The sequence below is a fragment of the Cnephaeus nilssonii genome, assembly GCF_951640355.1.
Source record: "Cnephaeus nilssonii genome assembly, chromosome: 16".
Classification (NCBI taxonomy): domain Eukaryota; kingdom Metazoa; phylum Chordata; class Mammalia; order Chiroptera; family Vespertilionidae; genus Cnephaeus; species Cnephaeus nilssonii.
The window spans coordinates 9,627,658-9,691,356 of NC_137087.1; the positions used below are offsets into that span (position 1 = coordinate 9,627,658).

A 63,699-nucleotide genomic window follows, 5' to 3' on the forward strand; every position below is an offset into this window, starting at 1 on the left:
TGTTTTGAAGTGGTACATTTATTACACTAGATTTTTAAAAACAATCTTGGCCATAGTGTTCCCATTAAGCAGATGCCAAACTATTTTGAATAATAATTTATCCATATTGGTATTTCTTAGGCATTTTTCTTGTTTTTAAAATATTCCCTGGCTGTTAATTTAGATTTTTATTATTTGAGATGAAGTTAAGAATACTTTTGTATCGTACACAATATATTAAAAAGAAAAAAAGTACATACAAAAATTTGTTGAGATTATTATTGTAATTTTATCAGAGGATATTGATCTATGAAAGGGTGTATCTGTATTTGTCAAGTAACTTTGTCACAGATGAAAGAATATCTATAAAATTCAAAGCGTAATATGCTAATTAGACCAGACAAGCTTCGGGACAAAGCAGCAGAGGCCAAGGCAGAGGCCAACACGGGGGCGGCGGGGAGAGCCCCTTGCACAAATTTTGTGCATCGGGCCTCTAGTATTTAAATAAATGAATAAAGATATTTATTTTTTTGGGATTGTGTCTCTTTCTTGATTTATCTGCAATTTTCGTTTATTGCTTACATGCTTTTGATGGACTAGCTTTCTTGCTGCACCCCCCCTCCCCCCAAAACACACACACACTCTCCCCCGCGCCCTGCAATAGGTGATGGGGTTAGATTCGATTCTTCTGTATTGCTGGGATCTATCTCCCAGGATTTAAAAAGTGAAATTGACATGCAGGTTGCCTCTCCTTGACAGCTTTGTGTCTGAATTGCACACTGGCTGCACGAAGAACTCAGCTGTTATCCATAACTTTTCGGGGAGCCCGTGACGGAACCAGGGAGCTATCTCAGACCTCCCCAAACTTCCAAGCTGAGGTTGCACCTCCCCGCCCATCCCGAAAGCTGGCAGCGCGGACTGGAGGGAGAGGCAGTCCGGGCTCAGCGTGCGGGTCTTCTGCGCATGCCTAGGACCGCCTTCTCCCTCTGCACTGTCGCCTTTTGCATTTTCTGTTGGTCTCTGGCCTCGCTCAGGAGGCGGTACTGGGGTCCCCGAGGCTATGCGATCTCCGGGGCCAGTGTCACCTGAGGAGGGAGCCGCGGGTGAGCGCAGGAGGCCTGGGCGGGGACGGAGGGGCTCGCGCAGCGCCTGGGAGGAGCTCTGTGTCCCCTGGGGCGGCGGGACGGGGACCCAGAACTGGACACCCCCCCACGTGACCCACTTCTGCGCGGAGCGGGGAGACGGGGCGGGGAGGACGGTTCTGCGGCCACGGGAGGGCGTGAGGGTGCGGGAGGGCGCGGTGCGGAGGGCGCGGTGCTGTGGGAGGAGGGTGTGCGTGTGCGTGACGTGTTCCTTGGGGAGCTGGGTCTGGGGTGAAAGGCTCCAGGGCTGTCGCCGCTAACTCCGTTATTCTTCTGCAGACAGATAGTTTCCTGGGTCCCCAGGTACCCTTTCTGGATCTGCAGTGCTTGCCAGTCTGCCCATCCCTGCGTCCTGGTAGCTGCTGGGGCGCTGCCCTGACCTGCACTAGCATTCAGGAAGAAGTTTCACGGTTAGCTCTTTGTGCCTCATTTTTCCTCTGAAGGTTAGTGACTCATTCAGGAGGACAGCTTTGTTAGCGGTGGAGACTAAAAGCCAGATCTCCTGACTCCTAAGCTAGTACTTACTGTCTACTTTTCCACACAAGTAAAAGAAGTTTTGTATAAAAGATCCTTTTGAGAAATGACAACAAAGATAACTTAAAACTTAGACCTTTCCTTAAAGCACTGCTTTTTATAGCCTTCTTAGGAGTCACTAACTAAAGAATTTAGTAACGGTAGTAGAGGCATTGATAAACAGCTTATCCCTCAGTGTTCTTCACAACAGGTTTGGTGAAGGGTTAATATTCTTTCGTTAGGTGTGTTATTTATTTTAATCAAGTTTGTCATTTAAATTTTTTGTGAACACCAAGGGAGACTTAAACTATTAAAAAATCCATAGGAAGCAAATATTTATATTAACCCACTAAACATTTTATGCCCCAAAGCTATCTATATATATAAAAGGCTAATATGCTAAGTGTCCAACCATCCAACCAGTCACTATGATGCCCACTGACCACCAGGGGGCAGATGCTCAACACAGGAGCTGCTGAGCTGCAGTGACTTGGCAGTGGCGGTTCTTGGGTGACGCACCCTGAAACCAGAGAGGAGGCAGCCTGATTCCTTACGGGCCTGCACAATTCTACCTTCAGCAGGGGGTTATGTTGTTGCTGGGCACTGTTGGCCCAAATCTGGTTTACTGCACACCTGTTTGCGTTTCACACCCTGTAAGACAGCAACTTTTAAAAAAAAATTTTCTTTATTGATTAAGGTATTACATATTTGTCCTCATCCCCCCATTACCTTCCCAACCACGCCCCCACTCATGCCCCCACCCCCCTGTTGTCTGTGTCCATTGGTTAGGCTTATATGCATGCATACAAGTCCTTTGGTTGATCTCTCCCCCTTACCCCCACCCTCACCTACTTTCCCTCTGAGGTTTGACAGTCTGATCGATGCTTCCCTGTAAGACAGCAACTTTGCAGAGTGCCCTCTCGCACTCCGGGACCCCTCAGTGGATGTCAGAGAGCCGATTTTGGCTGGATCCCCACAGGCCAGCCTGAGGGACCTCACCTGCCGGAGGGACCCTGCTCACTCCACAAACGCTAGGGAGGGCAGGGAGGGACCGCGGGGAGGTTGGCTCTAGGATGTGTCTGGCCCATCTCGCCCAGTCCCGCCCTGCCCGCCACCTTCTAATTAATTTCCTTTCAATGTGCACGAATCCGTGCACTGGGTCATTAGTATGATTATATTAGAGTCAAATAGGTTGTCTTTCACCATTTCCCTCTATCTTCTGCAGGTCAAAGGGATATTGACATTCCTCCTGTCTACTGGGGGGTGTGCTTCCCAGGGCAGGAGAAGTCAGGAGCTGCCAGGCAGGCCAGATCTTTCATGACTCCATTCTTCTTGTAACCCAGCATGTCTTCAGAGTTGCCTACACTTTTGCAAGAACACCAGAAAATGAACAAATCCCAGGTAAGTTGTTTGTTCGTCTCCACTTTATTTTACAATAGACTTTGTGTGATTTCGAAGAGTCCATATGTTAAGATGGGAAATTAGTAATAGACAAAAGTCCAACTTCACCGAAAAGGTAAAGTAACAGATCCCTAGTAGGGCCACCACTGGCCTGTAGATTTATACTGATTGTTAATATATATTAGAGTTTCCAGGTTGACTTGCAAGTATGTCTCTGATGTTTCTGATAACCATGGCAGAAAGGGAGGCACTTGGATACAGATGAGTTCTGTTCAAGACCCAATGAGTGCCTCAATCTGTTCCTCACTGGAAGCAAAAGGGTCCAAGAGGTGGTTCAAGCAGTCAGTTTTATGATGGCCTTGTTTGTTCCTAGCATAAAACCTAGTATGTTTAGAGGTATGAATGGCCTGCATGCCTGTTGCGAAAACTCTCCGTAACGATTTTATCTTAGCTGGGCTGTGTATGTAAGGCGTGCAGCAAATGGTTAAAAGTTAAGTTCTCCAGTAAGTGTTTCTGGGTTTCGCAGTCAAATTTTATCCCGTAGCATTCTGCCTTGGTTCTTCCCCTCCACTTTTTAGAACCTCCCCAGGTAAAGGTCACCAGTGACTTAACTGCAGTTATCTATCTTGAACAACAGCTACATTACCCTACTGACTACTTTCTCCTGGGACGTCTCCTTTGTCTTCTTCTCATACAGCCCTGCTGATGGCCCTCTTTTGGAGTCTTCCTCACCCTGTCCCTCCTTTAGTTCTAAGTTCTCATCCTTGTTCATTAGTCTTTTCATTTTATCTCTATATCTCATTGAAGAAATATGTAGATAGTTGAACAATAGAGTTTATTGTTTTGGGTGCTTTAAAAATATATTAATTATCTTAATGGATATATGATACACATTTTCCCCCAACTCACCATTGTATGGCAACACTATAGTCTAGATACTCTATTTTATTGGTAGACACTTACGTAATTTCTATTTTTCAGTAATATAAATAATGTTGCTGTGAACATCCTTTTCATTCTCTCTGCACAAACGCAAATGTATCTCCAGACTCTAGAGCAGAGCTTCTCAAGTGAGGTTCTTTGACCAGAAGCAGCAGCATAATCTGAAACTTGTTTGAAATGCAGATTCTTATGCCCCATTCCAAGCCTCATGGAACAGAAATTCTGGGACGAGGTCCAGCAGTCATGTTTTAATAAGGCATCCATGGGATGCTGACCTACTACGTTTGAGAATCACTGCTCTAGGGTCTTATGATTAATATTTTTGAATTGTAGAATTTGAGGATTTCTAATTTTTCTAGATATATTACTATTAATTAGAAGAGAGAGAGAGAGAGAGAGAGAGAGAGAGAGAGAGAGAGAGAGAGAAACATTAATGTGAAAGAGAAATATCGGTTGGTTGCCTTCCCTACGCTCCCCGACTGGATACCAAATACACAACAACCCAGGTATGCAAACCATTTTGCTCATCTCTGAACAGTAATCATGTTAAGGATTAGTTCCATACATCTTTTTCCATGTTACCTAATTCTGAACATTTCACATTGATCAGAAATTCCAGGCATCAGTGTCATTTAAGGATGTGACTGTGGGCTTCACCCAGGAGGAGTGGCAGCATCTGGACCCCACTCAGAGGTCCCTGTACAGAGATGTGATGCTGGAGAACTACAGCAACCTTGTCGCAGTGGGTAAGGTCGTTTACTAGGTAATTCTGAATGGCATTTTAAAATCCTCCCAATCATGAAGCATAGGGACAATCTATAGAGTTTAATGATAGTTAATATTGGAACTCAGGAATCAATGTTGATTGACCACCTGTGGGCACCAGGAAGATATTTGTGTTTACCTCTCCAGTAAAATGTTCAGTGGCACCTCCATCGATCAGCTCCCGAGCTTCCTCCTCTTTTAGAGTCCCCGACATCTAGGCTTTCTGGTCCAAGTCCTAAATTATTTCACTTTACAGGCTATTGTGTTACCAAACCAGAGGTGATCTTCAGGTTGGAGCAAGGAGAGGAGCCATGGATATTGGAGGAAGAATTCCCAAGCCAGAGGTTTCCAGGTGAGTTAGTGTGTACCGTACAGATGGATATCAAGGGATTTGTTATTTTCCTTTGGTTAATCCAGAGGTTGACAATTTGGAAATATTTTTTTCAAGAATACCTCTTGAGAGGTCCTAATCCTTGGAAATGACTGAGAATGCTGATTCCTGAATCAAACATCCAGATATCACTCTCACATAAAAAAATGTTCTTTTTTATTTACTTTTTGAATTTTACTCCAATTTTTGCCCATTTCCATCTTTACACTGTTTATTTTAGTTACGGTATATTTTTCAGAACAATTTCAGTTGCTCACCTTACCTCCACTGCCCTACATTCCTGCTGTTATTAGGCATTCTTTCATATACTCATTTTTTTCCTCAAATAATTAAAAAAAAAATATATATATATTTATTGATTTTAGAGAGGAAGGGAGAGGGAGAGAGAGAAACATCAATAATGAGAGAAAATCATTGATCAGCTGCCTCCTGCATGCCCCCCCACCAGGGATTGAGCCTGCAACCCAGGCATGTGCCCCTGGCCGGAATCCAACCTGGGATCCCTCAGTCCACAGGCCGGTGCTCTATCCACTGAGCCAAACCGGCTAGGGCTCTCAAATAATTTTTGAGTACATGCTATGTGCCAATCATTTTCTTTTTTTTATTAATATCTTTTACTTTTGAGATTTTACATATAAAATAAAGCATACAAATCTAGAGTATATAGCTCAATGAATTTTTATATATTTATATGCCTGTGACCAACAGCCAAATAAAAAACATGGACTATTTTCTTTCTTTCTTTTTTTTTTTTTAAAAAAATATATATTTTATTGATTTTTTTACAGAGAGGAAGGGAGAGGGATAGATAGTCAGAAACATCGATGGGAGAGAAACATAGATCAGCTGCCTCCTGCACACCCCCCACTGGGGACGTGCTCGCAACCAAGGTACATGCCCTTGACTGGAATCGAACCTGGGACCTTTCAGTCCGCAGGCTGACGCTCTATCCACTGAGCCAAACCAGTTAGGGCAACATGGACTATTTTCATCATCCTATCTCTCATATCACTCCCCAGGCAGTCCCCTTTCTGCCAGGTGTACTCATGGTTCTGATCTCTATTACCTGTAGGTGCATTTGCCTTTGAATGTCAGACAAATGAAATTTTCCAGGATGTACTTTTTTGTCTGTCTTCTTTTAACCCTTGGTGTCTGAGATTCAGCTCCATAACTGTTCACTGTATGATAGATCCCCATTTGTTTATCCACTCCATTGCTGATGGAAACCTCGGTTGTTTCCATTTTTCTGTCTTGCTATTATGAGTAAAATTCTTTTTTAAAAAAATATATATTTTATTGATCTTTTACAGAGAGGAAGGGAGAGGGAGAGAGAGTTAGAAACATTGATGAGAGAGAAACATCTATCAGCTGCCTCCTGCACACCCCCTACTGGGGATGTGCCCGCAACCAAGGTACATGCCCTTGACCGGAATCGAACCTGGGACCCTTGAGTCCGCAGGCCGACGCTCTATCCACTGAGCCAAACCAGTTAGGGCATGAGTAAAATTCTTGTACATATACCTTTTGTGGACATAACTCTTATCTTGGATAAAAGTATGTAACAGGATTAACTCAACCTTAGGTTAGATGTGCATATTTCTTAACTTTTAGAAACTGCCAAATGAATTTTTAAAGTGGTTGAAATAATTTACCTTTTCATCAGCAATTGTCTTGCATTCTGGTGAACATGAGGAGTGTCTTTCTCATTTTTGAAGCCACACTTGTGGGCATGTAGTGGTATCTCCTTGTGATTTATTTTTTCTTTTTCTTTATTGACTAAGGTATTACAAATGTGTCATTATCTCCCCACCCCCGCCAGTCATTTTCTAAGAGCTAAGAGTATATTAGTGAAAAGTAATGTCTCTTAATGAGTTTATAAAAGTAGCGCTAATGGCCACAGGTACATGAAGAAATGCTCATCATCATTAACCATCAAGGCAATGCAAATCACAACCACAGTGAGATACCACATCACACCTGTTGGAATGGCTACCATCTAGAAAGCAAGAGGTAGCAAGTGTTTGCAAGAATGTGTAGGAAAAGGAATTCTTGTGCACTGTAGAAGGGAATGGAATTGGTTTAGCCACTATGGAAAACAGTGTGGAGGTTCCTAAAAAATTAAAAAATAGATTTACTCTTTGATTTACAAGTCAACTTCTGGGTATGTACCCAAAGGAAATGAAAACAGGATATTGAAGAGATAAATGCATTACCATATTTATTGCAGCATTATTCACAATATCCAAATACAGAAACAACTTGAGTGCCCATCAGTGGTTGAATGGATAAAGAAGAATGGATATAAGCTAAATATGTACACACACACACATGCACACACACTGAAATATTTAGCTATTTGTGGACATCCTGCTGTTTGTGACAACATGAATGTACCTTGAGGCCATTGTGCTAAATAAGTCAAAGGAAGACAAGTACTATATGGTATCATGTGGAATCTAAAAAAGCCAAACTGTTGAAAACAGAGAGTAAATGGGGGTTAGCAGATTATAGTGTGTGTAGGGATAGGCCAATTGTTGTTTAAGGGTACAACCTTGCAAAGAGTAGCAAATAAGCCCTAGAGATCTATATATAGGAGAATAGTATTGTTTTATAATCATCCAACTTGCTAATAGACTGGAACTTAATTATTCCAACTCCAAAAAAAAAAAAAAAAAGAAATACTTATCTAGAGATAGAGGTGCTAATTATTGGTACAATGGCAGTCATAGTACAGTATATAAGTGTTTCAAAATAACATGTAGACCTTAAATTTATACCATGTTATATGTTAAATATATTTTAATCAAAATAAAGGGCTAAACACATACACAGATATTTGCATATATTAAATGTTCTGTGGGTAAAATCTCTCAGAGAAATCAGAGCAGGGTTAAATTGATTGAGTGCACTACTTTAAGAAGACTAGTTAGGGGAAACCTTAAGGAGATCACCATTAGAGCAAAAATTTGAGTAAAATGATTCTATGAGCCATGAGGATTCCACCTCTTTTCAGCAGGGGTCATAGTAACTGGTAAGCCCACGGCAGGAATGTACTTGGTGTTCTTTGAGGTTGACAAAAGGAGGGGCAGGAGATGATTCAGGTAGCTATGATTCAAAAGATGGGAGTATCATAAGCCTTATTAAAGACTTCAATTTTATTCTTAATTTATTGGTGGATTTTTGGCAAATGAGCAACATCTGATTTATATAAGATCTTTTTCACCGCTGTTGAAAAAATATTGGGACGAGCATAAGGGCATAGAGAGCTCATCAGGGGACCATTATAGTATTCCTTATGAGTGACTATGGTTACTTAAACAAAATTGGAAGGCATAGAGGTAATGAGAAGAGTTTGGATTATCTCTGTATTTGGAAGGTGGGGCAGTGATAAAAGAACTAACATTTGTATCATCAGAGTAACAGAAGGGGAGAGGAGAATGTTGTGAAGTATTTAAATAAATAATGGCTGAAAACTCAAATTTGGCAAAAGATATAAAACTACTCATTCAAGAATCTGAACTTCCAAGAAGATAAATCCAAATATATCCATGATAAAAGCACATCATAATTAAATTTCTGAAAACCAAAGGAAAAAAATCTTGAAATTAGACGTTGGAAAATAACATTACCTTTGGGAATGATGGTGGATATCTTATCTGAAACCAGTGAGGCTAGAAGGAAATAGCACTTTTTTTTTTTTAACTACTGAAAAAGCTCTTTCAAACAAATTTTTTTATCTTGGAAAATATATTCATTAAAGAGGTGAACTAAAGATATTATACAAAAGAAAACTAAGAGAAAATGTTATTAGCAAACCTACCTTAAAGAAGTGGCTAGGGGACGTTTTCTAAATAGAAAGGGAATAACACAAGAAAGCTTGAAACTTCAGAGAAGAAAAAAGAACATTGGAAGTGGCAAAAGTAGGAAAAATGTGACAGTTTCCTTCTCATGAGTTTCTGAAGTCATTTGAACAAAGTTTATAATATGATTTGAGGAACTTAATACAATTATATTTTAAGTAGGAGGAAAAGGGATTTTAATTGAATTAAAGTTTTACATTTCACTTGAAGTGGATAAAAGTTGATAGAACTTCTAGACATTAAATCAACAGTAGACACAGAAAAACTGAACAGGACCACCAGGGGATAGAAGAAATGGAACAATTCTTTAGAAACCCCAAACTATCAAAACTTAATTGATAGAACACTGCCCAACAACAGCAGGAAAGACATTCTTTTCAAGTGCCCATGGAACATTCAGAAAGATAAAACATCTAGAGGCATAAATAAACCTCAACAAATTTAAAAGAATTGAAATTCTGCTGAGTAAGTTATGTTCTCTGACTATAATGAAATCCAACTAAGAATCAGTAACAGAAAGGCAAGAGAAAAATAAGTACTTGGAAATTAAACAAGATATTTATAAATAATGCATGGATCAATGAAGAAGGCTTGCTTTCTCTCTCTCTCTCTCCATATATATATATCCTCAACTGAGGATATTTTTTCCATTGATTTTTAGAGAGAATGGAAATGAGGGGGGAGAGACAGAGAGAAAGAAACATCAATGTGAGAGAGACACATTGATTGATTGCCTCCTGCATGCACCCCAACTGGGGCGGGACTCAGCCTGCAACTGAGGTACGTGCCCTTGACTGGAATCAAACCTGAGAATCTTTAGTCTGAGGGCTGGCGCTCTAACCACTGAGCGAAACTGGCTTGGGCTCAAAAGAAATATTAAAAATGCATAGCACTGAATGAGAACACACCATTCTATATAATAAAAGGCTAATATGCAAATAGACTGAATGGCAGAACAACCGGAACAACCATGCAACTGGTCTCTATGACGTGCGCTGACCACCAGGGGGTGTGTGCAGAACATGATGGGCATCGACTGTGGCGGGATGGTGGAGCAGGTGAACAGGGGCACCAGACCAAGGCTGGGCACTGGGTGCTGTCATCGGGGCGAGCCTCTGGTGGTTACTGAAAATTCTTTGCACCCACACGCCACGGTCCCTCCCAGCACCTACTGCCGGCGCCTGGCACCGTCTCTGATTACCCCTCAGGGCTTCTCCACCTCCCCCTGCTCCTGAGAGGTGATCGGGGCTGGCAGCTGCCACTCACACCCACTGCTGGCGCCTGGTGCCAGTCCCAATCGCTCAGCGCCGTCAATGGGTATGAGCGGCAGTTGCCAGCTCCGATCGCCCCTGAGGGCTTCTCCACCTTCCCCTGCTCCTGAGGGGCGATCAGGGCAGCAGCCACTGCTTGCACCTTCTGACGGTTCCAGTCCCGCTTGCACCCACTGCTGGTGCTGGCCCCAATTGCTCCACGCCATCAGCGGGTGCGAGCGGGGCCGGCACCATTAGCGTGTGGGAGCAGCAGTGGCGGGAGCAGGGCTGCTGGCAGACAGGAGACCGGGGGCCACAGTGGGAGGGACTGGGTGGGGGCGCGGAAGATGTGCTAAGACCTGCCCCTGTGCCCACTGCAGCCTCGCGGCTCACAGTTCCTTTCAAGGTGCACAAATTTGTGCACTGGGCCCCTAGTATTAATATATGTGGGAGGCTGCTAAAGCAGTTCTGATAGGGAAATTTATAGTACTCAAATGCAACTAATGATAAGATGAAAGGTTTCAAACCCATAATTAAATTTTTACCTCATGAAACTGGAAAAGAGTAAAGTAAATCCACAGCAAGTAGAAGGAAGAAAATTAAAATATTAAGAGCAGAAATCAGTGAAGTTGAAAATAGGAAAAGAATAGTACAGTAAAATTGATAAACTTCTGGCAATATTGACAAAAATAATATTGACAAATATTGACAAATCACCAATATCAAGAAAGAAATGGGGCCCTAGTTGGTTTGGCTCAGTTGGATAGTGTGTCAACCTGCGGACTGAAGGGTCCTGGGTTTGATTCTGGCCAAGGGCACTTGCTTGGGTTGCAGGCTGGATCCCCAGTAGGGGCATGCAGGAGGCAGCCGATCAATGATTCTCTCTTATCATTGATGTTTCTATCTCTCCCTCTCCCTTCCTCTCTGAAATCAATAAAGAAATATATATTCAAAAAAGAAAGAAATGGGATATAATTTCTCCACCTGTTAACAGGATATTAAGTGAATACTGTCAACAATTATGCCCATAATTTGACAATTTAGAAGAAATGGAATAATTCTTTAGAAACCCCAAGTTATCAAAACTTAATCAAGATAATATACATAATTATACATGGCCCAAAATTTCTTTAGTTCAAATTATTTATGACACCTATGAATGGCCCATAGAGTGTCATAGAAGGTGTCTTAGATAATTTGAACTACAGAAATTTTAAATAAAAGCTCCAATAAAAAAGGAGAAAAGAAATGTGGAATATCATCACTGGAGATTTTACCAAACATTTAAAGAATTAACAACGACTTCACACAATGTCTTTCAAAAAAAACAGAAGGTGATGGAATGCGGGGGCCTGATGCGGCGGGGGCCAGACATGGCGGGGATCTCCCTTTTCTGCATCCCGCGCAGAAAGAGAGATGAACAAACCAGTTCTAAGTGGAGGCGGGCAGGGATTGAGAAATATTAGAAATAAAGAGAGGAGACACAGAGATAGATTTGAAAGCTGGGGCTGGGTGGATCTTTCTGTGCCTGGCTGAGGCCACAGAACAGATCCAGACTGCAAAGCTGAGGCTTTATTTATAATCAGGGACAAACAAGGCAATTAACAATGTTCTTGTAAGTTTCACTTGTTTTGGCAGCACTTGCTGCCCCTCCCACAGCCCACTAGCTACCCAGGAAAGATCTAGGGATCAGTTACAGGATCAGGCTTAATTATGCTGGGAGGGGTCTGCCTTCCAAACGAACTTGTTTGTGACCCTGCCACAGGTCAGTCAGAGGCTTAACCCTATAACCGCTCCCTACAATGGAACACTTCCTGACAAGTTTATCCCTTTGCACTCGCTTGCTTTTTTCTCGATTCCTTTATCTAATGCTAACCGTGTCGAGTCACACTCGACATCCGAGTGCAAAAGGTTATTATTCTGATACGTAAATCATAGAAAGATAGTACACAAATAATAAACAAGAGGTCTATATCTACCATAAATCTACCAGCAAAAATCATTAACAAAATACTAGCAAATAGAAATTAGCCATGTATAAAAAAGTTCTATACCATGACCAAGTGGGATATATTCCAGATATGCAGGCTGGTTTAATATTCACAAAACCAATCAGTGTAGTCCATCATAGGCTAAATAAGATGCTATTATTTATTGTATTGCTTTCTTAATTTTCTTTCAGATTGTTCATTGCAGGGATATAGAAACACAACTGATTTTGGGGCATTGATCTTATACCTTGAAACTTTGCTGAATTTGTATATTAGCTATACTACCTTTCTTATAGATTCCTTAGGTTATTCTGTCTTTCTTATTTTTTAAGATTATTATTTTCCTAATCTCAAAAGCAGATGGTGACATAAGGTTAACATAGATGCAAAAATTGAAATAGAATCCAACACTGCCTAAAAAGAATTATATACCATGGCCAAGTAGGATTTATTCAAGGTGTGCAAGGTTGGTTCAACATTCAAAAGTCATTTAACATTAATCCACCCGATCAACAGGACAGAGAGAGGAAGAGAATATGAACATAGTAATTGATGCAGAAGAAGCATTTGACTAAATCCAACACCCATATGTGATAAAAACTCAGCAAACTAGGAAGAGAGGGGCATTTCCTCAACTTAATGAAAAACATTTATTAAAAAAAACCTGTTAATGTCATTTAATGGAGAGAAACTAGATGCTTTTTCCATAATATAAAGAGCAAGGCAGGGATGTCCTGTTTCAACACTCTCTTTTAACATCCTACGTGGAATTTCAGGTAATTCAATAGATAAGTATATAAAAAGTATACAGGTGGCAAAGGAAGAAATTAAACTTTTTTTTCATAGAGGCATGCTTGTCTAAGTAGAAAATCCTAAAAGAAGTTCACATTTTTGGAACTATTAAGTCATTTTACAAGTGTTCAGGATACAAGCTTAACATTCAAAAGTGAATTGCTTTTTCAGTATTTTACTGACACTTTATTGTTGAGTTGTAATAGTTCTTTGCATATTCTGTATACCAATCCCTAATTAGATATGTCATTTGCAGATGTTTTCTCTCATTTGTGGGTTGTCATTTCATTATCTGGACTTCATGCGTTGCAGCAAAATTTGTTTCACTAAGTACAATTTATCTATTTCTTTTGTCACTTTTGTTTTTGGTGTTGTATCTAAAAGGGCTGTGCCTATCCCAAGGACACAAAGATTTACCCCGATATTTTAAAAAGTAAATAGTTCTTACATTTAGGTCTGTGACCCATTTTGTATATGGTGTGAGGAAGGGATTTATTTTCATTGTGTTGTGTGTAGTCATCCAATTGCCTCAACACCATGTGTTGAAAGGCTATATTTTCACCATTGAATTGTGTTGGCATACTTATTAAAAATGAACTGAACATATTTATTAGGATTTATTTTTGGACTCTCAGTTTCATTCCATAGATCTGTACTTATGCCAGCACTGCATTGTCTTTTTTAGTTTTTATTTTTACTTATTGATTTTAGAGAGAGAGAAGAAGGGAGAGAGCAACATCAGTTTGCTGTTCCACTTATTCATGCATTCATTGGTTGATTCATGAATGTGTCCTGATGGAGATGGAACCTGCAACCTTGGCGTGTGGATGACGCTCTAACCAACTGGGCTGGCTACCTGTCCAGGGCCCTGTATTGTTTTGATTACTGTAGCTTTGTAGCATATTTTGAAATTGGGACGTCTGGATCTTCCAACTTTATACCTTTTTATCAAGATTGTTTTGATCATTTTCAATTCCTTGAATTTTCACATGAATGTTTATTTATTTATTTATTTATTTACTTACTTACTTATTTGCTTATTTGCTTACTTACTTACTAACTTATTGCTGGAAAGCCCAGAGCTCAGGCCCCAGGCACACAGGTGTCAGAAAGGGACCTGGAGCCCAGAGATTGGGCTTCAAGATCAATACTGCCACTTATTCTCTAAGGCAATAAAATAAGTATCCTGTAGACCACATTCCTGCCTCTGCCCCAGGGGCTGCTGGAACAGACCCCAGCTGCCCTGAACTCCTCAAGGGGAGCAGGAAGACAGGTCTCTGAAACTCAACCCAGCTGAGACCCGGTCCCCAGGTGGTGGGGGACAAATGAGGCCCTCCCCACCCCTGCACCTTTCTCAGGCCAGGCAGAGGGCCCAGGGTCTCTATGCTTCCCTGAATGTTGAGAAGAAATGTCCACTGGCAAATCTGAACACAAACAGGCTTGAACGACAGGTGTTTTTCTGGCTTTGGCCTCTTCAGTACTGTGACTGGGAGAATCACTTTCCCTCTCCAGGGGTTGTCTGTCTCCCTGGTAATGGCTTCTACAGCAAACACTGCAATTAGGCGGGAGACAAAATGGCATCATGCAGGGCTTGGCTCAGATCCTAGGAGACCCACCTGCTCTGCTCCAAGCCCCAACAGACTGGGAGAGCAGAACAAGATGTCCCTAGAGGTCCTCAGCTTCCCATGCCCTTTGCTTTTGGGTGGCCTATGATGCAGTGTTGCCTGAGGAACCCCATACCCCCTCACATGAATATTTAGATCAGCTTGTTAGTTTCTGCAGAAAGGCAGCTGGGATTTGATTAGGGATTGCATTTAATTTTTACATCAATTTGGCAATGATTTCCATGTTATCAATGAATCTTTTGATTCCTGAACATGTGATAGATGGTATAGTGGTGAGCATAGCTGCCTTTCATATATTTTTCTAGGTAATTTTTTTATTAGTTTTATTTTATTTTAGAACTTCTTCAGCTTTGGTTTGTGTTCCCCTGTCACCAGAGAGCTGATTACTAGATAGTTGTAGGCCCAGAGGGAAGTTCATTCTTTCTTATTAATTTCTAGTTTATTGCCTGAGTATCTCTGTCAGTTTTTGTTAATGTTTCCTACGCACTTGACATGAAACTACTGTGTGTTTTTATTATGTTTTGATATTTAAAATTAGATATGGATTAGTAATACATGTATTATTATAGTTGTCTTTTCTACCCATCACTTTTTGCTTTGATTTGTCTTTTTTTCTTATTAGTGTGTTTCTGTTTTTTCTTGCTTCTCTGAGTTCTGCTTCATGAATGTTGTTTGGTCTCTAGATTCTCATAACTTATTTATCGATTCAAAGTTGTGGATTTTAGCACTTTAAAGTGTTTCTTTTTCCTTCCTGGCATCAACTTTACATCTCTGCTTTCATTTGTCTGGAATAATATGTTTTATTCCTTTGTTTTTAGCCTTTTTGAATCATTTTTTATAAGTCTGTTTAGCCTTTATGGCATAGATTTGGGTTATGTCTGTGAAAATTATTTTGTTTTAATTGGTGAGTTAAGCACATTCACAATTATTGATATGACTCATTTGTTTAGTCTCAATTCTGTTATATTGTTACATTTAATGAGTATATCACATTTACTGAATTTTTCTATTTCGTGTCTTTTCTTTGTTCTTTTTAGAGGTATGCAGTTAGGAAATTTTGTTGTTTTTGTTCCAGTAGTTACTTTTCTATTGATATCTCTTACATTTGCCTTAGTTGCTTATTTTCTTACTTAAATCTCAATTTAGTTTTCAGATTTTAGTGACAACTTTTAGACTGTTATTTATGTGTCTGTCTTTGAGCTTATTCTTATTTCCTCTTCTTAAAGCTTTTTTAGTTGCATTATTTTTGCTTCAGTAGAACATGTAACTCTCACATATTATTTTCTATCCTGTTCTAATTTTTGTTTTGGTCTTAGATCTATATCTACAATTAAATATATTCAGTACTCAATTTTTATTTTTATTTTTTTTGCCAGTGCTTTCTATCAAATCTTGGTTGCTTGAAGTTTACTCTCTTCTAAAAGGTTTCATGATTACAGTATTACCTAAGTTCTTGAATGTCTAACCTGGTTTGCCTTTTTCTGATGCTTTGATGCTTAAAGGGTAATGTGGCTGGACATAAAACACTTGCCTCCTACTTTTTTTTTCTTGAAAATGTTGCTCCAGTGATCCTTGTTTTGTTTATTAGTGACAGAGTCTATTGGCAAACCTGCATTTTTGTTTGTTGAAACTTTGTGTTTTTTGCCCAGAGGGTTTTTTCTTAATTTTTAAGATGTAGTAGTTTTATTAAGGAATACCTTAGAGAGGACTGTTACAATTCAGCTTTCCCAGGTTCATGTTGGTCCTTCTGAATATGTGGATCAGGTCTTCTTTTATTTTTGGACAGTTTTCTTAGATTATTGTTTTTAATACTAGATTTATTCCATTGTTTTATTTTCTCTTTTTAGGGATTGCAGTCATACATACATACATACATACATACATACATATAATTTTATTTTAAATTTTAAAAATGCAGACTACAGTTTTCTTCTTTTGTTTTTTGTTCATTTTTCTGCTTTTATGCCTTTTTTTCCCAATGCTTACTTAATAAAATTGCAGTTACATCTGTTTTCTGTTTGGATTTTCTATTTGTCTGCTTACTTTCCAGACTGGGTGGCTTAAACAACAGGAATTTATTCTTTGACAGTTCTCGAGCCTGGATGTCCTAAATGAGGTTACTAGCAGGCTTGGTTTCTAGTGAGGCCTTTCTCCTTGGCCTGTAGGCAGTAGTACCTTCTCTCTATGACCTCACATGGCCTTTTCTCTGCACATGTAGAGAGCAAGCAAGCTCCGGTGTTTCTTCTTGTTCTAATAAGAACACCATTCCTATTGGGTAGTGCTCCACACTTATGACCTTATTTAACCTCAATTACACCCTAAAGGCCCTATCTTCAGATACCATCACATCTGGGATTAGGGCTTCAACATATGGATTTGGAGGGGCATAATTCTGTCCATAACAAGCTCCTTGTAATTTAAGTCCTACTTTCTAAGGTAATTTTGTTGTTTTTATAGTTTTATTCCTCACTCCATTCAGCTCTTGCCTCCTTAGTTCCCTCTTTTGGATCTTCCAGTAGTCTGAGCTTATCTCTCAGAGCTGAAACATCATTTTAGCATTTTCCCACTGACAAAAGGACTTTTTCTTTCTGGGAGTAATTTTATTTGTACTTAATTATGTTTAAACTAGAGGCCAAATGCAGGAGATTTGTGCACTGGTGGTGGGCAGGGGGTCCCTCAGCCTGGCCTGCACCCTCTAGCAGCCCGGGAACCTTCTGGGGATGTCCACCTGCCAGCTTAGGCTCAGGGATCAGGCCTAAGCTGGCAGTCAGACATCCCTCTCGCAATCCAGGGCTCTCGCAGTCCGGGACCCCTCACTCCTTACCGTCCGTCTACAACGGAGGTAGGAGAGGCTCCCACCACCACCACTGTGCTCGCCAGCCATGAGCCTGGCTTCTGGCTGAGTGACGCTCCCCCTGTGGGAGCACACTGACCACCAGGGGGGCAGCTCCTGCGTTGAGAGGTCAGTGCACATCATAGTGACTGGTCGTTCCGCCATTTGGTCGATTAGCATATTATGCTTTTATTATATAGGATTCTGTCTCTTATTTTGCATGTGGTTGCCATAGTCTCCAGCTAACTTTTTCCATAGATTTTCTATATTTGAATATTTATGTCCTTACTTAGTGGTGACTGTGCTTAGTAGTATTCTGTATATGCTAGTTATGCTAAAGTCATGGGTTACTATAGGTAATTATTTTGCTCTCCTTATATAGATCCTTATCATTCTTTTGGAGGATACCTGGAAGATTCAGGTTTAAGCAGTTGCTATTATTCCTTAGACATTGGAAACAAAATGTATGTGTTCTAATAGTTAGTTTTCTCTCCCTTCTTCCACTATTCCAAGTTTTTTTCTTTTTGTTTTTTTTCACCCAAATCCCCCAAAATAGAAAAATATGTGTACTTGCAATTACTTTCATCCCTGGAGACTGGATAAGACATCAAAGTCAGCTACAACATAAAGCATTTGTATATAGGTCACATTCATAAGAAATGTGCTAATATTTATGTGTAAGATTAATTTTTCTTATTTCTAGACATCTGGAAACCTGATTACATGACAGAGAGGAACCAAGACAACCAGTTTCACCACGTGTGGAAATTTGTGTTCATGAATAACAAAACACTGATTAAAGAACAAAGTAATGTAATACGAAAACCATATAGCTTGGATACAGATTTTTTTACTTCCAGAAAAATACTCTGTCAGTGTGACTCATGTGGAATGAGTTTCAACTATATTTCAGGATTGATTATCAATAAGAAAAACTATTTAGGAAAGAAGACTGATGAATTTAATGCTTGTGGAAAGTTACTATTCAATATTATACATGAGAAAACTCATACTAGAGAGAAAAGTGAATTTTTTAAAAATGGGAAAACTTTCAGTCATAATGAGGACCCTATTCAACATGAGAAGGTTCAAACTTTGCAGCGAAATTCTGAATTTAACACATGTCGAGAAACCTTTTTTGAAAAGGCAATATTTAATATGCACAAGAGAGATATCACAGATGGGAATGATTGTGAATATAATGAATATGGAAGAACATCCTGCGAGAACCCATCCTTCTTATTACATCAGATAATGCCTTTAAAGGAAAATCACTATGAGTTTAGTGTTTGTGAGAAATCCTTATGTGTGAATTCTACACTTTTAAAGTCTCATGGGTCATATATGAAACACTGTGATTATAATGAAAATGGAAATAATTTCAGGAAGAAGTTATACCTCTCACAACTTCAGAAAACTCATAAAGGAGAGAAACACTTTGAATGTAATGAATGTGGGAAAACTTTCTGGATGAAGTCACACCTCACTCGACATCAGAGGATACATGTAGGACAGAAAAGCTTTCAATGTAATGAATGTGGAAAAAAGTTTTGGGAGAAGTCAAACCTCACTAAACATCAGAGGTCACACACAGGGGAGAAACCCTATGAATGCAATGAATGTGAGAAAGCCTTCAGCCACAAGTCAGCCCTCACATTACACCAGAGAACACATACAGGGAAGAAACCCTATCAATGTAATGCATGTGGGAAAACTTTTTACCAGAAGTCAGATCTCACTAAACATCAGAGAACACACACAGGTCTGAAACCCTATGAATGTTATGAATGTGGGAAGTTCTTCTGTATGAATTCACATCTCACAGTGCACCGGCGAACTCATACAGGTGAGAAACCCTTTGAATGCCCTGAGTGTGGGAAATCTTTCTGTCAGAAGTCACATCTTACACAACATCAGAGAACTCACATAGGGGATAAACCCTATGCATGTAATACATGTGGCAAAGCTTTCTACCAAAAGTCTGTACTCACCAGACATCAGATAATTCATACAGGGTTGAAACCTTATGAATGTTACAAATGTGGAAAAACCTTCTGCTTGAAGTCTGACCTCACAGTACATCAGAGAACTCACACAGGGGAGAAACCCTTTGCATGTCCTGAATGTGGAAAATTCTTCAGCCATAAGTCCACCCTCTCTCAACATTATAGAACACATACAGGGGAGAAACCCTATGAATGTCAGGAATGTGGAAAAATATTCTACAATAAATCATACCTAACAAAACATAATAGAACACATACAGGGGAGAAGCCATATGAATGCAGTGAATGTGGGAAAACCTTCTGCCAGAAATCACAGCTGACTCAGCATCAGAGAATTCACATAGGGGAGAAACCCTATAAATGTAGTGAGTGTGGAAAGGCTTTCTGTCATAAGTCAGCTCTAATTGTGCACCAGAGAACTCATACAGATGAAAAGCCCTATAAATGTAATGAGTGTGGCAAATCTTTCTGTGTGAAGTCAGGACTTATTTTACATCAGAGAAAACACACAGGGGAGAAACCCTATAAATGTAATGAATGTGGAAAATCATTCAGTCACAAATCATCCCTCACAGTGCATCACAGGGCTCACACAGGAGAGAAGGCTTGTCAATGTAATGAATGTGGGAAAATTTTTTACAGAAAATCAGACCTTGCTAAACATCAGAGATCACACACAGGGGAGAAGCCCTATGAATGTAACATGTGTGGAAAATACTTCTCGCAGAAGTCAAACCTCATTGTACATCAGAGAACACACATGGGAGGAAAATTTTATGATTGAAGTGCATATTAGAAATGTTGAACTACAATTCAGCACTCACTACAACTTAGAGAGTTCACACTGTGGAGAAAGTTCTCTTGATATTCTGAATAAAGTCACCTTCATCCACAAACTAGCCTAATTTTACTTCAAAGTGATAATATGGGACAAACTAATAGACTGCAACAAAAGGAGGACAGTGCTGTTAAGAAGTAACATTCAATTGAATGTCAAGTAACTACTGGTATAAAACCCTACAAATTTATTGATTTTGTAAAAGTTTTTAGCAAAAATTTAAAGTAGGTTATGTCAGAATTTATATTGGGGAGAAATCTGTCAATTTGAGACATATAGTTTGAAAATTTTGTTTAGATGTAATGTAGTATTAATAATTGTGTTTTTGTTTTGATGTCATAAACTGTAATTTATAGATTTATATTGTACGATGTAAAGCTTTAAAACAAAACAAAAAAGAAAGAGAATCACAAGAAGTTGCAATAATAGTATATAGAATTCTCCTGTGCCTTTCACCAAGCTTCTTCTAATGAATATATCCTACCTAACTATATTATATTCTCAAGTAATTGAAGCCACCCTACTTCTATGTCAGATACAGACCATATTCAGATTTTCCCCATCTTTACATGCACTATATGTTTTTGTTTGTAGTTCTATGAAATTTTATCATTTTGAATAATCATCAGCATAGTCAGGTTACAAAATAAAAAAGAAATCTGAAATCAGTATTTCATCAGGTTTACAAAGGAATAAAGATTTTACCACAAGAAGTTCTCTTATTTTAAATATACCCTTTTGCAACCCAAATCCTGGCAACCATTGAATATGAAGCTTTTAGAAAGCAGGGATAAGTTGAGTAATCAGGGCAATAGCATTAAATGTATATGTGAAGCATCCTTTGAATTCACAGGACTTATGTATGTATAAGTGGTACATTATAAAAACTATGTGTTTCAAAATGCATAATGGAACTTAATATAATTGCGAATAGGAAATAGGCATTCCTAGTTTAGTAGTAGTTACATCAGGTACATTCCCCATGTGTGTAGGGCCTGAAGCAATAGTTTAAAAGTGGGACTGCAAAGCTAATGTCAACCACTTAAAAATATGTATTCTGCATTGGGAGGTCTAGGTCCTAGTCTTATTGCCCCTTTCTTTTCTCATTCAGTTCATCTCAAGCCATGGGGTGCCTTGACTGCACATGTGTGATTACTCTAGCCTTCAGCCTAAATTTTATCCAAACCCTCTGTAATCAGCTGCCCTCCAAGATAGGGTACAGGAGAGAAGCCAAAGACAGACTAGATAACACTCAGGGATATACGTTGGGCTGTAAATTCAGGGGTCTGAGAGATACTGGGCCCTTAGAAACTTTTGACTATATGAGTAGGAGGGTTGAGACTGGAGTAGGGACAGAGTAGAGCTAGAACAGGGATGGATAGTGTAAAAGTGGTATACTCAAGTACATCATTAAGTTACACAAGTAATCTAAGATTATACAATCTAGTGATTATAGATTACACAAATAGTCTAAACTTCCATCTTGGGAAACAAGAACAAATTAAGCGAAACAAAAATAATAAGGATCAAAGTGCAAATCAGTGAAATTGAAAACAAAACCTATCAAGAAAATTAATAAAACCAAAAGCTGGTTCTTTGAAAGTCAATAAAATTGTTAAACCTCTAACTAGGTTAACTGAGAAAAAGAGAAGACACAAATTGCTAATGTTAGAAATGAAAAAGTGGCCTAACCCCTTCGCTGTCTCTTGCACACCCCCTACTGGGGATCAAGCCCACAGCCTGGGCGTGTGCCCTGACCAGGAATCGAACCAGTGACCTCTTGGTTCATGGGTCGACGTTCAGCCACTGAGCAACACTGGCCGGATTGGTTGGTTGCCTTTTTGTTTTGTTGGCAGTTTCTTTTGTGGTCAACAAAGCTTTTTAGTGTGATAGTCCCATTGACTTATTTTTGTCTTTATATCCCTTGAATTTGGGGTCAAATTAATAAAATCCTCTCCAAGACCAAGGTCCATAAGTTTAGTACCTATGTTTTCTTCCATGTAATCTATTGTTTCAGCTCTTAGATCTTGGATCTATTTTGAGTTAATTTTTGTATATGTATATACAGTAGTGTATCCTTATGGTTAGAGGGGAGACACCCATCATATGGTATAGGAAAGGGGTTAATTCAAGTGTGACTTCAGCCCTATGAAGCAATCATTGCCTTGGAGAAGGCTCCTAATCTTGATGATCCTGATTGGAGGCTCTCTGGAGGAAGAAATTTATAAATTTGATCAGAGAAAAGAACCCTCTGAAGTATACCAGTGAGTCGATGTGGATCCATGACTTTGGCCATCTCTCCTTCATTAGACCTTTAGAAATCTTACTAAGGTGGCAGACCCTTGAGTTTTTGTGGAATTTATATTCCACCCTCAGGTACACAAGTGTCTTGCCAGTGTGTCTTGACTAGTTGCTACATTTTACACAATAGTTTCAATCAACATTATGTCATTAATGTAATGAACCAGCAAGATGTATGATATAAGAGAAATATAATCCAGATTTCTGTAGACCAGACTGATACAAGGATGAAGAGTTGTAAATACCATTTTTAGAGCAGTGAAGTTGTATTTCCGACCTTTTCAGCAGCAAGCAAACTGTTTATGATAGTATTTATTAGCAGGTATAGAGAAAAAAAGCATTTGCCAGTAAATAGCTTCACACTGGGCCCCAAAGCAGGTATTGATTTGTTCTAGCAACAACAACCACATCTGGAGATGCCGTGACAAGTGGATTCACCACCTGATTAGATTTATGATAATCCACTGTCATTATCTAAGGTGTATATGTATTCCGCACTGGCCAAGTAGGTAAGTCAAATGGAGATGTAGTAGACCCCTGGATCTTCCCAGACCTTGATGGTGGCACTAATATCTGTTGTCCCACCAGCAATGCAGTATTGCTTTTGTTATATTATCTTCATAGGCAGAGGCAGTTTCTGTGACTTCCACATGGCCAGTTTTGCTGTAATAGCTCTTACTTGGCAGGTCAAGGAACCAATGTGGGAATTCTGAAAATTTCTGGTGTTTCTATTCCAATTATGCATTTCACAATTGAAGGAACTACATTATGGGTTTAGGAAACCCACTGGGTTCACTGAGATAGACATTAGCTCAAACTCCATTGACCACTTGACCTCTATGAACCCCTACTCCGAAAGGTGTACTGCAGTGACTTTGGGTGACTAGGAATTAGCATAAGTTCAGAGTAGTGTTTGGGAATTCCCAAAAGTCTGATGATTTCCTTCTACCCAATGCACGGTCATACTAGTAAATGGCTGTAGGTTCTTTTGGGGAATGCTGGAGGAAGATTGACAGCATACATTTTGGGCAGCGTAGTGGGTTCTTCCTCAAGAATGAGACACTCTGGTTCTGTAAACTGACTCAATGCTGGGAGTTGATTGAGAGGCATGACTCTTTTTATGATTCAAGTCATACTTCTGCTCATTATATTTGGAACCCAAGTGGCACATCAGGGTTTCCTGGTCATGCACATTAGAGACTTACCCATTCTGGGCTTGTCACTAACACCTGTTTCCTTCCCCCAGTTAGATGTAGCAGGCAACCAGCACCAAGGGAGAGAGGCAGTCCTGAATAAAAACTTACTCAGCAGCTGCTAGGCATCAGCAGTTCCAGTTCTTGCTTTTGTAAGAAATGGTCTTGACTCTTAAGTTCTTTCACAGAATCATGACTCTTAAGTTCTGTCATGGGGTAAGTCAGCTACAGGCAGCCTGGGAAGTTCAGGGACTTACTGATGGGGGGGCTTCCATGACGTCCTGGATGGCTCCCCAAAATTGTAACTGGGAAAATAACCCACAAGTCAGGCTGCCTGCTTCCACGGAAGTCAAACTCATGATACATGTTCTGGTTGAGAAGGAAAGAGGTTTATTCAGGTGTTGACAACCTGAGAAGATTGTCAGCCTCATGTCTTCAAAACCATCTTTACATATCAGGGTTTTTTATAGGGAAGAAGGAAAGCAAACAAAGAAACCAGGGAAAGAGGCTATGGATGTGCAGGCAGTGTCCTTGTTGGTTCCAATATGGATCTAATAATGAGCTGGTCAGTGCTAGCCAAATTCCTGCAGTTGGGTGATCTGCATCAGCTTGTGGTCAAGACCATTTCTTATACAAGCAGAAACTGGAACTGCTGATGCCTACAATATGCTTATAAGAAAATTGTCAGTATGTGAGCTCCTTTTATCAGTTTGTTAATACATTTTATTCTAATTCCATTTCATGGTTAGTCAGAATAGTATAAAGTTTTTATTCCTTGTTACAAAATTGCTGGCTTGTGGGTTTCTATATGCATATGATTCCCATTCCTGGTCCTTGGGGGCACTTAAAGACAGGCGGGAGATATGATACTCTGAGCTCCTCATGGCAAAAAAATTCTCTGCACTATGATCCCCAGCAAAGGGGGAGTGCCATTTGATGGGGACTTCTAAAAATAATTCCAGCACCAAAACTTAATATTCTTCCTGCAGTTATTTTTTGGTTGTTTTCTGCCTGTATAATCTTTTAATTTTATTGATTTCACACTTTCAATTACTTTTTTCCATTCATATTCCTGTCATGTTTTAGAATAAGGATTCACACTGTTTGATTGGACTGTTCAACTTTATTTTTTAAAAAAATATTTTTATTGATTTCAGAGAGGAAGGGAAAAGGAGAGATAGATAGAAACATCAATGATAGAGAAAAATCATTGATCAGCTGCTTCCTGCATGCCCCCTACTGGGGATTGAGCCCGAAACCCAGGCATGTGCCCTGACTGGGAATCAAACCGTGAACTCCTGGTTCATAGGTCCACGCTCAACCATCTGAGCCACTCCAGGGAGGCTGGTTTAACTTTTCTGTGTCTTTTTGTTTTTAATCCTAAAGAGCATTTAATAGTGATAGGAGATTTAGTTTCCATTTTAATTTCAGGAAATTCGAAACAAGAGATCATTGTTTTCTAACATTTAACTATACAGACTGTGTCAAATTACACATTCAATTATTATTTTATTTTGATTCTCATAGTTTTTGTTCTCCTTGTTTTATTTCAACAAATAGGTAGAACTTTTGTATCAAATTTAGATTATAACTTTCATTCTATTTTTTAATCAAGATCTGCAAATTCTCTGGAATTCAGTGTGTTCAGAAGAGTTGCGTCAGCTCCCATCCATCTTAACGCACCATCCAAGTCCCTTCATTATGTATTCACTGATTTGATTTTCTACACAATTTTGTGCTGTGGGCCATAGTCAATGATGAGCTCCTTTAAACATGAGGGGTGGGCCTTTAAGTGCTTATATAAGTTTCAGCAGAGCTAGTGAAGAAAAGGAGTCTGGAATCCAGTTTCACTTTCAGCATCTCTTAGAGATTTGTGTTGGCCATACTGATGCTGAGTTCGGAAACACAACTCTTGAAAGTCTCTTAAACAATTAAATTGTCTCATGCACTTTCCTCTTTCAAAATTCTGTTTGAGCCAAGGACCTCATGTGCCAATGAATGAATTCTGGAGAGTCCCTCTTTGTTTGGGGGTTCCTTTAAAGCATGCGTGACATAGATTTATTTGTACTGAATGAGAAAGATGTCCATGGTAGTGTTGAATGAAAAAAAAGCAAGCCAGAGAACATAATACATATTGAGTGGTTGAAAGCAAAATTTGGGGTCAGACTGCCTTGGTTCAAATCTTAACTCCGCAACCTAAGAGCTGTGTGACTGTGGCCCAGTCACTTAACCACTCTGGGCCTCTGTTTTTTCATATGGCCATTAAACAAAAGACTTAAATCACAGGCTTGTCGTGAAGTTTAAATGACTTAACAAGTGTAAATACAGTAAAAGAGCCTGGCACACAGTGAGTGCTTAAAAACATACACATATAATTCTTTTTACAAAAGGACAAATTTTGGAGGGACATATCCATTCATCTAATAAGTATTTACTTACTAAGTAAGCTGTCACCACTGGTAACCTCTAGCGCCTGGCAATGAGAGAGGCAAGGACAAGAGGGCTGAGTTTCTGCTCTATACGATCAGGTAGAGCTTGTTCGTGATGGATGCACTAGCCAGGGAGGGTTGAGGAGCCACGAGCTTCTGCATCTGACATTAGCTGTGTGATTCGTGGTGTCTCTTCACCACCTACTGCTCCAGTTTCTTCGAGCTCCCCGTGGAACGCCCGGTAGTCCGCACCTCATTGAATATTGTGAGAATGACACGAGTTAGTGCCTGCACGCCACCAGAAAGCACCTGGCCCCTGAAGGACAGTGTGATCAGTAGCATCGGTGGAAATAAACAGGTCAAAACCAGCAGTGCCCTAAAGGCATCATGATGTTTGTCTTTAAAGTCTTAAAAAGAGAACTTAGAAAGCATGTCCCCGAAAGGACAATCGAAATAAAAATAATACAGCGTGGCTTGTTTTCATTTCCGTAGTTCCTTTCCCTCCCACAGTGCTTTTTTTTTTGTCTCTTAGCCATGTGTAAAATTTTTGGCTGAGTATTTAAAGCCATCTTGCTAGTTTGGTTTTGTTCCCCTATTATTGGTGTACCCCCCCCCCCACTTTGTATTCTGTCTCCTCCTCTCCATTCTCTATTTATTTCTCTTCTTCAGCAGAATTCAGTATGATCTTGAGGGTTTTTTTGTTTGTTTGTTTGTTTGTTTTTGTTTTTTGCTATCAAGTTGTTGAGAGGAATCACAATTTTCTTTCCTGATTCACTTTTATAAGAATAATTGAATATTATCAGTAAAACCATATGCATCCAACATTGATCCCCTAAAATAAATGTTATCTACTGAGGAGTCATTTTATGTAACTCATAGTTAGGAATGGAAACTCAAAAAAAGAGGGGGAAAATTCTTTGATACTGTTCCCAAGATATTTACAACCTTACAGTAAAAAACATATATACAATAAGTGATATTTCAAACATTTAATCAGAGAATGGCACAGGTGGCTGCCAGTGTAAATGGACAGGTCACCATAGCCACCTTGCTGGCACATCTCAGGGACGGCAGCTCTGGGTGTGACCATGAAGCAGGAGAGAGAGGACCCCCACTTATAAAACACCGACTGAGTGAAGAAAGGTGTGTCAGATGCTTCGCCTACTAATTCATTGGATATGCTTAGCAGCCATGCCGTATTGCTCTTCTTCATGTTCTGGTGTGGATACTCAGAGCTTTAATCATGAACCTGAGGTCCCACAGCTCAGACATGGCGGGCTAGTGCTCAAACCCAGGCTGTCTGTCCCTGGATTGGCTCCCAGTGCCTTCAGGGTATGTGATCAAGAGTGAACAGTGTGCAGTGTGAGGTCGAGAGCACACTCAGGGGTGGCAAAGAGCAATTACAAAATAACGGATCATGGGACGCTTGTATTTGTGGTGTGCCCTGTACCAGACGGGCAGTGGGAGAGATGGTGTGGTTATCTGAGAACTCACCTCTCCTTCCTGGATGTGGAAGAGGCTGATGTAGTGCCTTGACAGTGGCCCAGTTTTTAAGGGAATGCTCCTTCGCTGTCCTGAAAATGAATTCAACTGAATCCCCCCTTTCTTGGGACAGTCCCCGGGATGCCACTCCTCTTGAGGCCATTCTGCACACCCCAGTGTAGACTTTCAGCCTCCCACAGCCGCCTCTGGAGTTCCCAACCTGCCACTCTCATTCCCTTCCAGCGACTGCTCAAATGCAACCTCTATTTCAGCCTTTACCTTTTCTCCAGTTTTATCTCCTTGAGCCCTTCTGAGATCAGTTCTCCTGTCAAAGTGTAATGCTATTAATCCAAGAAGCCAATAGTTCTGGGTATACTCCCAGAAAAACAAACAAACAAACAAACAAACAACAAAAAAACAACAACTGTGCTAGACCTCAGAGTAAAAAGTTCTGCAGGAGGAGATGGGGCCTCCCCTCAAGGCGCCTTTATGCTCTGAGAGGCCACTGAATGCTGCCCGTGTGGAGGGCAGACTCCCCCTCACCTGCCCTCTGCTGTGCTCACTCTTCACTGCTCAGGTGCCCGAGTTTTATTTTTCAAGAATCACAACGTATCCTCTACTTCGATCCCTCCTCGCTGACTAGAGCAAAGTTGGTTATTCACACTCCTTGTCCTGTCCCCATTGGCGGCCTGCACTACACATTCACAGGAATTGACAATCTGAAAAGCAATTGAAGAGGTGAATAAATGAATATAAGATTCATTCTTGGTGGAGGTTAGAAATTGTGATTTCCAGAGAAACTAAATGTGCATTGATTCTTTTTATTTTTCTTTTTGTTTAAATTTCTTTATTGATTAAGGTATCACATATTTGTCCTCATCCCCCCATTTGATTATTTTTAAATATATATATTTTTATTGATTTCAGAGAGGTAGGAAGAGGGAGAGAGAGAGATAGAAACATCAATGATGAGAGAAACTCATTGATCAGCTGCCTCCTGCACACCCCCTACTGGGGATCCAGCCTGCAACCTGGGCATGTGCCTTGACCAGGAATCAATCTGTGACCTCCTGGTTCATACATCCATGCTCAGCCACTGAGCAACACCGGCCAGGTGTGAATTGATTCTTGAAGAGAGTTGGAATTTTGCCAGATTAGTAAGTGTAAGGACATTTTCCAGGTTTCCCTGACTGTCAGAGCCAGCAGCAGGAGCACCGCACAGCTCTGCTGGTCTGACTGGCTCTGAGTATCTCTGAGTGGCTGTGAGTCCAGGTATTCTTCTAAATTCTCCTATCCGACTACGCCAGGGCTGGTTCTTCTCGAACCTGCCCACTGTACTAACTGTTGGGAACTTAGTCCCAGTTCCTCCTTTATCCTCTGCTCACTAGTAACAGCTGTTGGGTCTGAGCCCCTCTGCCTGGGGCTGGACCTCTCTTAAACGGAGAAGCCATGAGAGTTTGTGGGTGTATAAGAATGAGTCTTTCTTGCAGAAGACTCACTGGGCCATATCGCCATCAGACAAGAACAGTCCTCACAGCAAAGTCCATACAGGTAGGCAGCCAGACACTAGCTGTTGAACATATATCTTTCCCATAAAGCAGCATCAGTCTCTATAATTAGAGTCTATATCCACAGCTATTATCTGAGCAGCTGCACGCTGCCTCCTAGATTCCCCGCCTCACATCATAGTGGCAGCAGCTTCTCCGGCTCATCAGCTTCTCCTATCTCTCCTGCCCAGCTGCTCTCTCTAGCAGACTTCTTCTTACTCCATCCTCAGCCAACTAGACTAGTCAGTAACCTACTTTTCTACCATTTAGACAAAGAAGGCTTCGTGCCAGTAGTTACGTCAATCATATTGGCTACTGAAGGGCACAGTGTACCGCGTGTCCTTGCACCCGCTCATGGTATCTTGGCCTGATTATGGTTCCCAGGCTCAGAGTCCTGGGACATTCCATTTAGGCACATGCCCAGAGTGGCCTTTGGCCATTCTGGTGTAGATAACAAGGCCTCTGTGCTCCCACCGGCCTTGACTATCCGGGGACCTGGCATGGTTCCCACACTGACAAGTGGAAGAATACAACATTTTTCTGGATCTTTCTTAACTCTCTTCACACTGTTTCTCAACCTCAGCACCACTGACCTTTGAGGCCAGATACTTCTTAGTTGTAGGGGGCTGTCCTGTGCATTGTAGGATGTTTATTGGCCCCCTGGGCCTTTACCCACTAGATGCCAGGAGCACGTTCTCCACAAGTTGTGGCAAGAAAAATCTCTCCAGACATTGCCAAAGGCCCCCTCGGGGCAAAGTCACCTTGGGTTGAAAACTCAATCCAACAAATATTTTATACTCAACAAATGTTATATCTGGTTACCCTTGAAAGGGACTATTTTGTACAATCAGACAGTCGTGGAAAATTCTTAAAGCAATCTGACTGATTTGAAAGAACTGCCACGGACCAGTCAGGCTCTCTTGAGCACTCTCTGTGCACCCCATCCAGTCCGCGGGTTGATGCTGCTCATGGTGTGGATGGGAAGCAGGATTGAGTGCACAGACACTTTGCCCACGTGGCAGGTGTGGTATGTTCTCTGACCCTAATGCTTGATGGCAGGGCCTGTCTCCTACATTACTTCTGCTTTCTTTGCAAACATACAGTCTCCTGACATGTATGAATGTGCCAAAAGGCTGATGTTTAAAAGCAAGTGAGATGTAAGAAATATGTTCAGATACAAAGATAAATACTCTGATAAATATGGACCTTGAAAAAATAAATAGTCCAACTTACAATAAATTGACCACAAATATCAAGGCCAAAATCTTTCCTCACCAGGTGTCCATTCAGTATATAAACAGACATGTTAGAAATACTTAGTCCAAATGACTGTTTTCACCAGAAGGTTTCTAATCAGAATGTTACTTGCTCTAATAAACATTTAAAAAAAATCCTCATCTGAGGATATTTTCCCACTGATTTTTAGGGAGATTGAAAGAGAGAGAGGGAAGGACAGAGAGAAGCATCGATGTGAGAGAAACACATTGATTGGCTGCCTCCTGCACGAGCCCGACCAGGGTCCAGGCTGGGGAGGATCTTGCAACCAAGGTACGTGCCCTTGGCCAGAATGGAATCTGGGACCCTTTGGTCCTCAGGTCGATGCTCTGGCAACTCTAATAACATTTTAAATGAATCAGTTATGACCCTTCATTACAAAAACAGTCTTCAAAGGAAATAACCATAAATTGTCAGAATGTTGAAAAAGTAACAGCAAACGCTTCCACCATGAGTTTGCAGTAGGACGTCAGCCCTCATTTCCCCTCGTTTTCCCTCAGCAGAGAAGAGTCCCTCTGGCCAGAGCATCCTATGGATGTCGGAAAATAACTGCTTAGCATTTGTTTTCACTTCTTGCCGTTTTTCTAGAAATTCTAGTAAATGTTTTAGGCGTCAGAGTGCTAATGTGGATAATCATCAGTCCAGTAGTTACGTTTTGAGGTAAGACCCTTCACCTTGGTTGTCAAATTGAATAAAACCTATGAAAGGCAGCAGCCAAGAAAGGCAGCAGGATGCTCTCTGAAAGCAAGGTTCTTTTTTTCAGTGGAATGTCGTTCCAGCTCTGGCATTCTGGAATGTTCTCTTCACAACATGAGCACCATATTAGGGCTCTTCTCTCCTCCTTGCAGCTGGAAATTATAACAAGTTAACAAGTTCGATTCTGACTATGAAAGTCTGAGAAAGTTTGCTCCATTTAGAGCCACGATTGATTGCAGAGGGCTTGTTGACCATGTCTGATGTCCTCCCCGGACTGAACGCTGAGCTAAGTTAAAGACCCGTCACCACCTTGGAAAAACTGGCTGCAGCCTTGGCCTTGCCACCTGCCTGCGGAGAGGCTGTTCTCCAAGTCTGCTTTGCCACCTTGTGGCCAGCTCTGGTACTGCCTTCACCTGATCAACAAAACTCATTTTAGTTCTTGAATCCTGTAATGAGTTATGAAGGAAGGCAGACACTTTCCTTCCTTCCTTCCTTCCTTCCTTCCTTCCTTCCTTCCTTCCTTCCTTCCTTCCTTCCTTCCTTCCTTCCTTCCTTCCTTCCTTCCTTCCTCCCTCCCTCCCTCCCTCCCTCCCTCCCTCCCTCCCTCCCTCCCTTCCTTCCTTCCTCCCTCTTTCCCTCCCTTTCTTCCCTTCCTTTCTTTAATATATTTTTATTGATTTCATAGAGGAAGGGAGAAGCAGTTCAAAGAGAGACCCAAAACAAGCCCCTTTGATGGAATAAGCACAAATAATTGCTCTTAGAATAAACCATGTTGGGTTGCAAACTGTAAATATATTGTTCTCTGGCTCTTCATAATTAAAGTGGTACTAACAGAGGTAGAGTGGTATTAACATAGGCCTCTATAAAAAAGTGACTTACACATTTTCTACTACTTCAGGAGGTTTAAAAATTGACAGCCCCAATCCTTTTTTCAGGAGGAACTGCCAGGATGGTTTAGAGAAAATAAGATCAGTTTGTCTCTTTGGAATTCATCCCAGGAAAGAAGGGCTCGGATTTATGTTGGCCTTTAGGTTCTCTAAGCACTTTCACATGTGTTTTCATGTTAAATATTCAAATACATTTTGAAACTTAACAAGTTTTTTTATATATATTTACAGATCTATAATCTCAGAAAAATTTATTCCTTACCGAGGGGGAAGGGAGTAAATTTCTCATAATTATTCTTCACTTCCCCTAAAGTTAGTACTCTCAAGTGGCTTTTTCACATTTTGTTTCACTCTCTGACTTTACATATTAATGAAAGATGTCAAACTATCTGCAGCAGTGGCTTTCAAACACTGATGGCCGCGACCCACAGCACAAGACACGTTTTACACATGATTATACACGTGTGTGTGTGTGTGTGTGTGTGTGTGTGTGTGTGTGTGTCTTTAACAGAAGCTTTCTGAAAGAATACTTACTGTTATTATGTGGCATGTGATCTGATATGTTCTATTCAATTCTATTGTTTTCTTTTGGTGTTGGCCCAATAATGGGCTCCTGACTTACAGTTTGAAAATCTTAGAGAATCAAATTCTGCATGTGCTCTTAAATGCAATGTAATGAAAATGGTCTTGAAAAGTAGTTCAACTTGAAGTTGAACTCAAGCACAGACCTGTATATACCCACATGGAAGGCAGGCCCTTCCTCCCAGACCCAGGAATGCTCTCCAGGGTGTTCGTGCCCCGCACCAGCAGGGTTTTGTACTTTTGTGTGACGTGTGGAGCCTGAAGCACTTCAGTAGCACGGCCCTGAGTGTTCCCCCAGCCCCACAGGCCTGGCTCGCACCCGAAGGGCAGCAAGCTGCTCTCGATCCCAGAGGGGAACCAGAGGCAGACACCTGCCCCCTTATGTTCCTACCTGACACCCCTTTCCCTCACACAGCTGCGTTCTTCCTGGGGTTACTCATGAAGGGCGGAACCAGAGGCGGGCAAGAGTGTCTACTCCACCACCTGCTTCCTCCTGAGCACTGGAAAGGAAGTCTGCCCTCAGGCCTCTGCATCAGATACGTCAGTTCAGTGCCTGTAGGGCACGAACTCTTTGGACTCAAAACATACTAACTCTGCAGCACATAGGCCGTTGAGTCAGGATGAGGCAAAGAGCATTGAGCATAGAAATGATATTCTCTTCTCAGAAAAAGCACCTTCCACAGAGGGCTTTGCCCTAGGTTTATCACGGTTTCATTTGGGTCTCACCTAGAACTTCTGATTTCTAGGGAGTTATATAGTATGTGTGAAACTATAGCTAAACATGCGGAAGACACGGGCGACTTCCATGTCTAATAAGTATTTTTAGAGAGGTCCTTTGTTGAAGACCTTCCGACCTTCCGATCAGTTTCTTGTGATGTCACACTGTGCACACTCCATCGTTGAGCTTCCTGAGCTCGAGGATACTTTTAAGGAGGCAAATCCTGCACCGGGGCGAGGGGCAGGTGCCCCAGTGAAGGTGTAGGGAGGAGGGTCTTATTTCTTGACCATATATGGACACTCCTTGCTCAGTGAGACTGGGCACAGCCTTGCTGTGGACATAGTGCTGAGCACCGGAAACGGATGCCCCTGGGCTGGGAGAAAGGGCAGTGTGATCTGCAGAGGCAGGGACGGGACCTCTGAGGAGCAAAGGGGAAAAGCCCCCGCGGACTGGAGAGAAAGGCCAGCACTGATGGAGCACTAGCCTTCCTGTGCGTTAGGTAATGTGCGAGGCATTGGCATCCAACGTGTACATACTCTTTTCAGAACCTCAGTATTCAGATGAGCAGGATAAGGAACTTGACTTTGTGTGACAACTTAAATCTGCATTTTCAGGCGCCATTCTGCATAGCAAGCTACTTAGCCATTTACAGCAGCACCTGTCTTTATTTTCAAAGTTCTGGGCGGTGGCTGGGCTCCCTCAGGTCTCAGAGTTGGGCTTCGGGATCAGGCTGGCCGAGTTTCCTCCGGAGGTGACACGGAGGAAGAATGCCCTTCAGTGATGGAGGGTGCCCAAGCTTCTGCCTGGTGACCAGGTGAGCGCGGCAGCTGCCACGTTCAGGGCCAGATGGCAAGGCTATGGCACAGGCACCCTCTGGTCTTGCATCACCATTGCTGTCAGACTTGTTCTGTCCTCTGACCCTCTTCTCTTTTACTAGTAGAACCAGGATCAGGGTGAAGGGCAAGATCCCAAGCTCTTCTTGGTGACCATCACCAATATTTCCCCCTTGGACCCTCTTCCCCACATCTCCCTGGTTTGGGAAACTTTTTTTTTCCTTCTCTTCCTGATTAAGCTGAAGTCCTCTTTGTCCATCACACTCAATGCTAATTATCTTCCCCGTCTAAAACATTCCTGCTAACATATAACTGGCACACAGCTTTCTACCCTTCTATGGTAATTCCAAGTATATAACTATTCACACAGTATACATACTGTTGTTGTATGTTTTATTGTTACCTAAGTCATAACATGTTGTATTCATTACCTCACACTTGATTTTTTACTCTACAATGTATTTTTGTAACTTTCTGTATTAATCCATATATATGTTATTAGGTTTGTCTGCCGTATAGTATTCCCTTTCATGTATATCTAGATTTTTAGTCTGTTTTTAAACTATTGATCTTTTAGTTTTCCCAGTCGTTGTCATGACCACCAGTGCTTCAGCAAACCTTACGCACATCTCCTTGTGTATGTATGTATGCCAGTTTCCCGAGGACAGACGCCTAGAAATTAAACTTTTGCCTCATGGTGAATCAAACTTTTGTGGCGTTTGTATCATTTTATTTAGTCTCAATGGGGTGAAGGGGATCCTTTTTATCTGCCTAATGTTTAGGCCAGCACACCATTCTCTGTTGCTCAAAGACCATATTTTGAAAACCGTCTCTACCAGAGAATTTAAAGTCTACTCTAAAAAGCAAAAATGGAGTGTGGTCTGATTTCTTTCTCCTTGTGTGTCTGCAGTAACAACCCAAACCCAAGGACATGAGAATTTGGAATTGGTGCAAGAAATTAATACTTCAACATATTATTAGCCCACCACACCATGATGTTTCTATCACCATGAGTAGGTGGTGGCATTCCAACTTGCTTGCTTTTACTGTGGTAGAAACACTTCAGACGAGATCTGCCTTCCTAATAAAATGTCACGTGGACATTACAGTGTCATTAACTGTAAATATGACGTGCAGTTCTTATTCATGTCATGTAACTTTACACCCACTGGACAGGAACTCCTTGTTTTCCTTTCCTACCCCCATCCTCGCCCCTGGCAACCACTAAGCCAGTCCTGCTTCCCTGAGTTCGAAACTTTGCCCTCCTGTGATTTCCCTTCCATAATGTCCTCAAGGCTCATCCATGTTGTTGTGTATTGCAGGATTTCCTTCTCCTTTTTAAAGCTTAATAGTATCGCACTGTAGGGATCTGCCATATTTTCTTTACTTATCTAGACATCCATAAATATCCATAGATATTTAGTTTATTTCCATATTTTGGCTACTGTCCATAGTGCTACAATGAAAATGGAAATTCTAATATTTCTTTGAGATGCTGACTTCAGTTACATTAAATACCCAGAAGTGGACTTACTGGGTCATATGGTAGTCCTATGATTTATTTTTCTGAAGAGCCTACAATTATTTTTCCATAGGGGCTGCACCATTCTGCATTCCCATTAATGGTTTTACATAGGTTCCAATTTCTCCACATTTCCACCAATATTTGTTGTCTTTTGCTTTTAAAAAAAATAATAACCATTCCAAGAGATGTGAGATCTCATTTTGGTTTTGATTTGTATTTCCCTGGTGACTAGTGACATTGAGCATCTTTTTATGTACCTGTACGCCATTTGTATGTTTTCTTTGAGAAATGTCTATTAAAGTCCATTGACTATTTTTAATGGGTTACAATTTCTTTTTGCTATTGTGTTGTAGGTGAATCTTGTATATTATAGAAACTGATTCCTAATTAGATATGTGATTTGCAAATATTTTCTCCATTCCATAGATTGCTTTTTCAGTTGGTTGATTGTTTCCTTTGCCGAGTAGAAGCTTTCTAGTTTAATGTAGTTCCACAGACCTATTTTTGCTTCTGTTACTTGTGCTTTTGGTACCATATTCATTAAATCACTGCCAAGACCAGTGTCATGAAGCTTATTTCCTATATTTTCTTCTAGTCTTCTAGGAGTTTTATAGTTTCACTAGAGGCCCCATGCATGAAATTCATGCATGGGTAGGGTCCCTAGGCCTGGGCGGCAATCAGGGCCCATCTGTGGAGCAATCGGGGGGGGGGGGGTCCCCCACTGGAACTCACCTTGGCCAGCCTAGCATCGCCTGCTTGCCGGCCCCGCCCCCCGCCGCCGCCACCGGTTGCCTCCCTCTGTGGGGCGACCAGCAGGGCAGTGGGTGGGGGGGAGAAGCCCTGCTCACACCCACTTTGGCTGGCCTGGGGCCTGAAGGCTGGGGGCAGCTCCTGCGTTGAGTGTCTGCCCCCTGGTGGTCAATGCACATCATAGTGACTGGTCCTTCCACTGTTTGGGCATATTAGGCTTTTATTATATAGGATGTTTTATATTTTTAAGTCTTTAATCCACTTTGAGTGGATTTTTGTGTATGGCATAAGATAAGAATCTAGTCTCATTCCTTTGCATGTGGATATTTGTTGAAGAGACTATCTTTTCTCCATTGTGCATTCTTGGCACTCCTGTCAAAGATCAGTTGACCATATACACATGCATGTATTCTGGACTCTCTGTCTAGTTACACTGATATATATATCTGTCTTTAGACCAGTGCCATACTCTTTTAATTACCATCTATACTAATAATAAAGGAATATGAAAATTGTCTGGGATGCCATCACAGTAACGACCAAACAGCAGGCTGCGTGGGGAGACCAGGCTGGTGGTGGGAGGGGGGGCAGTTAGGGGCAACCAGGCCAGCAGAGTGGGGCAGTTGGGGGCAACCAGGCTGGTGTGGGGCAGTAGGGAGCCACCAGGCCAGCAGCGGGGGAAGTTGGGGCAATCAGGCAGGCAGGCAGGTGAGCAGTTAGGAGACAGTGGTCCCGGATTGTGAGAGGGATGTCTGACTGCTGGTTTAGGCCCGATGCCTGGGATCAGGCCTAAACCAGCAGTCAGACATCCTCCGAGAAGTCCCGGATTGGAGAAGGTGTAGGCTGGGCTGAGGGGACCCCCCCCCCACCATGCACGAATTTTATGCACCGGACCTCTAGTAGCTTTATAATACATTGTGAAATCAAGAGGTTTGATGCCTGTAGCTTTATTCTTTCTTCTCAAGATTGTTTTGTCTACTTGGGGTTCTTTGTGGTTTCATGTAGGTAATCTAGCTTTTTGTTGTTGTTAATCCTCACCTGAGGATATTTTTCCATTGATTTTTAGGGAGAGTGGAAGAGAGAGGGAAAGACAGAGAGAAACATCAATGTGAGAGAAACACATTGACTGGTTGCCTCCTGCATGAGCCCCAACCAGAGCCTGGGCTGGGGAGGAGCCCGTGACCAAAGTACCTTCCCTTGACTGAAATCGAACCTGGGATCCTCTAGTCTGCACGCCGACGCTTTATCCATAGAGCCAAACCGGCTAGGGCAATAATCTAGCTTTATAGAGGAAGAAATGTGGTCTCAGAGAAGTCAGGCAATTTGCCAAGTTTAAACACTTTTTCCAATCCCAAAATCAAATGCAAATTAGCTAAGCTTTCAGTTATGTTTTTCTGATTTCCAATAAAAAGTTATTAATGATGACGAGAACTATATTTTTTAATAGATGTGATGTTAATGTATCTCATTGCATTGCAGCATCATGATTTCCTAGACATTTCTCTCATAGTTGTAAGTTATTATGGGTTTTGTAAGGTGCTGTACTCATAACATCCACTTCCTACCCAAACAGTTTTCTTTCCCTCAATCACATTCATGTGCCAGACTCATATCCTTTTTGTTTGTTTGTTTTCACATATGAAGATATTAGAAGAAACCTCAAGTGTGGTCATCTGGAGTGAATGCATAATTATTAACTATTAACTTATTAGTTATTGTCCTTTGGATGTTGTATAACATGTCTGAGTGAGTAACTACAGGTCATTCTCCTTTAACAATTCTTTTGCAACACCAAAATTTTTGCTCAGTTTATACTGTAAATCCATTGTATGATAGACAGAGACCAGAACAGTTTTTTGGCCACTATTTTTTAATCTACTGTGAATTTGGCAGTTCTATTTAGAAAACATTTCTAAATGCTTCAAACATCTTGTTTAGCCAGGCCGGCATGGCTCAGTGGTTGAGTGTCGACCTATTAACCAGGAGGTCACGGTTCAATTCCTGGTCAGGGCACATGCCCAGGTTTCGGGCTTGATCCCCATTGGGGGCGTGCAGGAGGCAGCTGATCAATGTTTCTCTCTCATCACTGATGTTTCTATCTCTCTTTCTCCCTCTCACTTTCTCTCTGAGATCAATAAAAAGATATTAAAATAATCTTGTTTGTCATTTAGCCTGTATGATGCTGTTTCTAATTTGCAAACATAAGAAAGCAAAACAGTGATGTTTGAAAGACTTTTCTTGAGGTTTAGAGCCCAGAACATTTTAAAAATAAGAAAAAGCACACATCGTCAACTTTCAGAGGGTATTAGATATTTAATTAATATTGAATTACAAGAAGAACAATAGTCACGGGTAAATATGCCAACATATTCAAGTCAAAGATCAACTGTCTGACAGTTTGTGATTCACAGGTTTTCTAATTAGTCAAGAAACCCTTAGACTCCGAGCTAAAAAGAACATGTATTTAATGAATCCAGTCTAGAGATCTAGCCCTGCCTATAAGTGTCTTTCCTGAATTCTGGTTTCTTTTATATGCTGTCTTCTGACAAAGCATGATTGGACTGGAATATTATATAATTTATAGTGCTCTAGAGATTCACAGAATAAAATGAACTAAAGAGAAGAATATATCTTAGCGTTATTTCCAAAATTCCTACTTATATTCTTCATTAAGATCAGTCACCTGGACAAATTAGGTTGCTATTGAATTTGTACAAACATAATGTGATTATCTGCAGGGAGCAATTGCTTAAACAATTTTGTGATTTTTAAAATTATCTTGTTCATGTGCTACATCTCATCTAGGTGGTAAGTTCATGGAGGGCAGGGTCCTGCCTTACTGAAATTTTTCTTCTGTATTTTATTTTTTAATTAAAAAACATTGTTGAGAGTATTGCAGATGTCGAGCCCCCCCACTCCCCCTTTTCGCCCCTCCACCCAGTTCCTACCCTGCCCCAGGCCTTTACCATCCTATTGTCTGTGTTGATAGGTAATGCATACAGTATATGCATATAAGATCTTTGGTTAATCTCTTCCCACTCTCTCCCCTTCCCTCTGAGATTCGTCATTCTGTTTCATGTTTCCTTGCCTCTGATCTATTTTATTCATGAGTTTATATTGTTCATTAGATTCCTTGTTTGTTTATTTTGATTTTTAGATTCAATTGTTGATACATATGTATTTATTGTTCATTTTTTAATTTCTTCTTCTTCTTCTTCTTCTTCTTCTTCTTCTTCTTCTTCTTCTTCTTCTTCTTCTTCTTCTTCTCCTCTCCTTCTCCTTCCTTCATCCTTCTTTCCTCTTTCTTCTTTCTTCTTTCTTCTTTCTTCTTTCTTCTTCTTTCTCTTCTTAAAGAATACCCTTCAACATTTCATGTAATACTAGTTTGGTGGTGATGAACTCCTTTAGCTTTTTCTTGTCTGTGAAGCTTTTTATATGACCTTCAATTCTAAATGAAGGAGAAATAAACAGTTTCCCCAAGAAGAAAAAGCTAAGGGAGTTCATAAAAAACAAACCAGTATTACAAGAAATGTTAAAGAGACTTCTTTAAGAAGAAGAAAGAAAATAAAGAGAAAAATAAATATAAATGATAAAATGTAAATATCAATAATCACTTTAAATGTAAATGGATTAAATGCTTCAATTAAAGGACATATGGTAGCTAAATAGATAAGAAGACCCATATATATGTTGTCTACTAGAGACACAGCTTAGTTCAAAAGACACACACAGACTGAAAGAAAAGAGATTGAAAAAGATATTTCATGCAAATGGAGACAACAAAAGCTGGAGTAGCAATTATATATCAGACAAAATAGACCTTAAAACAAAGTCTATAATAAGGACCTTAAAATAAAGGCTATAATAGAGACAAAGAGTAACACTATCTCTCAACTCCTTTCTCTGGATTTACGCTTCATCCCTTGCCACTACCAGGAATAATCTGAATGATTGTGATGCTACCCCATGTCTGGAAAAGAGGTTATTTGTGCTCTCTTCAAACATGTGATCCATTTCAGAATTCTTTTTTGCTCCTGGGTACCACCTACTGTATTAGCATCTGGTAGGAAACAGATGGTACATTAAAAAGAGGCAATTGAAGAGTCTAATGAAGGCACTCTTTAAAAATGTGTGTGCTGGGATAACAAAACACATGGGGATAGTCAAGCGCCCTGGAATTACAGCATGTGAGGCTGTTACCACTCTGGGCCTAGAGGAACAGGGGAAGGAATGGTCAGCGGATGTTGGCAAGAGCTGCAGGAGAAGGAGAGGGATCACCAATCAGGAGCTGTGACCACCATTAAAGGATGGTGTGGCAGGATGGGAGCCAGGGGGATAAGTAGTCCAACATCTCACCTTCTAATCACCTGCTATTGCCTCCCAATGGCTGGACTCCACTCTAAGCCAGAGGGAGGGGGATGATGCAGTCCCCAGAGGTCAGCCTTGCAGGCCATGGCAGGGTGGGGAAGTGTGGAGAGTGAATCTCAAGTTTCTCATATGTTAGAGGCTAAATTGTGTCTCTGCAAAATCATATGTTGATGCTCTAACTCCCAAGGTGACTGTATTTGAAAATGGGGCCTTAAAGGAGGTAAAGTTAAATGAGGTCAGAAGGATAGGGCCTTAATCTGATAGGGCTAATCTCCTTATCAGAAGAAGAGTAAACACCAGATCTTTCTCTTCTTTCACTCACCTTCATCTGAGGACACAGTCAGTAGGTAGCTGTCTATAAGCCAGGAAGAGAGGTAGCACCAAGCACCTGATGGCACCTTTATCTTGGACTTTTAGCTTCCAGAACTGTGGGAAAATAAATTTCTGTTGCTTAAGCCACCCAGTGTGTGGTATTTTGTTATGCAGCTGAGCTGACTAACACATCATCTATAAGATGAAGGTTATAATACATGTCTCGTGGGGTTCCTATGAGGATGAAATGACATAACATTCGTGAATCAAGTTTCTGAGCTGAGTAGAAACACATTAATTAATCACTCCATTATTTTTATCATAGGTATTAAGAGTTAACACTGATTCCCATTTTATCACTTTTATTTTTTTAAAATCTTTATTGTTGAAAGTATTACATATGTCCCCTTTATTCCTCCATTAACCTCTTCTAGTCTGCTCCCACCCCTGCCCCCACCCCAAGCCTTCACTACCTTATGGTCTGTGCCCATGGGCTATGCATATATGCATACAAAGTTCTTTGATTGATCTCTTCCCATTCACTCACCCTCCCCCACCTTCCCACTGAGGTTTGACAGTTCCATGCTTCAATGTCTCTGGATCTATTTTGTTCATCAGTTTATTTTGTTCATTAGATTCCACATATGAGTGAGATCATGTGATACTTGTCTTTCTCTGATTGGCTTATTTCTCTTAGCATAATATTTTCCAGGTCCATCCATGCTGTTGCAAATATGTTCTCAGTGAGCTTCTTTTTATAGCTCTGTAGTATTCCACTGTCTTTATATGAAACCAAAAAAGACCCTAAATAGCCGCAGCAATCTTGAGAAAGTTGGAGGAATCACAATACCAGATATCAAGTTATAACACAAAGCCACCATAATCAAAACAGCCTGGTACTGGCACAAGAACAGACATATAGATCAATAGAACAGAACAGAGAACCTAGTGATCAACCCAAGCCATTATGCTCAATTAATATTTGACAAAGGAGGCAAGAGCATATGATGGAGTAAAAATAGTCTCTTCAATAAATGTTGTTGGAAAATTGGACAGGTACATGCAAAAAAAAAAAAAAAAAAAAAAAAAGAAACTAGACCACCAACTTACACCATACACAATAATAGACTCAAAATGGATAAAAGACTTAAATGTAAGTCATGAAACCCTAAAAATCTTAGAAGAAACCATGGGCAGCCAAATCTCAGACATCTCTCATAGCAATATGTTTATGGATACATCTCCTAGGGCAAAGGAAATTAAGGAGAAAATAAACAAATGGGACTACATTAAAATAAAAAGCCTCTGCACAGCAAAAGAAACTGTCAACAAGGTGAAAAGAGAGCCCACTGTGTGGGAACATATTTGCCAATGATACATCTGATAAGGGGTTAATTTCCAAAATATATAGGGAACTCATACAACTTAACAAAAGGAAGACAAACAATCCAATTAAAAAATGGGCAAAGGACCTAAATAGACACTTCTTCAAAGTGGACATACAGACGGCCAAGAGACATGTGAAAAATTGCTCAAAATCACTAATCATCTGAGAGATGCAAATCAAAATGACAATGAGGTATCATCTCACACCTGTTAGAATGGCTATAGCGAGGATGTGGAGAAAAGGGAACCCTAGTGCACTGCTGGAGGGAATGCAGACTGGTGCAGCCACTGTGGAAAACAGAATGGAGTTTCCTCAAAAAATTAAATATGGAGCTGCCATTTGACCCAGTGTTTCCACTTCTAGGAATATAGTCTAAGAAATCAAAAACACTAATCAGAAAGGACATATGTACCCCCATGTTCATAGCAGCACAATTTACAATAGCTAAGATTTGGAAACAGCCCAAGTGCCCATCAGCAGATGAGTGGATAAAAAAGCTGTGGTACATTTTATGATTTTTAGATACCATTCTCTATGGTTTTTGTTGTTTTTTTTTTAGCTTCAATGATTTTTCTTGCGGTGAACCAAATAGGTGTTCATGCATTATATATATGTGGTCTAGGACACCTTTTTACATTTTATTTGTAATCTGCTTTTGTTAATGTCTCATTCCCCTCCCTCACCTCTGTAGCAGGTTGGATTAGTGTCTCATTTTAGCAGTTTTTAATGTCTTCTTTACTGGTTTATAACAGATAGTTCTGAGTTCATTACTCTATCAATATAGATTATATTATTTTTCTGAGTGAATTACTTTGTATCAGTCCCTGATGAAGCTCATGTGCCACGTTTCAAAATGTTCTTGTCAAATAGCAGACCCAACACTATTTTCATTTTTATCTTCTGTGTTTTACATTTTGCCTTACTTGTCTTTTTAGTACATAAATGCTTATGGGCAGAAAGCATTCATTTTTATATGTCAGTTTCAAGCATCAAATGCACTGATAGTTTAAAAAAATAGTGAAAATACTCTTGGGTAAAAAAAAAAAGTAATTTTAGGAATTATTTAGATTTACTGGAACATAAATGTGCTTCTGTGCTGGCCACATGATCAGAATCTAAAAGTGTGGGGCCCACATGCATCTTTAAAAAAAAGATAACAATGGTGAAAAAGGTGTTAGTTATTAAGATCATACTATTTTAACAATAACACAAAAAGTAGGCCAAAAGAATCGTTTCATAATAGCTATGGCTTATTGAATTCTACTATGGGTAGACATTACTAGTTGTTGGCCATCTTATATTTATTATATTGTGTAATAGTTTCAGAGGCTTGACCCTGCCCTTTCCCCATTTCTTCCCCAAAGGAATTAAAATCACTTGATTAGATTGAACCAGGGGTGGACTTTTCTAGGTGAGTTTATAGGCAGGTAAAAAGGGCAAGCAAATTGAATTTCAAGGGAGAGGTTAGATTGATGGACCATAGGATCTAGGCTGGGTCAGGATGGATGTGAGAAGGATGAGAGAAACTTGAAAAATAAAAATAAAAATAAAAAGAACTGGAATAGCTAATGGGTTGGAAGTTTTTGAATTTGTATAGTTGCTAGAGTTGCTGATTTCAATGAAATGAGGAACTAGAAAAAAAAAGGATGTTTGAAATTCAGATTTTGGAGGAATTGAAAGAAGTGTGGTTATAGGTAATGGCAAGGTCATGAGTTTGATCATGGAATAGGAGACTGAGATATGGTAGAAAAAGGTGATTCTAAGTGATAAAGAGCTGAGAGGTCTAGGTATTGGCTGGATCTCCCACTGGATGCACTGAGAATGGTGGCAGGACTAGGGGTGGAGGGGAAGGCAGGTGTGGTAAGTACAATAATAGCCTCTGAAAATTGCCCATGTTCTAATTCACAGAGCCTGTGACTATGTTACCTTTATGGCAAAATGGACTTTGCACATATGATTAAGTTAAGGATCTTCAGATGGGGAACTTTTCCTGGATTAAGGAGTAATTTGGTTACAATGTCCGTGTAAGAGTGAGGTAATAGCATCAGCATCAGAGAAGGAGAGGTGATGATGAAGATAGAGGTTGGAGTGATGTGGGTCATGGGCCAAGGAACATGGGCAGCTCCAGGAGCTAGAAAAGCCACAGATACAGACCCCCAAGCCCTCAAGGCAGCACCTCCAGGAGTGTAGCCCTGCTGGAACCGGTTTAGAGTCCAGGACATAAGATGATAAATTCATATTGTTTTAAGGCAGTAAGGCTGTGATAATTTGTTAGGGTAGCAATAGAAAATGAACACAGTAGATGTTAGCGTAGTTAAGGAATTAGGGAGAGTGATGGTAGTGGGTAGGAGGTAGGGTGATAAATGATAGAACTAAGAAAGTAACACCTGATGTACACACTTAAATGTTGCTGGGGTTTTAGAAAGAGGAAGGAATTTTATAGGTGACTAGAGGCCCAATGCATGAAATTCGTGCAAGAGTAGCCTTCCTTCCCCCGGCTGCCGGCACCCACTTCCCTCGCAGCCCTGGCTTCGTCCGGAAGGTTGTTCAGAAGGATGTCAGGTCTAATTAGCATATTATGCTTTTATTATTATAGATATATCATGTGTTCCAGGGGTCACGATGGAAGGTGGGGAATAGGATCAGATTAGGGTAGATCCGTATAATACTAGGGATATGTTGATGAAGAATCTGGACAGTTTGGGTTTCTGGTGGCACCGGGATAAACAAGGCAGTGAGGTGAGAGTCCTGTAGGGCTCTTATCTCCAGGTGGTTTCATTTATATATTGAACACATATGTTCAACACCTTGTATGAGGGGGGTCTGTTATGGGTCTGAATAATCTGGTGGCCCACCGGCAAGTTAGTGCATCTTCCTGGGGATTCTTGAGGGCAGTTCTCCTCGATGCCAGATGTTTGAACGGCTCAAAAGCTTCCTGTCTCTGTCCCGGGGCAAAGTGGCATGACAGGCTGGATGGGTAGAGGGGGAATGAGGAGGACAGGACATTGATGGGAGTGAGGTGTTGCTTGGAATAGAAAACTTAGAACTCCCACTGTCTGGTGGCTCGATGGGCTGGAGAAAAGACAAACCATGGAAGAAGAATCCGGCTGACATGAGCTTTCTTGTCCACATTAGATTCTGGATGCCAGGAAATGATGCCTTCAAAGCTCTGAAGAAATAAAATTGAGGACCTACAATTTTGTACCAGCTAAGCATACACATTAAGTGTGAGTGAGGGCAGGAGTTTGCCCTGAGATGGATCCCTTGCCTTTCCCTGCTCTGCTCTGTATTCTGGGAACGGGCTCTGTAGGCTGCAGGTCCCAGGCTCCTGTATCGGTTTCTGTCTGGGATCAAGCAGTGAGAGTGCAGGAGGAATGAAGAAACTACAATCTAATTTCCCCCAGTTCTTCCTGTCCTCGCCCCTCTGGTGGAATCTGACCTATGCTGCGTGTTCTCTGTGGCCCCGGTTTCTCCTGCGTGACCTGGCCAGGGCTGGGATCTGCTAATACCACTTCTTGCTTTGTCCCTTCAGCCCAAGGATGGTTGTGAATGTCCACCATCCGTAATACACAGGCTGCCTTTCTCCTTGTTTGGCTTCAGTTCTTCCATTATTTATGCACTCAATGTTTTCCACTACATTTCCTCTCTTTAAATGCTTATAGTGATTTCACTTTTCCTATTGGGAATCTGAGTAATACAGCAAGATAAGACATTCTCAGAAATTCATAGGATCAGCAAGCATAATCCTTCTTAGGGAGTTTCATGAAAATATACTCTAGAAAAGCAAGGGAGGAATTAAAAAAAGAGGCAGGATCCACTCAAAGAGGGCAAGAGGGAGCAGCGGGTCCAATCCTAGAGGGCAGTGAGGGAAGACCCAGGGTAAGAGCCATGCCACAGGCCTGGAGCACAAACATTCCAGCTTCAAACAGGAGTACAGAAGGCTGCAGAAACAGGCAATTCCATCCCCGCCCCCAAATGGAATCCAGGCGAGATCCCAAGCTGTTGTGATCCAAATTTAAAGCCCAATAAATATGTAAAGATTTTACGTACAATTGATAGAATGTAAGAGAACCCTTGATGCCAGGATCATTTTTTAAAATCATAGTTTTATACTTGGCCTTGCAGTGAAAAATATTTTGTCATATTAAAAAACAAATATAATAAAATATAATCATAGTTTTATACTTGGCCTTGCAGTAAAAAATATTTGGTCAGATTAATGTAAATGCTGTTTATTGATTTTTTTTTTTTTTTTTTTTTTTACCTCTTAAAGCCAACCTAAATACAAAGAATAGAAGGCTTGAATGTGGCAGCAGAGAATAGAAATGTTCACAGCCTTGGGGCTTACTGTAAAAGTGAACGTGCAATTGTAGAAGGTCAGGGAGGGCAATTGAAGGCAGGTAAGAGGCGTTAATCTCTCATTTTTGTAAAGGGAAGGATGAAACAACTAACATTGCTAGAAAAATTAGGGGACTACTATGTTATCTAAAATGATAAAGATAACCAATAGTAGTCTTTAAAGCAATACTGTAACTGTCAAACATGAGAAGGAGGGGTGGTACACCTGAAATCAATAGATTTTTGCCTCAATTGTCATATCGAGAAAGAGACGGCCTTTGGGCTGGGGGCTGGGGAGCAGGGATGTTTCTTTTCAGCCTAAACTCTCTTTTATTCTCTAATTCATTTTTACGAGGTTTTAAAACACATTTTTATAAAACAGTAAAATGTTAATAGCGTTTGTCTCTAGGAAGTAAAACTGTATTTCCTTCTTTCTTTTTGCTTTATCTCTTGAGTTATCTATAATGAGCTTTATTTCCTTTTTCATGGAAACTTCTGTTTACTTTTAAAAAACAATAACAATTGGTCCACCTTTTTTCATCTTGGAGAGAACTCGTCCAGACTCCTTACTATCAGGCAGTAGAGGATGGTGGCTCTGAGTGTGGTTCACACACCATTGGCTGCGGACACGACCTCAGTCATTACATAACCTCGCTGCACTTCAGCCCCTTATCTGTAAAATTGAGATATTAAATATGGCACCTGCCTGGGAATACTGTTCTGAGGATGACATGAGGTAATCTGTAGAAAGCTGTGGACCAGTGCCAGGCACCTGGCAGGCATTATACAAGTGCTTACTACTTTATTACTTTGCTCTGGAGAGATGCTTTATGCTCTGGCTCCGGGGTATCCTTCCACGTGTCCCTCTCTGCTTTCTTTCTGAGCTATTTGCTATTCTTCATTCACAAATTGTATTTCCCACTCCCCCCGTCTCTGTCCCAATCTCTTTATTTCCAAATCAAACTCTTTCTTCCAAGTTCCGCTCACATGTGTACCACTGCTCCATGAAGCTTCCTCTGATCTCCCCGCCTAGAATACCTTCTCCTTCCTCTGTACACCACAGCTCTTATCTGAGCCCCGAGAATGGAAGTTACCAAGGTTGTAATTTATGTCAAGGGAACAAAATGGAAATGCAGCTGAAGAGATCGGCCTTATGTATGTCTGAACCACAAACTTATAAACTCTTTTTTGGAGAGATGAGACCCTGACCAGAGTCTATCAGATGTTCAAGGCCCATTTGCCATACGCATGTGCAAAGGCAATGACACAGCAGTTTTACTGTACGCTCTGCGCAGGCGTACCTTTCTATAACCCCAATACTGATGTCACTATTTGGGAAGAAGCCTGTTTTGTCTAAGTTGGTATGAAGATGTGTTGCTGACCAGCCGGTGCGTGGCTGCTTTGTGGGGGCTACTTTGAAGAACTGTTTGTTTGATGGCTCCCGTGTTAGCAATGGCTACTTTGTCTTCAATAAAGTCTCTCCTCTATGCTTGTGGCCACTCATGTCCTCTTCTAATTCCCAGCATCCATGGAGGTCCAGCCTCTGGCAGAGGGGCTGTGACCTGACTGGGGGACAGGGGAGGAGGAGCCAAAACAATGGCTAGTCTTTATTGGAAACAAGACATGTTACAGCACTTTTTTTTAAATTTAATAAATATTTATTGTTCAGATTATTACAATAGTTTCTCCTCCCCCCCCCATAGCTCCCCTCCACCTGGTTCCCACCCCACCCTCTACCCTTACCTCCTCATCCATAGGTGTACGATTTTTGTCCAGTCTCTTCCTGCACTCCCTAGACCCCTTTCCCTCTGAGAATTATCAGTTCACTCCCTTTCTATGCCCCTGATTCTATTATATTCACCAGTTTATTCTGTTCATCAGATTTTTTATTCACTTGATTTTTGGGTTCACTTGTTGATAGATATGTATTTGTTGTTCATAATTTTTATCTTTACTTTTTTCTTCTTCCTCAAGAATACCTTTCAGCATTTCATATAATACTGATTTGGTGGTGATGAACTCCTTTAGCTTTTTCTTATCTGTGAAGCTCTTTATCTGACCTTCAATTCTGAATGATAAATTTGCTGGGTAGAGTAATCTTGGTTGTAGGTTCTTGCTATTCATCACTTTGAATATTTCTTGCCACTCCCGTCTGGCCTGCATAGGTTCTGTTGAGAAATCAGCTGACAATCGTATGGGTGCTCCCTTGTAGGTAATTAACTGTTTTTCTCTTGCTGCTTTTAATATTCTCTCTTTGTCTTTTGCTCTTGGCATTTTAATTATGATGTGTCTTGGTGTGGTCCTCTTTGGATTCCTTTTGTTTGGGGCTCTGTGCGCTTCCTGGACTTGTAAGTCTATTTCTTTTACCAGGTAGGGGAAGTTTTCAGTCATTATTTCTTCAAATAGGTTTTCAGTATCTTGCTCTCTCTCTTCTTCTGGCACCCCCATAATTCTGATGTTGGTATGCTTGAAGTTATCCCAGAGACTTCTTACACTATCTTCAACTTTTTGGATTCTTTTTTCTTTTCCGGTTGAGTGTTTTTTGCTTCTTTGTATTTCAAACCTTTGACTTGATTCTTGCGTTCCTCTAGTTGGCTATTGGGTCTCTGTATAATATTTTTTATTTCAGTCAGTGTATGTTTAATTTCTAGTTGGTCCTTTTTCATATCGTCGAGGGTCTGGCTAAATTTATCGGCCTTTTCTAGGAAATTCTTGAAAAAGCTTATAACCGTGGTTTTGAATTCTATATCCAGACGTTTGTTTTCTTCCATTTCTTTTGTTTGTGATCTGTTACTTTGTTTCTGCATTTTTGCTGCTTCCCTGAGTTGGTAGGGTAGCTTTGTGTGCTAGGTTTCCTATATGACCTGGTGGGTCAGCCTCCCCAGTCACCTGAGGTGGACACTCTTGGTGCACCCCTTTGTGGACTGTGTGTACAGCCTTGTTGTAGTTAAGTCTTGATTGTTGTTGGTATCACTGGGAGGAATTGACCTCCAGGCCAATTGGCTATGTGTATCAGCTGTGTCTACGCCGGAAGACCTGTGCTGGAGACAGCCTTATAGGACCAGACTTGCAAAATTGCAAAAGCCTCTGTGCTCAGCTAGGATGGGGCAGAGTCTCAGGGCTGAGCAGACAGTCTTGGCTTCCCGTCAGCCCTGCCCTTGTGTGCGCACCTCCAGACCTCTGCCTTCCGCAGCTCCCCTGAGTTTCCGCCTGACAGTCCAGATTCCCCCAGGCTCGCCTGGAACTGGGGTTCAGTGCAGTCAGAACTGGAGTTCAGTGCATTCAGGAGCTTCTGACTCCCTTCTGCTAGGGAGAGCTAGTGGCAACCTCAGCAGTCAGTCTTCTCTGTGCACACTTGCAAGTGTGCACACGCGCGTCTCCAGACCCCTGCCCACCACGATTTCCCTAAGTCTCCGAGTCTCCGTGTGCCTTTCTCTCTACCTGACAGTCCATACTCCCCCCGTATGAGCCTGGGTCCATGGGGTTTCGCCCGGAACTGGGGTTCAGTGCAGTCGGAACTGGGGTTCAGTGCAGTCAGGGGCTTCCTTCCCTCTCCCGCCAGAGAAAGCCAGCCTGGCACTCAGTCGCCCTTCCTCTCTGCGCGCGTGTCTCCGTACCTCAGTCCTTTGCTGCTCCTCTGATTCTCCGTGTGCTTTCCTCTTTCCTTCTAGTTGTAGAATTTCCACTTAGCCAGCTTTCCTGTGGTTCTGGATGATGTCCGTTCTGTCTTTTAGTTGTAGTTTTGAAATTGTTGTGTGAGGCAGCAGTTTAGGTGTTTACCTATGCTGCCATCTTGGTTTCTCCTAGCACATTTTGAATGAGTTAGTGTTGGGTCTCAGGGGACCAACCGGTGGGGCACTAGCTTCCACAGTTAGGGCACAGCTGGGGTTCGCCTTCGTGCAGCAGAACCAGATGACAGCTCTGCTGTCCTCTTCACAGATGCAGCCACTACTTCTTGTTGGGGATGGAGGAGACTGGATTAGAGTGCTGCTTGGTGCCTGAAGCTGCCTTTGGGGGTAGCATATTTATGGGTCCAGTGTCTTCTGCGCAGCCATCACAACTTCCCTCTTCAGCCCATCGCCTGGTCATCATCTGTAGGAACACCACCTGCAGACGCCATGGAGCCTCACGGCCACCCCATGGGGATCGTGGGCCCTCAGTCCTGGGTGACCAGTGCTCCAGCTCCTTGAATTAACCTTGAAACTCAAACTTTTTTAAAGTTTTAAGCCAGCTGTGAAACCACATCCAGAACATTACTTCCTCCTCACCACTGCACATAGACCAAAAGATGCATTCCTCACCTTGAAGGAGCCAAGCCTAGTCCTCCTTTCCATCATGGACCTGACCAGCCCCAGCAATCCAGCCAGAACCCTGCATGGGCACACGAGGACCAGATGGGAATGGCACGCATGGTTTATGCCTTTAAAAGCTCTGGCTTTCCTTGTCTTTCCAGGCACATATGTCGGGTTTTTCCTGAAGCTGTGACTCCCGGGTTCAAATCTTAATATGACCCTAAATAAACATTTATTTCACTTTGCAGCCTCAGTTATTTCCTGTTTGGCAACCCCAAGAGTCTTATGGCACTCAATCCTTACTGTGCTGGATTCTATTCTATCTAATAAAGAGGGAATATGCAAATTGACCATCACTCCATCACAAATATAGCAGCGCCATAGCCACAAGATGGCGGTGCCCAGTCCTCTCAGCTCTGCCAAGTCCCCCAGTCCCGGGGTGGGGGGGTGGGGTGGTGGCTGCTGAGAGCAGGCAGCGTGAGCGGCCTGGAAGAATGCTTGCTTTGTTGCCACAGTGATGAGGCAAGCGTTCCACCCCGGCTGCGGAAGGTCTCTGGGCAGAGGGCATGGAGTGGTCAGAGGGGGGGTGGAATGCTTGCGTCGTTGCAGGCCAGGCTGAGGGACACCCCCCTCCTGTGCATGAATTTTGTGCACCGGGCCTCTAGTTATTTATATGCATCTGTGTTTATTCTTCCAATTATGTTGGATGGTCCTGAAGGACAGAGTGAGCATTTTATTGTCAAGTACCTGGCAGAAAGTAGATGTTCCCTGAATAATTTTTAATGCACATTAACAATTTCGAGAAGAAAAGGACAAGTAATGTGGTATCTTAGTTAAAGCTAATGTCTCAATATTCCTTCCCTCTCTGGTAGAACTGTGCTTGTTTTACTTTTGTTCTCTTACCATAGGCTTAGGAGCAGCCGTAGATACTAAACCAGCTTCTACTTCTAATCAGTCTTTAGTTGCTCAGTGCTGAGGTTCATTAGGGCAGTTCTCTTTGTTTACTGAACAAAGAGGACAGTTTCCTGCTCAGATGCTGATGTTCCTTTGTGAAGTTTGGTCCCATTCAATTGTTGCAGAAATAGATTATTTGCTGTCCACACAATTTTCCACTTTTGTTTCTCTAGGTGGCGCTAGCTGTGCATGATAAAGCCATGCATTGGGCTAAAAATTAACCTTGTGGAGACATACTTAAATGTCCACTTGCTTTGCATTCTTTCTCTCAGGCTCTTTGCTTCTTTGTATTTATTTACTCTTAGAGAGTTTCCCCGAGCAGTGTTCTGGGGATGCTGCTCTAAGATAGGTCTTTAAAATCAGGTCCGCGGGATCTTCTTCAACATCTTCAGGTAATTCATGTTTAAAAGAAAATATTAATAGTAAAGAGCCTTACATTATTTATAGTGATTCTGAATCTATTATGCTGTAGCACTAATTTAAACAAATCATGTATTAATCACACCCGATTAAATGCAGAATGCTAATTATTAATATTAGTGGAAGTACTCCTAGCACTTAATATTTCATATTTCATGCCTAACCTCCATGCAGCCTTTTTACTACTAAGTAAGAATGCTGACATTTCTCTTTTCAATATTCCTTTTGTATTATGAATGTGAACATTTGATATTATGCTTAAGGCAATATTTTATATTTGGAAAATAATTTACAGCAAGGATTTAAAGGTGAGCATCCCGTGCTTTGTCCCATGAGTCCAAAGCCTAAAGCAGTGATTTTCAACCTTTTTCATCTCATGGCACACATAAACTAGTTACTGAAATTCTGTGGCATACCAAAAATATTATTACATTTTTTTGCTGATCTGACAAAAAAAAATTAGGTATATTTATGATGCATTCACACTGGAGAGCTATCGATGTGTGGGCTTTGTCTTTTTTTTTTTTTTAATTTGACCCTCTAAGGGAAAAGAGGTCAGTGCCACTAAATAGTTGGGTATTGCATGTTTTAAAAATTCTTGCGGCATGCCGGTTGAAAATCGCTGGCCTAAAGAAACCTCGCAGTGCGCTTAATGAGACCCAGTAAATAAGAGTCAGTATCCTCTGCTTTTTTTCCCCCAAAATGTATTCCCTAGGGTCACACACACACACACACACACACACACACACACACACACTGATTATGTTAGTTTACTGAGAGTGGAGCAAAATCAGGCCGATCACAATGGATTCATGGAGAGCAGTGTGGCCAGTGTTTGTGGCACGGATTGCATCACATTTCTATGGGTGTGTGGCCTATGCAGTGATGTAGGGCCTTCTGCTTTGAAGAATCCAGTAATTGTTTTAATGCTCTGCTTTTGCTGTCTAGAATATGTTAAAAATTAAGAATTTAATTTTGCATTGGACCTTGCCTATCATGTACGTGGTTCTGTCTATAGGCTTACTAGCTTTAAAAAGAAGTTGCAGGACTAGAGTGGAGACATTTGTAATAGATGCCATGCCCTGGGTGACTATCTTCAAGGCTTTGAGATTGAATGAAATGGAGACTCAATAAGAAATTCCCTGAACATGGCCCCAGCACAGGGTCATTTTCAATGGACGTTGGAGGATTATGAGAGACCCTTAGCTGATGTCAGTTGAAAACTCTGCTGTGAGCCTTTTAACTTACCCAATTTAAAAACACACACTCAGCTTGTTGGTGCTGAGAACTTTTTTTTTGTTAAGGATTTTTGATACTTTTCCAGAAATCCCCATATTACCTCTCATTGCATTCATTTCCTGAATGGATGTGTAAAACTTTTTTTTTTCTTTTCTGGCAGGTGGAGCACATTTTTTTGACATCCCTACTAAGTAAGACAATAAAAGGATAGAACTAAGTCATCTACATATTAGCCTAGTGCAGTGGCAACTAACCCATAAGTACATTCGCGAATAGGGTGGTATTGAAATTTGGAGCTGAAACTCATTGCTAGCACCCTTTTGCAGAGAGAGACGACTTTATCAGCTGTTCACGGCTGTGTTCATCGGCAGAAAATAAATGAGTCTGTGCTTAATACAATATTTCCTTGGAGTGAGCTTGCACTGAAGTTTCTAAAATTAGATCTGGGGGAAAAAAATTTGAGCATGTGATGGCTTTGCCTCCTGCTCTGAATTCTAGATGTCTCTCTCAGTGCATTGTACAGGGATTTGGGTGCTAACCTATTGAAGCTATTTATATTTCTATTATCATATCCCATATAATAAAAGGCTAATATGCAAATTGTCCCCTCAACCAGGAGCTCAACTGGGAGTTCGACCAGGGGGTGGGGCCTGCCAGCCAACCGCCTGTGGCCCCTCCCCCTGGCTGGCCCTGCCTCTGATCAGCCCCCCTCCACCCCAATTGGGGCAAGCCAGTTGGACCCACCCGGCATGAATTTGTGCACCAGGCCTCTAGTCTATTTAATAAAAGATCTGTCTCTGTTCTAGCCTTTATAATAAACATTTTAACAGGGACACATGGAGGCAGCACCCATATCGCTGTGGACTTGGGAGCAGAGTTTCTGCAAATACTCTGAAATATTTAGCATGTTGGAATTCCTGAGCCTTGCTTCAGAAATAACTAGAATAATGTTTAGATCTAAATCCTTTTTATGTAGAAGAAGTTATGTTCTTTTTTATAATCCTCAACCGAGAATATATTTTTATTGATGTTGGAGAGGAAGGGAGAGAGAGAGGCAGGGAGAAAAGAGAGAAACATTGATTGTTTACCTCCCATCTACACCCCTACCTAGGATCAAACCCACAACTTAGGCATGTGCCCTGACCAGGAATTGAACCGGCAACCTTTTGGTGTATGGGACAATGCTCCAACCAACTGAGCCACCCATCCAGGGCAGAAGTATTTATGTTCTTGATTCACTGATTTATTGATTCATTGATTCTCCATTTACTACTTATTCTTGGCTCTTGCTTTAGAAATGAATATAAATTAGAAGCCTGCAGGTTTACACTGGACAAAGACTGATGTTGAGGCCACTGGAAGTTGGAATTAAAGAGACATTAAGGAAAAATTTATTCAAAGTTATGGGTTTATTAATATCCACTTGAAATATGCTACCTCTTTAAGGCCTATTTCAAGGTAAGAAGTCATCATGTATTTCAGAACTATCAAGTTTCCTGTAACTGATGGGAGACATACAGTTTGCACATTTGCCATAACATTTGAATTATTAAGACAGTGGGTGTGTAGTATTTGCTCCCTATTGCCAGGTGGTGAATACTCATGAGCCAGCGCCTCTGAGTGCGAGAGCTGGGCTTTTTGTTTAGAAGTCCTCATGACACACTGTGAGGAACCAGGGTGATGCAGGGGTTCCGGAGTTTCAGGGACCCCACCATCTGTGACCCACTGTGGGTCCTTGGCTTCCCACAGGAAAGAATTCAAAGACAAACCAGCATAAAGTTTAAAGTGAAAGAGAGTTTGTTAGTGAAGCAATGAGGCAGATAGTGCCTACTCCTCACACAGCAACCCTTCCTTAGAGCAATTTAATTCTTTTATTGAGGCTCATTTAATGGAGGAGTGGGGCATTCAATAAGGGGTAGGAATATTCAGGAGTTTTCCAGAAAGAGGTGGGGACTTTTTGGAAGACCCCTGTCAACCATGTTGCATCCTTATATGGGCTTTCCATTTCTGATCCTGGCGTTGTAGGATATGTTATTTAGTATGCTAATGTATTACAACAAGTGAATAATGAGGCTGGCCTTACCGTGGCGTGGAATTAGTCACCGTGTTGGATCAAGTTGGTCTGCTGCCTGTTTTAAGTTATAAATCATGGTGTTTGACCTTACTATCTCTATGATAGTTATCATAGCCCTTATTAGTTATAGCTGTTTCACCACATACCCTACTTCAAGATCTCAATAATTTTACCACAAAGTGATTCTTTATCTTACCACTTCTGCATGAGATCATTGTATTTAATTATACATTCTTTAAAATATGTTTTTATTGATTTCAGAGAAAGGAAGGAAAATGGAGAGGAAGAGATATAAACATCAATGATGAGAGAGAATCATTGATCAGCTGCTTTCTGCATATCCCTACTGGGGATTGAGCCTGAAACCTGGGCATGTGCCCTGGAATTGAACTGAGACCTCTTGGTTCATGGGTCGACACTTAACCACTGAGCAATACTGGCTGGGCTATACATTTTTTTAGAGTTTGAGGTCAGTGAGGGCAAATTAGAACAACTGCTCATTTCAGTTAATTTTAAATATAAGTTAACAAACAGCTCTAAAATAAAGCAAGTTAGAATTTTCTTCTTAATTTAGAGTTTTATTAATGTAAGGTATAATGCTGTTCTTCTAGGAAAGCAATTTATTTATAATTTTTATAGTCTCATTTTAAAAAGTGATTAAAATGATAAAGGAAGGTAATATGGAAATACTTGGGAAGTAATTGTTAAACAAAAGCAGTGTTTTTGTAGATATACACGAAAAATCTCTTCTTCTTTTTAATAAAATTATTCAGCAAAGTGCCAGATACCTGTTTGTTTTTCTTTGTCCCCTCTTTAGTTCTCTGTGACAAAATTCTAGATCCCGGAGGAACATTTTGTCATTTGACTTAATCTTTTTTCTAGAATAGATGCTGCCTAGAGCTGGGATTTCCAATGAGTGGTCAAGGTTAGCCCAGAGAGTTATAAAAAGTGAATGCTCCATAGAATCAAAATAAGAAAAAACAAAGCAACCCACAATCCCAGTGGTCAGAGATGAGCACTGTTAATACAATGGTTATGTTCTTCTGGAACCTTTTCTATGAATGTAGATGAATTACTGTTGGTCTATCTATTCATTTCTTTCGTTCATTGATCTTTCTTCATGCTCCCCCAATATATATGTGTCCATAAGGTTATTTTTCTACTTTTAAGACATTTGCTGTTTTCATGAACTCTGCTGTTCCCTCCCTCGGAGAAAGGATTTGCGAGAGGGTTGCCCCCAGATCTTCCCCTCACCCCTTCTTTACTCTCCCTGGGGTGTTTGCCTATGAAGGTGAGCCTGCTTGGGAACTGCCAGTCCCTCACATTCATATCTACAAATCTGCCTCAGAACTTTGGGAGACAGAAACGTAGCTCCTACTTCAAAAGGTTGGAATCCCAGACATGGCCCTCTCAAGGAAAAGAGTTGTTTACCTGATTGTGAACAATTTCTAGAGGAGAGTCCATCACCAGCCTTGTGTGTAGTGGCTGTTATTCTTTCTGTCCAGGCAATTTTGCATCTGGTTCTGCCTGTGAATTGCAGTGCTCCACGGTGCTCGCCAGCACCCCAAGAATAAAAGCTTTTGATGGGATTGCAGTCCTTTGTAGCTCTCTATGATTGCTTGTCTGCCTCTGTGGCTTCTAGTAAGTAGCTCTTTCCCTCACTTGAGTAAGAAGTTTCCCCTTCTGGTACTTCAAGTTTCTATTCTTTAAAAATAAAATAAAATAAGGTTGGTCCTATTCCTCTACTACCGAGAAAGGAAGAGAGAGAGAGAGAGAGAGAGAGAGAGAGAGAGAGAGAGAGAGAGAATTCCACTTAGTGTTTTAATTTTTAAAATTTTAGAACCCTTCAGTTTCCTCAAGCCCATATGTCTACACTCTCTACTATGCCATTAGCTTTTGACATTTTTAAAAAATATATATATTTTTATTGATTTTTTACAGAGAGGAAGGGAGACGGATAGAGAGTTAGAAACATCAATGAGAGACAAACATCGATCAGCTGCCTCCTGCACACCCCCTACTGGGGATGTGCCCGCAACCAAGGTACATGCCCTTGACCGGAATTGAACCTGGGACCCTCCAGTCCGCAGGCCAACGCTCTATCCACTGAGCTAAACCGGTTAGGGCAGCTTTTGACATTTTTATGAAAAAATTTGGGAACCCCCAAAATCATTAGAACTCAAAGAATTGTCAACATACTTGTATACAAACGCTAACCAATCTCAACCAACTTCAAATGAGCAGGACTAACACTTGAATTTAAAGAAAAGCTATTTCAACTATTTGCCAAAGCATAGATCTATGAGTCATTTTATTTACCATCTTCACAGACACTGTATTCTTAAAGTCATTCACCTACTGGAAGTATTTTCGAAAAATTTATTTCTCCATGGGAAGTTATGAAAAATTTAGATGGCACATTTTAACTACTGAATATTAATGCAACCTTTCCTAACTACTAATAAAAGAATCAAATCCCTATTTGTGAATAAATTAGAAAGTTAGACCAGACTGTTTCACACGCATCAGTAGTTTTCCACTGTGGCATTCATGTTCACTTTAGGATTTGGACAGAATTGTGATGGGACTGATAAAAATAGAACTATACACTTTGTAAATGCGCATGAGTGTGCCCATTTTTGGCTTCATGAGAATTGATTACAGTGTTTGCATTTGAGATGATTGAGTTCAGAGTCCTCAATTCCATGTGTAACATACACCATTATGGGGTATTATTCCCCATCAAAAGTTTTAATTAAGCTGGTGGTAAAATTCAGTTGACTACCTTTACTTATCTATAACTTGTCATATGTCATAAATTGGGTGTCCCTGCAAGTGGATTGGAATTATGGTGATTCCATAAAGACTAGCAGTTTAGGAAATAGGGAATCAGTATTATCAGTATTTTTTTTGTTTTTTGTTTTTCCTCACCAGAGGATATTTTTCCTTTTTTTTTTTTTTTTTTTTTTTGTGTGTGTGTGTGTGTGTGTATGTGTGTGTATTTTTAGAGAGAGAGTGGAATGGAAGGGGAGAGAGAGAGAGAGGAGAGAGAGAGAGAGAGAGAGAGAGAGAGAGAGAGAGAAAGTATTGTTGTGAGAGAGATACATCGATTGGTTGTCCCCTGCACTTGCCCTGACCAAGGCCAGGGATCAAGCCTGAACCAAAGTATGTGCCCTTGACCAGAATTGGACCCAAGACCCTTCAGTCTGCGGGCCGATGCTCTATCCATTGAGTCAAACTGGCTAGGGTGGGAATCAGTATTTTAGTCGCATGTCCATTAAAAATAAAGTTGGGCCATTGTCTGTGAGCCTCAAGGTGTTTTGGATGTTTGAGTGTATATGAGTGTGTGTGTGTCTGTGTATTTGTGTGTATGTTTATAAATAATGATACAAGGTAAGAGGTTTAGCATAGCTGAGACACTGGGTGTGTTATGAGCAGTGGTGGGAGATAGCAGTGGACAAGTAGGTCAGATCATGAGGGACATTGTATGTCATGCTAAAGAAACTGGAATTTATTTTTTAGGTACCAGGGAAATACTTATTTTTAAAACTTTTTAATTAGAGATAACTTTAGACTTACATAAGAGTTGCAAAAATAGTACGAAGTCCTATATGCTGTTTACCCAGCTTCCTGTAATATCAATAACTTACATATTTATAAAAACTAGAAAATTCACATTGGTATAATACTAACAACTAAATTATAGACTTTTTTTTTCAGATTTTCCCCACTTTTCCTAATAATTGTTTTTCTGTTCCAAGATGTAATCCAGAATACCACATTGCATTTAGTTGTAATAAGTCTTTAGCATTCTCTAATCTGTGGCAGTTTGTCAGCCTTTCTTTATTTTTCCCAACCTCCACATATTTGAAAAGTTATGGTCAAGTATTTTGTAGAATGTGTCTTAACTTAGGTTTTCTTGAAGTTTCCTTATGATTAGATTGGCAAGAATATTACAGAAGTGATTTGCCCTTCTCAGTGGATCATATCAGGTGGTACTTATGGTTGAAATGCTTATTATTGGTGATGTTAACTTCATTTACTTGTCTAAGGTGGTGCATGCCAGGCTTATCCACTGTAAAGTTATTTTTTGTATGTGATTACTAATTATTTGAGGGGGCATTCTTTGACATCATATAAAAATATCCTGTTTCCCCTTAATTTTTGTCACCTAATTTTAGCATTTACCCATGGATTTACCTAAGCCATTAATACTATAGTGTTCCAATGGTGATTTTTGTTATTTCCATCATTCTTTCTATATTTCTCAATTGGAGTTCTTCTGTAAGGAAGAATCACTTAGCTATTTTGAGGAATGACAGGATCACTGTGATGCTAATAGATGCATGAGACATTGGAAGGAAGTAAGACTGGAGGCAGAGACACTACAAGTTAGGAGACTATTGAAATAATTTAGGAGTGATGTCAAGGGCCTGAACTTAGGCCAGGGCAATGTAAAGAGGTAATTAATATGAGAAATATTTAAGATGTAGAATCAAGAAAACATGGTGACTTATTAGATGTGAGCAAAGAAGGAAGGCATAAAGTATGGCAGCTGGTTTCTGTCTTAGAGAGAAGTAATATTAGAGGAGTAATGGTTTGGAAGAAGAGAGCTAAGACAAATTCAGCAATGGACATGCAAAGTTGAGTTACTCCCATGGAACACCCATGGAGGATTGTCTCAGAAGTTAGGCATACAAAAGGCTGGAGCTTAGAGGAGAGGTCTGGAATAGAGATATAGATCCTGTAAGTCACCAGTAGGTAGGTGGGAGAAAGATCACAGAAATGTATGAAGTTGTCCAGGAAAATATATAGAGATGGAGAAGTCATAGCAAGTTAAGGAATACCAACATAAAGGCAGAAAGGGGAAAAGAAACTCATGCAGAGAGTATGAAAATGTGCACCTAGAACAGCAGGAGGAAAACCAACATAGTGGGAAAATGCAAGCCACACGAGAAAAAGTCTTATGGAGCAGGGAATGTTCACAGCATCCAGGTTACAGAAAAGTCAAGTAAGAAAAAGACAAAAATAGATGCAACTACTAATTTGTGACCTTAATCAGAGCAATTTCAACGTAGTGGTGAGGGCAGACCCCATAGATTCTTACTGGAAGTGAAGAAGGAGAGGCTATGCATATAAACAACGCTTTCAGTGGCTTTGAGGGAAAGAGATAGGATGGTAGGGTGGGAGGGGCATTCAATGTAGGAAATTATTATTATATATGATTATTTTCATAATCATACTCTATGGCTATAAGTATATTTATTCTTTATATATTAGTATGGGTAATTCCCCTGCTTAAAATACATACACACACAAACACAAAATGTTATCTTACGGTATCCTCTCTAATAAAATGGTAATATGCAAATTAACCATCACTCCGCTACATAAGCCATGCCCCACCAGCCAAGCCACACCCACCAGCCAATCAGGGCGACTATGCAAATTAACCCCCATCCAAGATGGCTACAGCCACAGAGAGCAAGGTTACCCAGGCAACAGAGCAAGCCAAGCTTTCCATAGCCGTTGCAGGCCTAAGCCTCCACTCAAGCTACAAAGTTTCAATTATAGAAGGTAAACAAATTCAAACAAATGGCGGCAGAATGGAGCTTGAGAGAGCAGGCCAGGGTTGCCGGTGGCAACAGGGGAAGCAAAACTTTCCACATACCCTGGCCGGGCCCACTCGCTTAAGGCTACAAAGTTTCAATTGTAGAAGGTGAATTAACTGCCACAAAAATGGCTGCCGCCCCGGAGGGAACAGCAGGCTTGGCTCCGCTCCAGGCTACAAAGTTTCAATTGTAGAAGGAAAATAAATTCCAGATACCAGGCCTCTGCTTGGGTTGCCAGGGGGCGTGGCCGGCCTGCAAACCACCACAGACCCCTCGCTCAGGCCGCCCCACGCCCCAAGGGAACCCCACCCTTATCTGTGACACCCTTCAGGGCAAACCAGCTGGTCCCCACCTGTGCACCAGGCCTCTATCCTATCTAATAAAAGTAATATACAGATTGATCATCACTGCAACACACAATATGTCTGCCCCCATGTGGTCAAAGATCCTGCCCCCATGTGGACACAAGATGGCCAGCAGGGGAGGGCAATTGGGAGGCACCCAGCCTGCAAGGGAGGGCAGTTGAGAGGGACCAGGCTTGCAAGGGAGGGCAGTTGGAGGTGATCAACCCTGCAGGAGAGGGCAGTTAGGAGTGACTAGGCTGGCAGAGGAGGGAAGTTGGGGGCAATCGGGCTGGCAGGGGAGCAGTTAAGCATCAACCAGGCTGGCAGCGGAGTGGTTAGGGGGTGATCAGGCTGGCAGGCAGAAGCGGTTAGGGGCAATCAGGAAGGCAGGCAGGCAAGCAGTTGGGAGCCAGCAGTCCTGGATTGTGAGAGGGATGTCCAACTGCCCGTTTAGGCCCGATCCCACCAGGATCGGGCCTAAACGGGCAGTCGGACATCCCTGCAGGAGTCCCAGATTGGAGAGGGTGCAGGCTGGGCTGAGGGACAACCCCCTGCCGTGCACGAATTTCGTGCACCGGGCTTCTAGTTCTAGATAATTCATCATTCCACTGTCAGTGAATGTGCTTCACCTGGTTGGTACAGAATTACCTACAAACATTTAATTATACCTCAATTCAACACGTTTGGGTTGAGTATTTGGCCAAGGTCTCAGTGCTTTGATTGGCCGGGATTCTGAAGGCCACCCCAAGTCCCCAGCCTTCATCATCAGATGAACAGAGAGCAAGTAAAAGGAGAGGGGATAGCTCAGCTTCAATCTATTTTATGATAAAAAAATTCAAAACATATGCCCTGCTCACAGAGGAGCAAGTGTGTTATTTAAGTATAACATTACTTTTACATAGAAGTCAAAATTTCCTCAGTAAACTAAACTACTTTCTTTATCTGGAAAGAAAAATATTTCCCTCTAGAACCTCCTTCAAGCATGAGAAATTAAGCCTGAAATATAAATTATTTGAGTGAAAAGTGCAAGATATTCTGGAAGCTGAATTTGCCTTGTAATTATTTATATTTATAAGGAAATTATTTTCATTATAAATCAGTGTAATAATATTACAGAAATTAAAAAAAAGAAAAAAAAGAAAACACAGTAAAGAGAACCACCACTAATCTCATTAACATAGTTACTACCCTTTTGAGTATTTGCTTATTTCTTTTTATATGCACTCATATTTTTATGTAATTGCAATCATACAGAATATATAGTAATATCTCTGGCTTTTTCACTTGACTCATAAGTATTACTCTAAGTTGCTATGTAGTTTTTATAATTTTTCTTTTTTTAAATTTATCTATTTAATTATTTTTAAGAAAGAGAGAAAGGGAGAGAGAAAGAGAGAGAGAAATGTGGATTTGCTGTTCCACTTAGTTGTGCATTCATTGGTTGCTTCTTGTATGTGCCTTGACAAGAGATTGAACCTACAATCTTGGTGTATCAGGACACTGTTCTAACCAAATGAGCAACACAGCCAGGGCTATGATTTTTCTTTTTAATGACTGCAGAATATTCCATAGAGTGAATGTGCCATAAGTTAATTAAGCATTCCTCTACTGTAGGACCATTAGTTTGTTTCCAATTTATCACTATCATAAATAAGTCTCTATTAAAAATGTATGCTATGGTTTCATTCCTATACTAGTGTCCCAGTGCATGGATTCATGCACATTGAAAGGAAATTAATTAGAAGAAATATTTTAATATCAATATTCACCCTTTCTCTATAATAGAAGTGTCAACCAAATTCATGATCAACAC

The 63,699-nt window shown here is 41.0% G+C and overlaps 1 protein-coding gene across 6 annotated transcripts; it reads left to right on the plus strand.

Annotated features, from left to right (window-relative positions):
* Window positions 1-956: 956 nt before the first annotated feature.
* LOC307112317 (uncharacterized protein) lies at window positions 957-21,078 on the plus strand. 6 transcript variants are annotated; one of them, XM_079792917.1, is made up of 6 exons: window positions 957-1,082; window positions 1,401-1,564; window positions 2,860-3,035; window positions 4,588-4,723; window positions 4,999-5,094; window positions 18,188-21,078. In XM_079792917.1, exons 3-6 carry the CDS (start codon window positions 2,979-2,981, stop codon window positions 20,272-20,274), a joined length of 2,376 nt encoding a protein of 791 aa, XP_079649043.1. In that variant the 5' UTR covers window positions 957-1,082; window positions 1,401-1,564; window positions 2,860-2,978; the 3' UTR covers window positions 20,275-21,078. The 6 variants fall into 6 exon arrangements, with proteins under 6 accessions (XP_079649043.1, XP_079649046.1, XP_079649044.1 ...); XM_079792920.1 differs by having other exon boundaries at window positions 2,978-3,035; XM_079792918.1 differs by having other exon boundaries at window positions 1,401-1,531.
* Window positions 21,079-63,699: the final 42,621 nt, after the last annotated feature.

Bases quoted from the DNA above. Each gene is read 5' to 3' on its own strand.
- LOC307112317 (XM_079792916.1), top strand. From the start codon at position 1,040: ATGCGATCTCCGGGGCCAGTGTCACCTGAGGAGGGAGCCGCGG. The intron at 1,083-1,404 runs GTGAGCGCAGGA...TTCTGCAGACAG, and splicing joins ACCTGAGGAGGGAGCCGCGG to ATAGTTTCCTGGGTCCCCAG. The intron at 4,724-4,998 runs GTAAGGTCGTTT...TTCACTTTACAG, and splicing joins CAGCAACCTTGTCGCAGTGG to GCTATTGTGTTACCAAACCA.